The 72089-nt window shown below is 43.0% G+C and overlaps 1 protein-coding gene and 1 pseudogene across 1 annotated transcript in view; both read left to right on the top strand.

Moving 5' to 3' along the window:
- The first annotated feature begins 18630 nt into the window (after window positions 1-18630).
- LOC116503316 lies at window positions 18631-33450 on the top strand (annotated as a pseudogene).
- A 29064-nt stretch (window positions 33451-62514) lies between these two features.
- Window positions 62515-72089, top strand: part of LOC116503303 (E3 ubiquitin-protein ligase TRIM39-like) — a 16322-nt gene continuing 6747 nt past the window's right edge. Inside the window, exons 1-4 of the mRNA XM_032209625.1 lie at window positions 62515-62716; window positions 63230-63710; window positions 64830-64925; window positions 68382-68615. Coding sequence (XP_032065516.1) covers window positions 63291-63710; window positions 64830-64925; window positions 68382-68615 — 750 coding nt within the window. The 5' untranslated portion in view covers window positions 62515-62716; window positions 63230-63290. The remainder of the gene's footprint in view (window positions 62717-63229; window positions 63711-64829; window positions 64926-68381; window positions 68616-72089) is intronic.

Genomic DNA, 72089 nt, shown 5'->3' on the forward strand with positions numbered 1-72089 from the left:
CTGCCATCTTGTGGACTCGAACTTTGTCATTAAAATCCCCCCTGTAATGCATTTGATTTACGTGTTTACGCAGCTGGGAACCTGTGAGATAAAATAGCAAAGCTGAGCGTGACCTTGAAGAGACTCTTATCTTAGGGGGGGGGGAAAAAGAGTCCGGAAAAAAGCATTTGTTTTAGCTTGTTGACATCCTTTCATTTCCCAACACCATTCTCATATTACCGGCTGTGGAGACATCGACACTGAGTTTTTCCTTTTTGATCATCACCATCGACCTTTTGATCTTTTACATTTTTTTTTCTTTTCTGTTTTGATTATTCTTTTTAACCTTTGGATCACCTCTTGACTATTTACATTTTTTCTGCTTCTTTCTTTTCTCACTTGTAACTGAAGCACCCCTTCTCCCCTTTTTGGAGGGGGGGTGTCTTCCTTTTTTTTTTTTTTACTATTTCATACTCTTATTTATATATATATATTTTATTGCATTCTACTGCATTTCATCTTTGGAAAAAAAAAGTTTCCTCTTCTTTCTTTCCTTTTCTCTCCCTTCTCTCTTTTCCTTCCCTTTCTCCTTTCCCCCCTTTCTTATCTCCCCCCCTCTCCTCTGTGTACTTTACGTACTTAATCCACTATACTTATAACCCTCCACCCTCTAATACTAATTGGCTATGAGCAGAAAAGCAGCTGCCTCTGGCTTTATATCAACCCCTGCCCCCTCACCTGCGGGAGGCCAGAGGACAACACAGACGATGTCCCATCAGGAAAAAGAGAAGGAAGCCAACTTTGAAACACTTATACAAATGATGCAGAAAATGCAAGCAGGAAACGATACCCTTGTAAAAAAAATGGAGGCAATGGAACAACAAAACCAAAGCATAGTGCAAAAAGTTGATAATATGGAAGGAAAAGGAGAAAGTATACACAACTGGATGCTGAAATATGAAAATAGGATTCAAAAAATTGAAAATAAGATCCAAGAAGGAGAGAAGAAAACTGAAAAGCTAGAGATCAGACTAAGTGATGTAGAAAGAGAGAGCAGTGGAATATTAAGATGGGAGATGGACAGGTCTGAATTTTTTTTAAGATTTCAAAACATAGAAGAAGAAAAAGGAGAGGACTTAGTTCAGATAATTTCAAATATTTTGATAGATGTTCTGGGGATGTCCCAGGACCAAATAAAAGAAACAATCAATGAGACTTTTAGAGTATATACAAGGTATGCAATGAGAAATGCTCTTCCAAGGGAAGTGCATGTAAGATTCACTAAGAAAACAATTAAATCACAAATCCTACAGAAAATGAGAGATAGAAAATTAGAATATAAAGGAAAGGAGATTGTAGTACTCAAACAAATCCCAAGAGAGGTGAGAGAGAGAAGAGAATATCAATTTCTGACCAAAGTATTGATAAAAAAAGGTGTTAACTACAGATGGCTCATACCGGAAGGTTTATTATGTACTTGGCAAGGACAAAGACACAGGATAGATACAACTGAGAAGGCAGAAGCTTTCTACGAAGAATACTTTAGAGAAACGGCGGAGAAAGCTGGGAAAGACGATGCAGTGATACAAATACTGGAACCACCTGTAACCGCGACCGAAAAAATAGAAGGAGCAGTAGGTGGAAGTGAGAAAGAATGGGAGACAGGGAATGGGAGCCGCAAAGAAAAACGAGAACCTAGATCCACTAGAGCGATAAACCCTGTATATAAAGTATAAACATGGAAGAAAGAAAAATGATTACAATTAACATTAATGGACTCAATTCGATAACTAAAAGGAAGAAAGTATTCCATAAATTAGAGAAATTACAACTTGACATAATCTGTCTGCAAGAAGTACATATTCAAAAGAAATATGAACATTTACTGACTCAACCAAAGCTTGGGAAAATGTTTTCATCATTGGCAAATTGTAAGAAAAGAGGAGTGGTCTTCTATATTAAAGGCAACATCCCAACAAAAGTAGTATACACAGAGGAAGAGGGAAGAATTTTGATGGTGGAAATTATGGATACCAAAAAGACACTCCTAATTGGAATCTACGCCCCCAATGAAAAACAAGATGAATTCTACAAAAAACTACACAAAAAAGTTTTGGAACTAGACTATGCTGATATTTGTATGATGGGAGACTTTAATGGCATTGTGAATCAAAATATGGACTATAAAACACATAAAACAAAAAAATTAAATAGGAAGCCTCTGCCGAAATCTTTTTTTAGGATGACAGATGAACTAAATTTAAAAGATATATGGAGAGAAAGAAACGTTAAAAAAGAACAATATACCTTCTACTCAAATAGACATTCTTCATTCTCTAGAATAGATATGATATGGGTCTCAGCGGAGTTGAGCTCCAACATAAAAGAAATTGAGATTGAAGCAAGTACCTGGGCGGACCACAATCCAATTTTAATTAAATGGAAAGGCCAAAGGGCAAGATCTAGATGGACACTAAATAACACTATATTGAAAGAAAAAGAGTTTGTACAAAAAATGGAAAAAGAGCTAGTCCTTTTTTTTTTAAAGAAAATAGGAAAGAAGATACGTCGTTGCAGAATCTCTGGGACACAATGAAGGCTGTTATCAGAGGTTTGACAATAGACTACACAAGGAAGAGAAACTCAAAAAAAGACAAATGCACAAAGCTTTAGACAATGACTATAAAATACTTGAAAGAGACCTACAGAGAGCACCACAAAAAAAAGATGTTAAAATAAAAATGGACATAATTAAACACAAAATGGACCTATTAGAAAAGGAAGAACTGGCACAAAAAATTAGAGGTGCCAAACAGAATTATTTTGAAAATGCGAACAAACCAGGCAGGTGGTTAGCATATAAGATGAAAAAAGAGAGAGAAACAAAGAAAATACTTCAACTAAGAGATAAACAAGGAGAAATTCAATATGGGAATACCGAAAAAAAAAAAAATTATACATGACTACTATGTTAAACTCTATGAACAAGAGAAGGTGGAGGAGGGACGAGTCAAAAAGTATCTACAAGATGCCAATCTCCCCCAGGTACCAGATGAAACTAGAACAATGTTAGAAAGAAAAATAACAATGATGGAACTAACAGAGGCACTTAAAAAACAAAACAATGGGAAAGCCCCAGGACCAGATGGCCTACCCGTGGAATTCTACAGAACATTTGAAGAAATATTGACCCTCCCACTCTTACAAGTCATGAATGAAGTGATGACTGAGAACCAAATACCGAAGTCATGGTCAGAAGCGTATATCACATTACTACCCAAGGAAGAGACTGATTCAACACAAATCAAGAATTATAGACCAATTTCTTTATTAAACTCAGACTACAAGCTATTTGCATCGATACTAGCTGAGAGACTTAAAAAATACCTAAATGGCTTCATTCATTCAGATCAAAATGGCTTTTTACCTAAAAGACAAATCAAAGACAATATGAGAATAATTTTGAATACTTTGGAATACTATGAGGCCCACCCAGAAAAACAATTGGCATTGATGTTCCTTGATGCGCAGAAGGCCTTTGATAATGTGAATTGGCAGTTTATGTTTTTGCAACTGGAGCAGATGAACTTTGGCAAGAAATTCACTCAAAGTATACGAACGATATACCAGAAACAAGCAGCAAACATAATGGTAAATGGAGAACTAACAGAACCGATTGAAATAAAGAGAGGTACAAGACAAGGCTGCCCACTATCACCGCTACTTTTTGTCCTAACACTAGGGGTCTTAAATAGAAAAATTAGAGAAGAAGAAGAAATAAGAGGAATGAAAATTGAGAGAGAAGAGTATAAACTGCAAGCGTTCGCAGATGACTTAGTTTTCATTCTTGAAGATCCATTAGAAACCGCACCCAAATTGTTAGAAAGAATAGAGGAATATGGAGAAGTAGCAGGCTTGAAAATAAACAAAGATAAAACAAAGATCATGACAAAGAATATCCCAGCTACACAAAAGGAACAGTTGTCAGAAATGTTGCAGATTCAAAACACAAGTAAGATTAAATATTTGGGGATACATTTATCACCTAGATGTAGCACTCTTAAAGAGGATAATTATACCAGATTAAAACGACAAATAGCAATCGATTTGGAGAAATGGGAAAACTTGCATTTATCAATGATGGGAAGAATTTCCACAATTAAAATGAACATTTTACCTAGAATTCTATATCTGTTTCAGACAATCCCAATTAGACTGGGTAAAGATTTTTTTCTAGACTTAAATAAAATAGTTTTGAAATTTATTTGGCAAGGGAAAAAAGCTAGAATAAAGCTTAAATTACTACAAGATGTTAGATCAAGAGGAGGTTTTGGCTTACCCGATTGGGAGCTATACTATCAGGCAGCAAACCTGATGTGGATTAAGGAGTGGATATCATTAAAAAACTCTAGATTATTGAACGTAGAAGGTCACGATTTGCTGTTGGGATGGCATGCTTTCTTATGGTATAAGGGAACTAAACCACATGGTTACTTTAGAAGACATTATATAAGGGAGGCGTTGTTGTTAAATTGGGAAAAGATTAAAAAATTACATTATTTAAAAATTCCAGTCTGGACATCAACAATTGAAGCATTCTCGTATCCGATAATACATAAAAAGGAACAAACAGTTAGATATATAGAATTACTGAATACAGAGGGTGAGCTCAAATCTAGTCAAGAGTTGAAGCAAGAAGGGATGGAAATGAACTGGTATTCATATGCACAGATACAATCTAGATATAATGAAGATAGAAAAACTAAAGGTCTCTATAATAAAATGACTGAGCTAGACAAAATTCTAACAGGTACCGATGAAAAAGTAATTAAAAAACTATATGGATATTTATTGGAGTTTAAATTGCATGAAGAACAAGTTAAAGAAACTATGATTGCTTGGGGGGAAAATTTTAAGTATGGGATTGATTTAGAGAATTGGCAGAAATTGTGGTCTCAAAATTACAAAATGACAATGTCTACTGCATATAGAGAAAACTTGTATAAGATGTTTTACAGATGGCACCTACCCCCGACCAGAATCGCAAGAATGTTCAAGAATAAATCAGAAAAGTGTTGGAAATGTCACCAGATACCTGGCTCATACTACCACATGTGGTGGACTTGCACTGAAGCCAAAAGATACTGGACTAAAATCCACATGTGGTTGGAGAAAATGATACACAAACAAATAAACTTTAAACCAGAGGTCTTTTTATTGGGAATCTTACCAGAAATCTACAACAAAGACTTAAAATATTTGATTGTAAATGTGTTAACAGCAGCCAGAATTGTATTTGCAAAAAACTGGAAAAATGAAACAATACCAAAAGAGGAAGAAATCATTCGAAAAATAATGGACTGTGCCGAAATGAGTAAATTGACATTTGAAATTAGAGAGCAAGAGGATGAACAATTTTATAAGATATGGGACTTGTTTTATCAATGGCTAAGGGAAAAAAAACAAAATTTTGGAAATGAAAAATGATACACTTATGTCTTAATTGGAAAAAGTAAATGATGATATAATTATGCTGTGAAATAATTCAACAATGATATAAGGAAGTACTAATATAAGGTCTGGTGATATAATGTATAAGGTTAAGAACTTACTATAATGATATTTCGCTGCTGATAAGGCAATTCTAATAGGGGAACAAATGAAAACTGGTATATATAGGCAGCGATGCCTTGTTGAATAATGAAGGAATAAGATCTCTGTTTGAAGGTATGAAATGCAAGATTAACAATGAATAGAAGTATATTCTCTGGGGGAAAATAATGCTAATGTTAACTGAATATATATTGTAGAAGGAAAATGAGACCTTTAGTTACATTAGAGGAAATATCTGAGATTATTTGAAGATGTAGATGTTAAAACAACCGTAATCAAACGACATGTTGCATGTGATGATGGTTTTTTTTTTCCTTTTTTCTTTTCCATTCCTTTTTGGATTTTTTTTTGCCCTTTTTGGCCTCCCCCTCCTCCCCCTACCCCTTTTTTCCTTTTTTTCTTCTTCTCTCTCTCCCTTGTTTTATTTTGTTGTTTTTTGTTTCTTAAACCCTAGCTTATTGTGGTGCTTATCAAATATACGGGATGTATAAACTTAGTAGGGATGCACCTGTGATTAAACGACATATTATATATGAAGATGGGTTTTCCCTCCCCCCCCTTCTTCTTTTCTTTCTTTTTTTTTTTCCTTCCATCCTCTCCCTTTTCCATTGGTGTCTGTGTAATAAAAAATAAAAATAATTAAAAAAAACAAAACCAGATAACATAAGCAGTTCAATATGGCATTTGAGCCTGCATATAATTGTGGCCGCAAGAATAACCTATGCACAATTTTGGAAATCCACCACTATACCGTCGGAAGATGCTATAATTAAAAAGATCTACGAATGTGCAGAAATGGACAGAATGACGGGTTGGCTGAGGGACAAAGGAGAAACAGAACATTATCTTAGCTGAACCTATGGTATATGTGGGCGACTAGGAGAACAGCAGGGACTTAAAATGGGGAAAGTTAACATAGGTACCGTAATAGATCCCTGAATCTTGCAATGAGAAGATGTGGCTTAGAGACCTAATAATGAGGAAAGAAAGAAAAAACTGGGCTGTGAATGACTGTCACCGTGGGGGGGGGGGTGTTGTATGTTTAAAACGGCATTTGTATCTGTATGTTTTACTTTATATTGTTATGTATGATTTGTCTTGCTTATGTCGTTGTATTTATGTCGCTGTATTGTTCTTCCTGTTTTTTAAAGGTAATAATGTTTAATAAAAATTATATTTAAAAAAAAGAAAAAAGAAGCAGGTTCCAGGATTCTGCTTGTGATTCCTGTAACCCTGACCTTGGGCCTGACTTGGCTCCTTGAATGTCAGAGTGGATTTGCTTCTCTTCTGTGTGTTTTTTGCTGAAAGCAAAACCCTCTGAGCTAGTTTTCTTTCCCTGATACTTTATTGTAATTGCACTGGACAACAAAATGTTTTCAACCGTTTCGCTCCCCGATGTTATTTTATTTTTTGATGATTATGATACGGTAGATCCCTTCAAACTGAGCACAAATGTAATTTCAGAAGGACTCTTATCACATAGAAATATTGAGAAACAGGACATTGACTTTTAATGACTGTAAAAGGGTCCCAAAGTATTTTGCTGCTGATTTTTGTTTGTCTGTATGTCTGATCACCTTGCTGCAGAGTCCAACAATAGTCAGCCAGCACTGATGGAGTCTAGTTGCCCTGATAGCCTTTTCCATCATGGCTACATTCTAATGAAACATTTCACCATCTTCGTCAGAGGCTGCGTTGCGATTTTCAGGAAAGACGTCCCTGCTGAAAATGATCTTCAGTGACATGTTGCACATCATGATCTTGTATATTGTAAGACAGGGGTTCTCAATTTTCAATAATGTCTGGAATTAAAAACCAACATGCTCAGAGAGGACCAACGACCTGACATTCAGGATCCTTTCAATAATTACCTTGGCCAGCCATTTCCAAGATTGGGACTCAAGTTCTCCCACATAAATATTATTTTTTCCCCTTCTTTCTTGCCGCAGTTACATCTTCTGCTCTCATGTTTGACCAATTTTTATGGACGGATCCCTTACTCCTCTCCTCTTTGAATGGTTCTAGTAGAAGAAAAGCTGAAGTATGTTGTGTGCTTCCATTTTGGTTATAGTTTGTGTATCTGTGATAGAGACAAGGGTTGGGGGGGAAAGGGGTTGGGATACGTACTGTAATATCAGTACTAAAAATCTGATGTCTAATTTTGACAAGAAATTAATTTCATTCTTTGCTAGTAATTCATTGTTATTACTCCTATTTTCATTGCAGGCTTCGCTCATTTTTGGAGTGAAGGAACAATCAAGTATGAGTTTCTCTCTCTATGGATGGATGGATGGATGGACAGACAGCTATCATGTACTGTATCCATGTGCCTACATACTGTATGTGAAAGCATGTAATGTGCACATCCTCTAATTTGTCTATCATGTTTTTCCTCTGTTTGAAAAGCATCTACTCTTCATTTTGGTGCAAACCTCTAAAATTCAGGTAGGACATTTTTACTTTGACTAAATATCTAACTGCACAATTTCTCCCCGTTTATACAGCCATTCCTCTTTTTGATTATTACATTTTCTTCTGTTCTTCTTTCTCTGGTGGATAACATAGGAAAGCAAACCTGTGGAGTCCTTGGTGCTCCCTGATCTTGGTCATTTCCTTGTGGATGTTTCATACCCAACGGGGTAACATCTTCACAGTACAATTCTTGAGCTACTCTTCTGTGGAAAGCAAACATATTGGGCAGTAAGGAGACCTGCTTCAAAATCCTTGAGTGGAAGATCTTGTCCCCTACTCTTCCATTTGGAGATGCCATGTCAATTCTAGGTCCAACAGATTAATATGTCATCTCCAAGACAAATGGTCCGGGCACAGGATACTTAATGGAGAGAGGGCTGCCAGGATTACTATGCCCATTGAAAAATAGGTGGTAAATTCCCTTTCTTTTTTTTCAATTTGAGTCCTTCTAATATCTTTTCATATTACTATTGTCACTGGAGCCCGTGAATGGTTAGATCCTAACATCCACATCTACTAAATCCTCACTTTCTCCACATGTCAAACCTGAAGTTAGCAAATCTTAAAAAGTACAAAAGGTTTTTTTATTTTGCCTCTCATCAAAAGCCAGATAGTGGAAGTGTATCTAAGGAGGAGAGATGCTCCTCAAGCACTTTTAGATGGTAGGTTTCCAGGAAATCAAGAGAAAGATGTCGACCAATCAGCCAGAATGAACCAAGTAATTAAATTTTATTTTTTTTTATTTTTATTTTTTTATTTTATTGAACATTTATATGCCGCCCTTTTCCCTGAGGGGACTCAGGGCGGCTTACAACAATAGGGGAAGGGAGTGCAAGACAAGACTTGAGTAAGAAAAAAAAACGTGAGTAAGAAAAAAAATTAACCATAAAAGCACAACATTCACTCAACATTCGGGCGGGGTGAGAATAAATCCTATCCCCAGGCCTGACGGGATAGCCAGATCTTGAGGGCTTGCGGAAGGCCTGGGACTGTGGTGAGGGTACGGATCTCCACGGGGAGGTTGTTCCATAGCGTCGGAGCTGCAACTGAGAAGGCTCTCCTGGCGCTGACTGGCAGATGGAATTCGGAGGAGGCCTACCCTGTGTGATCTGATGGGACGCAGGGAGGTAATTGGCAGAAGGCGGTCTCTCAGATAGCCAGATCCACTACCATGGAGCGCTTTAATAGGTGGTAAGTAGGACCTTGAAGTGCACCCGACGATCAACAGGTAGCCAGCGCAGCTCACGGAGGATCGGTGTTATATGGGCGAACCGTGGTGTGCCCATGATCACTCGCGCGGCCGCGTTCTGGACTAGCTGAAGTCGCCGGATGCTCTTCAAGGGCAGCCCCAGGTAGAGCACATTGCAGTATTCCAGCCTAGAGATCACAAGGGCTCGAGTGACCGTTGTGAGAGCCTCCCGGTTTCAGGTAGGGCCGCAACTGGCGCACCAGGCGAACCTGGGTAAATGCCCCCCTGGTCACAGCTGACAGATGGTGATCAAAACTCAGCTGTGGATCCAGGAGGACTCCCAAGTTGCGGACCCTGTCTGTATAAATTTTGCCCCCCCAGCCTGATTGATGGAACGTTAGCCGAATTTTTGGGAGGAAAACACAACAGCCACTCGGTCTTTCCGGGTTGAGCACCAGTTTGTTAGCTCTCATCCAGTCTTTAACAGCCTCAAGGCCCCGGTTCATCACGTCCACCGCTTCATTGAGTTGGCACGGGGCGGACAGATACAACTGTGTATCGTCCGCGTATTGATGGTACTTAATCCCGTGCCTCCGAATGATCTCGCCCAGTGGTTTCATGTAAATGTTAAAATAGGCAGGGGGACAGAACCGAGCCCTGCGGCACCCCATAGGTTAGGGGCCTCGGGGACGATCTCTCCCTCCCCACCAACACCGACTGCGACCTGTCCGAGAGGTAGGAGGAGAACCACTGTAAAACAGTGCGCCCACCCCCACCTCCCGCAGTCGTCGCAGAAGGATACCATGGTCGATGGTATCGAAAGCCGCTGAGAGGTCAAGGAGAACCAGGATGGACGCATAGCCTCCATCTCTGGCTCTCCAGAGATCATCGGTCAATGCGACCAAAGCGGTTTCAGTGCTGTAAACCGGGCCTGAAGCCAGACTGGAAGGGGTCAAGATAGTTAGCTTCCTCCAAGGTACGCTGAAGCTGTAAGGCCACCACCTTCTCAACAACCTTCCCCACAAAGGGGAGGTTGGAGACTGGACGATAGTTGTTAAGAACGCTGGATCCAAGGACGGTTTCTTCAGGAGGGGGCCTCACCACCGCCGCCTTAAGCGCGGTGGGGAGGTGTCCCTCCCGAAGAGAGGCGGTAACAACCGCCTGGATCCAGCCTCGTGTCACCTCTCTGCTGTTGAGCTTTTGGGTGTAGTATATGTTTATTAAGGGGTGTTAACAAATATTAAAAGAGGTTTAATAATAGGTCTGGTGGTAACTGACATCAAGAAGTTCAGTATTCAGAAAACCCATTTGGAACTTCTAATCAATACAAGCAAAGTGAAATGTGACCAATACTTGAAAAGGTTGCTGGTCCTTCCCTCTAACCAGATTATTTACGGTACTAGATTATGGATGCCACGAATGGCAATGTGTACACATGACGCCCAGTTTTCTTTAAAAAAAAGCTCACACTCCCAACATTGCTGGCCCTCCAAAGAGAATGCTGTATATACAAATCAAGAATCCTTGGGCCGAGAAAAGGGGAAGAACAATAAAGTTGTGGTAAACGCATATGCAAATATCTTCAGAAACTGAGAGCAGTTAAGTTTAAAGATAATTTCAGTCCTTAAAAGTAGATCTAACATGAACTAAATTCAAATTGGAAGGAATTTCTAGACTGCAGCTTCGTCCCTTATCCAAAGTCTGGATTTTTTATGTATAGAATTATTTTACAATTTTATTGCAGATGCATATGTAAAGCTGAACAGTTTCTCAGTTCGTTTCTCAATTTCTCCACATATTATGGTTTATGATTTTATTTGGTGACTATTGTGTTATTCTCCTGGCTGAAAAGCTTAATCCATGAAAGCAATGTATACAGTACAGTACAGTACAGTACAATACAATACAATACAATATAATACAATACAATACAATAGCAGAGTTGGAAGGGACCTTGGAGGTCTTCTAGTCCAACCCCCTGCCTAGGCAGGAAACCCTACACTACTTCAGACAAATGGCTATCCAACATCTTCTTAAAGACTTGCAGTGTTGGGGCATTCACAACTTCTGGAGGCAGCTGTTCCACTGATTGATTGTTCTAATTGTCAGGAAATATCTCCTCAGTTCTAAGTTGCTTCTCTCCTTGATTAGTTTCCACCCATTGTTTCTTGTTCTACCCTTCTTGTTCTATTAATCATCATAATTAACTAATGATGCATGGAAAACAATAACATCCTATTTTTTTTGATCGCTTGCTTACTCATTTGCATTTTATTCTTGCATGTTTTCTGTTTAGGATTGTTTATACTTTTCTCTAAAACATTTCAGTAAAAATTTTTTTTAAAGAAATGTAAAGTCAAAAGGTAATATGGGCTGCTTTATGGATGTGGTGAAATCACAGAAATCATTTGTGGTGTTAGAAAATATGGAAAAGCAAATTGAATGGAGTTGATGTATCTTCAATTTACAAAAAGTCAGAAGGGACTGAATGACAACTAGGCTGTCCTCTAGATTTTGTTAGATATTCTGTTTATATATAGCACCAGAGATCAGACAAAGAGACAATCACCACGTGCTTCACTGCTTAACTGCTCAACTATAACAGAAACAGGAACACAGCTAACAAGCCATTGTTAGTTAGGTCATGGATAAACAACAACAGAACCAATAGTACATGTGAGGAAACTTGACTAGTGCAGTACCCTCTCCATGAGGCTGCCCTTGAGGACCAGCCAGAAGCTTTAACTGATTCGGAAGATACTGACTTGAGCAGTAATGGACATATTTCAGTGTATTTCGCAAGCTGCATTGGTTGTCTGTTTGCTTCCAGTCCAATTTAGGTGCTGTTTGTTCCCTTGCAGGCCTCTATGTCCTAAGTCCGTGATGGTGAACCTATGGTACGCGGGCCAGAGGTGTGGCACAGAGCCCTCTCTGTGGGCACGCACACCATCACCAACTGTTCTTCTGTTTTTCAGTGCACACATGCACACTGGCCAGCTAGTCTTTACTGGCCATGGAAAACAGCATGAAAATGGCCTGAAGAATGCCCCAAAGCTAGGGTTTTTTCAGGCCGTTTTGGGGGCATTTTCCGGCCTCTTTCAGGTCGTTTTCTGGGCCATTTTTCAGGCGTTTCCGGGCTCGAAAAAATGCCCAAAAAACAGGCAATGCACACAGCTGCAGGCTGGTCTTCAAGTGTTTGGCGTTCTGACGCATGCAAGCACATTCCAGTTTGGGCATTTGGTACAGAAAAAGTTCACCATCCCTGGCCTAAGGAATCATCATCATCATCACCACTATGATTATTGCAACTCTCATGAGGATATCTGTATTTTTTGGAGTATAAGTTGCATCGGAGTACAAGATGCACTAAGATTTTGAAGAGGCAAATTTTTAAAAAAGTTTTTACACTCTGCAGAACCTCACAAAAACTACCCATTTTTTGCGAAAATGGGCCCGTTTTTTTGTCGAAAAAAATGACATGTATAGCCTTTAGGAGGCTTGTAGAGTGCTTCTGGGGCTGGGAAGCAACAATGGCCTATTTTTCACTCATTTTTGCCCTCCCCGGCCCCAGGTGCACTCTGGAAGCCTCTTAAAGGCTATGCACAGATTTTATTCCCCTTTTTTTAAAGGGAAAATGTGTGTCATACTCTGAAAAATACAGTAGCTATCCTCATGTCCCTTCATAGCGCTATAAAATCTGAGCCACAAAAAATACAGGTAACACGAAATAGCAGCAAAGCTCTAAGATTTTACCTTCCCTAAGATTGCCTTGTCAAAGATTTGTCCTTATTTCAAGCAGGAACTTTTAATAATAAATTCCTTTGCTTTGGTGTCCAATTTGCTATCTTGACTTCTCTTTTATTATACTTCCTGACCTCACAGAATTTTGGAAAGCAATTATACATAAATTATCAGACTTCATCTGTTGACCCACCTTTCAGGATAATACAATAGCACTTATATACCGCTTCATAGTGCCTTACAGTCCTCTCTAAGCAGTTTACTGAGTCACCCGCGTTGGTCCTAACAATCTAGATCCTCATTTTTACTGACCTTGGGAGGATGGAAGGCTGAATCAACCTTGAGCAGGTCAGGATCAAACTATTGGTAGTGAGCTGAATTATCCTGCAATACTGAACTCTAACCACTGCACACAGAGGTGGGTTTTTGCCTCGGATTGGGCAAACCGGTAGTGGTGGCGGGAGCTCCGCCCACCCACCCACCTGGACGCTTCTACGCATGCTTGAAAGAGTGCACACACACGAGCAAAACAGTAGTAAAATAAATTGAAACCCACACTGCCACTGTACCACCACAACTCTTTATGCTCTGAAAATCAAAATAAAAGGGTGAGTGAAACCAGAAAAATAAGATGGAATTGGAAAAAAGAGCAGGTTCTGGAACATTGGAGTGAGCCGCAGTGGCACAGTAGTTAGAATGCAGTACTGCAGGCTAATTCTGCTGACTGCCAGCTGACTGCAGTTGACAGTTCAAATCTCACCGGCTCAGGTTGACTCAGCCTTCCGTTCTTCCAAGGTGGATAAAAGAACCAGATTGTTGGGAGCAATAGCCTGACTAAACCGCTTAGAGCGGGCTGTAAAAGCACTGTGAAGTGGTATACAAGTCTATTGCTATTTCAGAAGGCTTAGCTTAATGGGAGATGGGGTTGCAGCTTGGGATTCTGCCAACTACTCAAAGACCTCCTACCTTATGTAAGAATCCCCCCCCCCCCCGAGAATGAAATATTTTGGGAAATATCAAAGAGGCAGATATTAGATTTCCCCAAAGGAGAAATGGAGAAACATGATCTTAACGGCAGCAAGCAGCCCCCAGTTTCTGTATAATAAAACAGCCTCCAGTAGATGCCTGAAGTCTTTAGAGATAGGATATTTTGTGCCCATTCATGAAGACTGGGCCAATCTATTCACAAACAAAACACTTTCAGCTCCAGTTGATGGGATTAAGAATTTGCATTCCCCCGCCCCAAATTCTAAAAACAGGAGGTACCTTTTAGGACATAATAGGATTAACCCACCACCATTGAAATAGCAAAAGATACAAAAGCTACTTCATAGCACAATCCCAAGAACAGTTCAAACTTCAAAGTCACAGAAACCTGTAAAGATCCATCCACTTCAGGAGTGGGTTCCTGCCAGTTCTAAGCTCTTCTATAGAAGATGTTCCACAAATCTACAGTGCCATTTAGAACCGGTTCGAGCTCCCTTCTCCCACTTGTCCGCACATCATCAAGATGAAGAGCGAGAGGAGGAATTCTGGGGTTGAAGTCCACAAGTCTTAAAGCTGTCAAGTTTGGACACCCCTGGGTTTTTTTCTAAAGGGTAGGGGCGCAAGGGTCTTGTATAAGGTGACCAGATTTTCAGATTGGAAAAGAGGGACGCCCTTGACCCCGGGGGGGGGGGGTCTTGATTAAAAAAAATTTTTTTGTCAAAAGGTCACCCCATGACACGGAAACCAGCATAAATACGAATCTGTTGCCAAACAAAATTTTGATCACGTGACCATGGAGGATGCTGCAACGGTCGCTAAGTGTGAAAAATGGTCGCAACGGTCGCTAAGTGTGAAAAATGGTCATGACCTGCAGGCAGGCTGGCATAATTTCTTATGGAATGAATGACAAACATAAAACGCACAATACTTTCAAAATCATTTAATTAGAACTTTACTGCAACAATGGCTCAAAATTAAAAAAATCCACTATGTGAAAACCCAAATTGGCTATCACCCACAGAAAGAACGACACACCCAAATTTTAACAGATTGAACAAAATCTAAGATACAGAGATCTAATTGACAGACAGGGAATTTAAAAACAATTGAAGAATTGGCAGATCAGAATATGAAAGGTGACTGGCTAACCTACCTCCAAATTAAAACTAATACAATAAAGACACTAAAATATATGGTATTGAAACAGAACCACACAAATTGAATAAAATTATTCAAAGTCTGGACAGAAAGATGATAGGGAAAATATACAAATTCCTCTTGAAGTATCAAATGGAGAGGAAATTGGAAACTGTAAAAGAACCAATGATAAAATGGGCACAGAACTTTGGCTATAACATTGAACTAGACAAATGGGAAAAATTTTGGGGAATAAATTTAAGAATGACACTATCAATCCCATACAAGGAAAACCTTGTTCTTTCAATCCTTCCAATATTTTTTCCTTCATTCCCTTGTCTGTTTCAATATTAAGTACATTTCTTCCTTTCTTCCTATAATTTTTTCCATTTTCTTCCTTATATTCTTTTCCATTTCAACATTGTCTTCCTTTTTTCCTCCTTCCTTCCTATACTTCTTCTTTCATTCATTATATTTTCTTTTCCATTTCAATATTAAGTGTAATTCTTTGTTCCTCCTTCCTTCTTTCAATCCTTCCAATACTTTTTCCTTCATTCTCTTTTCCTTCAATATTAAGTGCAATTCCTTCCTTCCTTCCTTCCTTCCTAAGTTATTTCCATTTTCTTCCTTATATAATATTTCTGTTTCAACATAAAGTGCCTTCCTTCCTTCCCTCCCTCCCATCCCTTTCTTTATGTTTTCTTTATGTTTTCTTTATGTTTTCTTCATGCTTTCTTTTCTTTTTCCTCTGCTCTTTTTAAATCCCCCCCCTTCTTCTCCTCCTCTACATTTAGGTTGGATTAGTTTGTACAACAGTCATCAAACTTCTGAAGTAAAAATAAATAAATAAATCATATTTAAGAAGAAGAAGAAAAAGGAAGATGTTTTTTAGTTAAGTCAAACGTTTTAATAAAAGTTTCATCTTTAAGATTCGTCCAACACATCCAATTGTAACCTTAACAGTAAAGAATATCACCCCAGCTGCTAAAGGTTCAACCAGTCTGAGAACCATTGAAAAGACAACAGTGCAGCAAAATCCAAAAGACACAACTTCCTCACGACCTCACCGCCATTGCTTTGGTACCAAATCTTTAAGGAAGGGGCGCCAGAAAGGAGGAGGAGGAGGAGGAGGAGGAGGAGAAGGGAACCAAAGAGACGCTCTCGGAGGCGGCGATCCCATGCACGAAGAGGCAGGAGGAGAGGTGGGTGCGCTGGCAGCTGCCCCGCAGACAACTTCCACACGCTTCAGGAGCTTCTGCCGAGCAACAGGAGCCCCGGAAGCCCGTGGAAGTTGTCTGCGGGCAGCTGCCGCTGTGTCCACGCTCTCGGAGGCAGCGATCCCATACACGAAGAGGCAGGAGGAGAGGTGGGTGCGCTGGCAGCTGCCCCGCAGACAACTTCCACACGCTTCAGGAGCTTCTGCCGAGCAACAGGAGCCCCGGAAGCGCGTGGAAGTTGTCTGCGGGCAGCTGCCGCTGCGTCCACGCTCTCAGAGCCCAGAAGCGAGGGGACTGTCTCTGCTGGCGGCGCCACTCCCCCGACCTCTCTTCCTTCCGCGGCGAATCCCATGGATTCACGAACGGACTCCACGGAAGGAAGAGAGATCGGTGACAGCAGCGGGGAGGCCCAGAAGCGAGGGGACGTTCTCGCTGGCGGCGCCGCTCCCCCGACCTCTCTTCCTTCCGCGGCGAATCCCATGGATTCACGAACGGACTCCACGGAAGGAAGAGAGATCGGGACAGCAGCGGGGAGGCCCAGAAGCGAGGGGACGTTCTCTGCTGGCGTCTGCCGCTCCCCCCGACCTCTCTTCCTTCCGCGGCGAATCCCATGGATTCACGAACGGACTCCACGGAAGGAAGAGAGATCGGGACAGCAGCGGGGAGGCCCAGAAGCCAGAGGAGGTTCTCTGCTGGCGGCGCCGCTCCCCCGAGCTCTCTTCCTTCCGCGGCGAATCCCATGGATTCACGAACGGACTCACGGAAGGAAGAGAGATCGGGACAGCAGCGGGGAGGCCCAGAAGCGAGGGGACGTTCTCTGCTGGCGTCTGCCGCTCCCCCGACCTCTCTTCCTTCCGCGGCGAATCCCATGGATTCACGAACGGGACTCCACGGAAGGAAGAGAGATCGGGACAGCAGCGGGGAGGCCCAGAGCGAGGGGGACATTCTCTGCTGGCGGCGCCGCTCCCCCGACCTCTCTTCCTTCCGCGGCGAATCCCATGGATTCACGAACGACCTCCACGGAAGGAAGAGAGATCTGTCTGGGCAGCACGCACAGAGCGGGAAAGGCAGCACCAAAGCCTGGCCGCGAGCGCGGGAGCGCGCGGTGAGCAGCGACGCCGGGCTGCTTCCTCCTCCGCCGCCGCCGGTGGCTGCTCCCTCCGGGGCAGGAGAGCTGGGAGCAGCCGCCCGAGAACTTCCACGTGGTTCCAAAGGTTTGCCGCCCGTTCCAGCGCAGCACAGGGGCTGGCTGCGAAACTCCGCAAGGGGGCTGTCTCCTTCCCCCAGCCCAGCGCCTCCCGATTCCCACGGTACCAAATTAATACAAAACATGATTTACCTCACCACCAGTGAGTAAGCGCAGCTGCCCAAAACAAAGACGAAATAAAATGGAGACTCGCGCATGCGTCCTCAGCTAAGGAGTCCAGGCCAATCAGTGAGCTGGTTGGCCAGCTCACTGATTGGCTGAAGTCCAGCCAATCAAATCATGAGCGGCAGGCTGGGCTGGCTTCAATTTGTAGGTGGTAGCATAGAACAGAACGATGAGCCAGCCCAGCAGCTGAATGGGCGGGAGCTGCAGCGCCAAAAAAAGCGTGCCTTTTTAAAAAGCGGGCGGGACGCGGGAAAAAATGCATCAAAAGCGGGGGTGTCCCGCCAAAAGCGGGACATCTGGTCACCTTAGTCTTGTAACTTGACAGCTTAAGACTTGCATGCTTCAAATGCCAGAGTTTCCCTGGGCCAACATGACTGGAGGAGGAATTCTGGGAGTTAAAGTCCACAAGTCTTAAAGCTGTCATGTTTGAACACCCCCTGGGGTTTTTTTCTAAAGGGTTTAGGGGTTTAAGGGTCTTGTAACTTGACCAGCTTTAAGACTTGCGTGCTTCAATGCCAGAGTTTCTGAGCCAACATTTTGGTTGCTAACCAAGAGCGTTGTTAAGTGTTCACCACATTTTACAAGTTGGCCACGCCCACCCGGTCACATGGAAATGGGGATGCACAATATTTTGAACAATTTAATTCAGAATTATTCTTTTCTTCTTTCAAAGTAAAAATCTGTTTCTTTCTTTTTGTTTTTTAAAAGAGTTTCACAGCCACTTCTGAAGATACAGAGAACATAACAGTCATCTTATACTTCCTTGTGCTTCCACAGAGTGCCTTGAATTCTGGGTTGGGAGGAGGGAGGGAGGCAAGGGGGGAAATGAAAGTTAAGTTTCAGCAGAAGGGAGGAAAGAAGGAAACAAAAGTTAAGTTCTGTGTCTCTTGGAGTGGCTGTTTCAAGGTCATCTGACATACCCGCTGTCCCGCCCTGCAGCAGGCTGTGAGAATCACTTTGAGGAAGAGAAGGAAGCGAGGCAGCCCAAACAACGGTGAGATAAGAAATTTCTGTGTCCAAATAGGAACGTAATTTGAGAAATGTCTCAGGGTTATCCTTCCTGGTTCACTTTAGGATAAAGGCAGGCTCTGTTTCTGTAACCCTGAAAGAAAAGTAGTTTTAGGATTCGTGACTTTGGTGTCGAAGTCTAATCTATCTGGGTTGGCAGACGCCCCTTTGCCTCAGTCTTCCAGTACTCGAGGGGCTATCACAGACAAGAGAGGGTTGGCTTATTCTCCAGAGCAGGACAAAAAGTAACGGGTGGAAACTTGCTAAGGAGAGATCCAACCCTAGAATTAGGAGAAATTTCCTGACAGTGAGAACAACTAACCAGTGAAAATGTTTGCCTTTCTAAAAGCGGTGTGTCATTACATCATTAGATATTTTAAAGAAGAAATTGGACAGCCATTTGTCTGGAATGGTATAGGGTCTTCTGCTTGGGCAAGGAGTTGGGCTAGAAGACCTCCAAGGTCCCCTTCCAAACTTATTATTCTATGTTCACTTAACAGGAAGAATTAGAAGCCAGTTCTAACTTGGGAAAACTCTTCAGGCTCTCTTTGAATCGACCAACATGGCTTCAGTACGAGAAGTGTCCAGTTTCCACCGAAGACCTGCTGTGCCCCATTTGCCTCTCCCTCTTTCAGGAGCCCCACATACTGGAGTGCGGCCACAGTTTCTGTGCTTCCTGCCTGGAGCCCTGCATCCCCAAGGGGAAAGTCATGGGCTCTGCCCCGAGTGCCGCCACCCCTTCACTTTGCGCCACGTGAACCGAGCCCTCGGCAGCTTGGCCGAGAAAGCCCGGCTTCTGAAGCTGGATGAAAGGGCTCAGCTGAGTGGCACTGCCGTCTGGTTCTTTTGTGAGGAACACGAGGAGCCCTGAAGCTCTTCTGCAGCCAACATGAGGAGCTTGTTGTGTCATCTGCCGGGACTTACCTCAGCACCGGGGACTGACTTCCTGCCCATCAAAAATGCGGTCAGACCTATCAGGTGAGAATTGGACCTGGGAGGAGAAAGAAGGTGGCCTCTGGTTGAACAAGACTCTCTTTCTCTCCCTCTCTCAACCTCCCCTCCCTCTCCCTCTCTTTTTCTCTCATCTCTCTCTCAATTTGTGGAATATATTTGCCACTTATCTTACCGTGGGGCTACTCAAGGCAGCTTATTTTGCAAGCCAAGATAAATACAATGGGGTTCATATCATGCATGAATCATAATGTATTATAATAAACAGTGACACTGAAACGAAGCTTTTGAAGCCTCCCAAATATTTACCAGTAAATATAAGATTTACATTCTGAAACGCATGGAGAAACACTAATATTATACTGAATCTGTATCTCACATATATGCAATTCATTTTCCACTTCCTGAAGATTCACTATTTGATCTATTAACCACTAGGTGGCTAATGGATTCACTTAACAACTGTGTTACTAATTTGTGATCGTCTGACAAGCAAAGTCAATGGGGAAGCCATATCCACTTAACAACCGTGTTACTAATTTAACAACTGCAGTGATTCACTTAACAGCTGTAGCAGGAAAGGTCGTAAAATAGGACAATGTATTTAACAAATTTCTCACTTAGCAATAGAAATTTTGGGCTCCATTGTGGTCATAAATTGAGGACTACCTTCAGGAAGGAGAGAGAGTTTGAGAAAGAGGGAGGAGAGAGAGAAACTAAAAATTCCATAAGGAAAAAGAAAAACATTTAAATAAATGCAACATAAAAATTAATATATGCTAACTAATCTATCACAGTAGAAAACACTCTTAACTAACGAATTAAATGCTAATTAGGGCTGGTTGTGGGAAGAGGTCTGATGGATTTTAAGCGCTGCTGAGCAGAACTTTGGCTGGAGGTATAAAATTGTCCTGTGATCAGTCAAATGCTGGTGTTCATCTTAAGTGAGATCTGAACTTTCTCTTCCTTGTAGGACCAGCTGAAGGCATCTCTGGAGCCTCTTGAGGAAGGTCTCAAGCGGTTGAAAGGAGCCACTGCCACCAGCGGGAGAACATTCTCGAATTGAAGGTAAAGCTGGGAATTGGGGATGGTTGGGACTTTTTGTTTAATGCTAAACTGAGTGTATCTTCTCTCTCTTCATCCCAGCAACTATTGCTCTTGATGCTAGTATTTGTGGCTCATTAGCTTAATATCAGGTGTTTCATAGTCAGCATTTAATCTAGGCTCCTGCAATTCAGTCTAAGGAAAAGAAAAGCTACCTGCTTGATTAAATCGCATTCAGATCAACAAAAATTAAATAAATATGCTGTGGTGTGGCAAGTCACTAAAGTTATCAACCATGCACTTTTCAGGATATTCCATTCTGTTCCCTCTTCCTCCAGGAGTCTCAATTTACCAGTAGTTTTAAACATTTAGAAGCACTGTGGTGCTCTAAGCGACCACAAAAGATACTCTTAAACAGGAGTGGGATTCAGCTGGTTCAGACTGGTTCGGGCGAACCGGTAGTTCCAGCGATCAGTTGGCCCCATCCATCCTCTATTTTGTCCTATATTTCCTTTGTTTAACGTCCAGCTGATCGGTGCGGCAGAGCGGATTGCCGCATCTCACCTGTTTTACTCATTGGGGCTGCAGGAAAAGGTAACATTTAGTGCTGATTTCAAATGCAATGTGTGCGCCAAAGAGAACCGGTGGTTACACTGTTTGAATCCCACCACTGCTCTTAAAACTTTGTATACTGATAGAAGGGAATATATGTAGCTCAGGGTTATATGGTGGGGTCCTTGGTGCTTTCTGAACTTGGTTGTTGCTGGTGTTTCACTACTCAATTAGGTAGATCTGTGTGTATATGTGTGCTGTCACTACATTATAATAAAAAAGGCAAAAAAATTAATTTGCTGGTTTTGCTTAGATCAGTGAAGGGGAAACTTTTTTTGGCCCCATGCCAAAAGTGGGGAGGAGCACAGGGGAGTCATGCGTGGGCGTGCCACATCAATAATGCTATGTGCGCGACCAGCGACACACACACACCCTGCTTTTGGTGTGGTTTTTTCGTCCTCCCCAGGCTCCAGAGACTTTCTAGGAGCCTGGGGAGGGTGAAAACAGCTTCCCCACCCTCCGGACGCCCACCGGAGGCCTCATGAGCCTCCCTAAAGCCTCTGGAGGGAAAAAACAGACCTACAGAGAACCCGGAAATTTGGAAATGGTGATTTCCGGTTTGTCTGTAGGGCTCATTTTTGCCCTCCGGAGCCTTCAGGGAAGCCTCCTGAGGGCCCCTGACGGCTCCAGAGTGCGAAAAACGGCCTCAAAAGAAATCCAAAGTCAGCTGTCCAGCACCTACATGCATGCTGGCCAGCTGACAGGGCAACGCCTTGCGTTGAGTTGATTTGTTTCATGGTCCATTTCTTTCTTTCTTTATGGCTATCCAAGATATTCTCAGGAGTCCACCCCAAAACCAACACCATTGTGACAGGAGATCGTTTTTGTTTGACTAAACCACAATCTTTTGCTCCATCTATGTTTCTCCAGACCTGCTCTGAATCCTTGTCTGATCATATCTCTGGAGAGTTTGCGAAGATGCACCAGCTGCTGAACGACAGAGAGCTGATTATAAAACGGGCCTTAGAAAACCAGAGAGAAAAGAACTTGGCGCACATGGAAACCAAGTTAAAGGAACTGGACTGCAAGATTGCCTCTCGGTCTGAAACTCTGCGCCGTGTGCAGGCCGGCCTTGAATCCAAAGACCACATAAGTTTCCTCAAGGTAAGGAGAACTGGAGGCTGTGGGGTTTTCTTGGGAAGGAGAAAATTGCAGGGTGCATAGATTGCACCAAACCATTGTCAGAAGAAGAATTTGGGGTTCCAACTTGAGCCAGATAAGAATAAATAAAAATGAGATACAGAAAGTTGTGAGGGAATAAGAAATATTTATTCCTCAAAGCAAAACAGTTTGCTTTTAAGAGAAGGCTACAGTGAAACAGGGTCCAGAGGCAAAAATTTTATAGGGGAAGTTTGTCTGGGATGTGCAAGTGTTTATGTGCTGAGGGTTTGTGTGTGTGTGTGTGTTTGTAAAAAAAAACCAGTTCTGCTGGGTGACTTAGTTTAATTATCTCTATTTGTGTTTTCAGACCTTTGATATGTAGATTAGGCTTGGGTAACTTATTTTGGGGTTTGAGGAAGTTTGCTAATTTGATTAAGTTGGAGACACTGATTCTCAGACCATTGTGGATTCTGTTAATATTTTAAGGGAACATGGAAACAGTATAAAGAATAAAATATATTTGGATATAAAACTTTTCACACCATGATTTGTTCAATTAGGGTTTGTCACGACTCAGATAGGTGGGTGTGAGTCCCTTTTTGTGAAAAAAGGAGTTCAGGCGGGCCTTTTTGTTACGTATCTGTCTCCCTGCTACGTTTCATCGGCCCTGCCGGAGCTGCTGAATCTGTTAGCTGGCTTGGTGGTTGATTTCCCCAGGCTTATGATCTTGGGGGATTTCAATCTGCCTTCCATTGGTGAGACCTCCGAGTCAGCTCGGGAGTTCATGGCTTCCATGATGGCTATGGACGTAACTCAGTTAATTCAAGACCCCATCCATAATAGGGGACACACGCTCGACCTGATTTTTGTCTCTGGGCAGTGGCTGAATGATCTAGATTTAGGGGATATTTCTATCCATGGTCGGATCATTTCCTCATCAGGCTTGACTTCCATACTGCTACCCCTTGCCACAGGGAGGCGGAACCGACTAGATGGTTCCGCCCTAGGCGCCGGATGGACCCTGAAAGGTTCCTGATGGAGCTTGGGACTTTTCCTGAATCCCTGGCTCATAGCTCAACCAAAGCCCTAGTGGAAGCCTGGGATAGGGCAGCCACTGGGGCCTGGGATCGCGTTTTGCCTTTGCGGCCTCTGACCCGGTGTCGATCCTGGGTAGCTCCCTGGTTTACCGAGGAGCTCCGGGAGATGAAACGCCGGAAAAGACGCCTAGAAAGTGGTTGGAGGGCCAGCCGGTCCAGATCTGATCGAACACTAGTAAGAATTAATATTAGATCCTACCAAAGGATTTTTGGACGGGTTCTTTGAACTCTAGCTGTCCCGGAGACGACAGTGAAGGTGGGGAGGGACCCAGGACCCCAGAGATATCCGCAAATCTCTGGGGGGGGGGGTATTAACTCCTCGTGCCAATTCCTTTTTGGATTAGCTGCGTGCTAACTGAAACTGCAGGTTGCCCCTAAGAATGGAAGAAGTGATGTCATCTGGTAAGCTGATTTTATTATCCAAGAGAGACTGTTCGTGTTAAAAAATTAAGCTAATTGAACCCAAAGAACAGGAAGACTTAGCGGCGAATTGGCTTGTTCTAATGGATTTATGACTGGTGGTTACTTTACTTCTTAAAGGCTTCAAGAAACCCCGCGACATCCTCCCCCCTCTGAATCTCCCTAAGTGGATCGTAAAACTTATCTCCTACTAATTAGCCCGTCACGATTCGACATTTTTATTACTTTACTACCTAGTTCTGTTTACAACTAGATAAGATTGACAGCCTGTAAGAGACTAAAAAAAAAAAGTACTTCGAAGCCTGTGGGGAAAAAAAAAAGAGAGCTTCTAATTTTTAACTACGACACATCATGGCGTCCCAAAATACCTCTAAGATTTCATTTCAGGCTCTTTTCTCTGCGTGTAGAGGACTCTTTGATTCTTACCAAAAATTGGAAAGAACCCTGGATCAACTGATTCTAAAATATGAAGTTAAAACTGAGATCGTTGAATGCTTAAATGTTCCTGAAACACAAATGGAAAATGTGAGAAATGGTGTCTGGTCTATCTCAGAGGAAGAGAGGTGTCTGGTCTATCTCAGAGGAAGAGAGGACTTTATAAAGACGACTCATTTAAAGAGACAGAGTGCAGGAGGAATGGAAAATCCACCCTTGAGAATTAAAGTTAATTTGGGAAATTTTATAAGCCTAGGACAACATTATTATTTCATCACTGACATTCAGAATTTAAAGGTGCCGAAATACTTTTGTTTGGATTTGCTTATGGAAACATTTGGTAAATTTATCCAACGAATGGCTACTGGATTGAGGAAATCTCGTTGTTGGAGGGACACAGGCTGACAGATGGGACAATACAAATTAGCTAAATCGGATTACTTCAATTTGTAATAGATATAGCTGAATAACGACTGATATGGATAGCAATATATATAATTTGGAACTGGCTGATAGATTGATGAATACAATTGAAAACTAGTTAAACCTAATTGCTTTTTCTTGTAACAGATATTGCTGAATAATAATTGATATTGATAGTAATGTATATAATGTGGAGTTGATATGATAACTAACAATTGGATATGAGAAAACACCTTTAGATTATACATAAAGAGTATTAACTATAATAATTAGCACTATTAAAAAACTAAATAAAATTCATACAATCAAATGTTAATCAATACTGGGGAAATGTTATGATATATGATATAATTGAATATTATGGATGTTTAGCTAAAATAGGATATGAGGATTTGATGATAATAGAGGATTTTACAAATAAGTAAATGAATTGTCAGCATGTGTTATGGATTAATTCTTTAGCATAGCTAAGGATGAAGGATGTTTAAATAACCATAATAATTAAAACTGGAGGTATAATGATGTTGATATGGTAAATATTCGAGTTAAGATATCTGAATTAATATGAATTAACGGAAGAGAAGCACCAAAACATGTTGTAACCAGTTGATATACTTCTTTTTTTTTCATAATAGACATCTGTGTTTTGTTTTGTTTTCCTGATTGTCGTTTTTGTCTTTTTTTGTATTATTTACTATCTTTTATTCTAATTTTTATTTTTTATTTGTCCTTTTTTCTTTTTCCTTTTCTTTCTTTCTTTTTTTTTTTTTTTGATTTTTCTCCCCTCCCATCGGTGTGGGTAGGTATTGTTCAAGATTACTACTCCTACCAATACTCCTAAACAATAATCACAGTTAAATGAAAATGGATATATAATAATGCTTGAGTTAATATGAGTTATGTTGGTTGACTGTGGAGGAGATGTACCAAAACTTATCTGTAATTGATTGATATATTAAGAAAGATGCTGTACCCGTTTCAAATTAAAATTAAAAATATTTAATTAAAAAAAAAAGAATTAATATTAAATCCTACTTAGTGGCGATAAAAGTGGCAAAACGGCAACATTTTTCTGCTCTTATTGCGTCCGCAGATAACTGCCCAGCCGCCCTGTTTAGGGTGACCCGCTCCTTACTTAACCAAGGAACTGGGAAAGACCCCTTGCAGGGTAGGGTTGAAGAATTTGTTCAGTATCTGCAGAATAAAATCGCTCAGATCCGGACAGGCTTGGACTCTGACTGGGTAGATTCGGGCGAGTCGACAGGGATGAATCTTGTGGAGACCATCTGGGATGAGTTTGACCCTGTGACCCCCAAGGGCATGGACAGGATTATGGGGAGACTCAGTGCTGCCACTTGTGTGCTGGACCCGTGTCCCTTTTGTTAGTCTCGGCTTCCCGAGAGGTGACACGAGGCTGGCTCCAGGCGATTACTAACGCTTCATTGAGAGAGGGGTTCTTTCCTACCGCATTGAAGGAGGCAGTGGTGAAGCCCCTCCTTAAGAAGCCATCCTTGGACCCAGCTTCTTTAGCCAACTATCGTCCGGTCTCCAACCTTCTCTTTGTAGCCAAGGTTGTCGAGAATGTGGTAGCACATCAGCTTCCCCAGTACCTGGATAAAGCTGCCTACCCTAATCAGTCGGGTTTCAGGCCCAGGTACAGCACGGAGACAGCATTGGTTGGGTTGGTCGATGATCTCTGGTGGATCCGGGACAGGGGCTGCTCTTCTGTCCTTGTCCTATTAGACGTCTCAGTGGCTTTCGATACCATCGATCATGGTATCCCACTGCGACGACTTGGAGGCTTGGGAGTGGGGGGGCACGGTTTTACAGTGGTTCTCCTCCTACCTGTTGGATTGGTCACAGTTTGTGTTGACTGGAGGGCAGGGATCGACCCCGAGACGCTTCACTTGTGTGGTTCCCCAGGGGTCGGTTCTCTCACCCCTCCTTTTCAACATATATATGAAACCGCTGGGTGAGATCACCCATGGTTTTGGGGTACGGTATCATCAATATGCTGATGATACCCAACTTTTCATCTCTACCCCAAACCACCCAAACGATGCCCTCAACGTGATGTCCCGATGCCTGGAGGCTGTGTGGATCTGGATGGGGAGGAACTGGCTCAAGCTCAATCGCTCCAAGCCTGAGTGGCTGTGGTTCCTGTCATCCCGATTTGTGCATCTTGTTCCATCTTTGATGATAGGGGGAGAAATTTTAGCCCCCTCAGAGAGGGCCCGCAATCTGGGTGTCCTCCTGGATACGCGGCTTAGTTTAGAAGAACACTTGACAGCCATGACCAGGGTAGCCTTTTACCAGGTTCGCCTGGTACGTCAGTTGCGCCCCTTCCTGAATCGGGATGCTCTGTGCACAGTCACTCATGCCCTCGTCCTTTCTTGCCTGGACTACTCTAATGCTCTCTATATGGGGCTGCCCTTGAAGAGCACCCGGAGGCTTCAACTGGTCCAGAATGCGGCTGCGCAGGTTATCATGGGGGCACCTAGGTGCTCCTATGTTACGCCCCTTTTAGGCGGCCTGCACTGGTTGCTGGTTGTCTTCCGGGTGCGATTCAAGATGTTAATTATGATCTTTAAAGCGCTCCATGGCTTAGGCCCAGGATACCTGCGAGACCACCTACTGCCACCGGTAGCCTCCCACCGTCCAGTGTGATCCCACAGAGTTGGCCTCCTCAGGGTGCCGTCGGCCAGACAGTGTTGGCTAGTGACCCCCAGGGGGAGAGCCTTCTCTGTGGGAGCGCCTTCCCTCTGGAATGAGCTGCCCCCGGAGCTTCGCATAATCCCCGACCTCCGGTCCTTCCCCCGTGCCCTAAACTGTTGGCTTTTCAGCAAGCCGGCCTGGCCTGAATCAAAATAAAATGAACGATTGATTATTGTTAATTTTAATGTAATTTTTAAAATGTTATTGTTAAACTTAATTGGGTTGTTTTTGGATACTCTTTATCTAATTTTCCTTTTAACTTTTGTAATATGTGTTTTTTTAATGTTGTACACTACCCTGAGTCCTTTGGGAGAAGGGTGGCATATAAATCCAATAAACAACGACTGACAAAATCTCTGTGGTTTTTTTTTAAAACCCTTGTAAGCCACCCAGAATCAGGTGTTGGATGGCCAGGTCAATTTTCTTAAACAAATAAAATAAGGAGGACTGATTTTCTGTAAGAATTGCTAGACTCCATAGTGTTTGTTCATGTGAAAGAGAAATCAATCAGTAGATGTACTTTCCTCACCTCGGGTTTTCAGTGGCATCTCGAGTGCTCTGACTCTACGGTCCTCAACTCCTCAATTTTTGTTTCTTCTTTATATGCTGTGATAGTATTTCACTGGGGTTTTTCTTCTGATAATAAACTACCGTGTTTCCCCCAAAGTAAGACAGGGTCTTATTTTCTTTTGACCCCTGAAAAAAGTGCTTGGTCTTATTTTCGGGGAGGTCTTATTATTTTTGAGGTGCAGGAGGCGGTGAGCGTGGTCACCTCATGGTTGCTGCTGTATTGCAATATTTCGGGAAGGGCTTATTTTCAGAGGAGAGTTATTTTAGCGCATGCGCTCAAAAGGCGGATTGGGCTTATTATCTGGGAGATCTTATTTTCAGGGAAACAGGGTAGGACATGATCTACTGAGAGCAGAATCTGTTGTGCTCCATTAAAATGCAGAATGCTTCGGCAGGAAAATGGGTGATAACCCATGGAAAGAATTATTTTGACTGTTATCTCACCTTTATTTTTTTTCCTTCCTTCCTTCCTTCCTTCCTTCCTTCCTTCCTTCCTTCCTTCCTTCCTTCCTTCCTTCTTCCTTTTCTACCTCCCCTCCCACAGGATGCAAAAGGGTTGCTAGAGAGGTAAGTAGTATTTCTCTTTTCTTATACATCACCTTTTTTGCCACTGTTGTAAAGTGCATCACGGCAGTTGTTAAGTGAATCCAGTATCCCCCATTGACTTTGCTTGCTCCAAGCTAGCTTGGAAAGTCGCAAATGGCCCCCACATGACCCCCAATATGGCAATTATCATAAATGAAGGCTGCTTGTCAAGCACCTGTATCCTGATCACGACCATGTGGATGCTGCAGTGGTTGTAAATGTGAGGACCGGTTGTAAATCATTCTTTTCAGCATTGTTGTAATTTTGTTCTCTCAATGAATAGTTGCTAAGTCCAAGACTACCTATATAATAAATATATGAAAAGAAGAAAAGCATGAACCAATAGGGAGGGCTGACCCTAAAAGGCATATTAAGTTTGCCTCCTAACTGCAGGCATGACTACTACTTCCACCTTTCAGAAGCTCCTGGATTTGCCAAAATGAGTAGGTGAAGCTCCTCCATACAGTAAATGGAAATGAAGATGGCTACTTGTTTACTTCCATTAAAGAAACCTTTGCTAGAATTATAAAGTTGGCTCCTCTTCCTTCTTGGGAGTAGAAGCAAAGCAAGGCTGATTTGGCCAGGAAAAGAGTTTAATTGGGAGGGGAACCGTTCTTTTGGCTCTTTGGCTCCTACCCAAATCACTTCTAAATCCCTGTAAAGCTACAAAAGAACAAGTGGAGATTTTCTTGAGTGAGTCTTCACTTCTGATGATGACATGGGCATTTTCTTGGCTACAGCATGGCCGTCCCCTTTTCCTGGTGTTTTTTTTTTACAGTTTTTTTATTTTTCCTTTTTCATATCATATAATCACATGTATATTATTACATAGCCAACATCATATTGTATTATTAAATGTTTACATCAATTCACCTTACCATCAACTCCCAAAAGCAATTATTGGCTCTTCTGCTCTCCATACACCAAATTTGTACCTTATCCATCACTTTCTTCTCCCTTTCTCCTCCCCCTCCCTACCTCCTTTCTTCCCTCTGTCATCCTTCTCTTCTCTTCCCTTCCTCTCTCCTCCACTCTCCCTTTCCACTCCTCCTTTTTCTCCTCCTCTTCCCCCCTGCCATCTCTCCTATCCCTCTCTTCTTTCCTTACCTCTGTCCTCTACTTCATATCTTCATCTCATTTACTTGGTGTATTTCAGCTTCTGAGTGAGCTCCATTTTATGTTGATGGTATTTAAAATTCCTTTTCAATAAACATATTTAATTTTGACATATATCTTCCTCCTTTTTTTAAAAAAAAGAGAACAAAAAAGTATACATATATAGTGATTGTACTTTTAAACCCCCCACCCAGCCCATTTTTGGCCGAGATGTAGACCTAGTTACAATTCCCAGCTATTCTCATCATTATATTTATATAATTATATATCCTTACATGCCCCCAATTTGTGATTCTGTCTTTAAATCTCAATAGTTTCCCATTGTAAGTATATTTCATGTTCCCTCTCCATTTTTCCATATCTTGGAGTAGATTACCCTTAATTGTCTATAAATGGCAATCCTTGCTGTTCAATGTTCATTACAATTCCCTTAGTCCAGTGTTTTTCAACCTTTTTTGTGCAAAGGCACGCTTTTTTCATGAAAAAAATCACGAGGCACACCACCATTAGAAAATGTTAAAATTTTTTAACTCTGTGCCTATATTGACTATATATAAAGTGTTTTTCCCACGGCACACCTTACACTATGTCACGGCACACTAGTGTGCTGCGGCACAGTGGTTGAAAAACACTGCCTTAGTCTACTATATAGAATAATAAATGGTACACATCTCACTTTATTCATCATCTTAAAGGTTCTATATATATATATCCACATTTCATATATTTTAACCCATGCTTAACTGTCCTTCTATTGTCATATTCAATCAATTAGCAACTCAGTTTAATTATCATTTAAAAAGTGAATCACAAATCTCTGCTTTACAATCTCCCCATATCAGTTTCATATTTGTCTTTTCCAAGTATTGATTTATGACTGTGGGTTAAATCATCTGTCTCCTGCTTTGGCCGGAAGCCAGCTTCTGTGCAACCCTGCTTCTGCCCCTTTTCCAATTCAGAGGGCAAATCTCTGAACTGCTGATGAGATGCGGCCCCTTCTTCGCCATCCCTCCAGAGGTTTCTGATCCAAAAAGGATCTTGAAATAGGTTTGTCAGACAGGGTTCATGTGAGGCTCTTGAGAGCTCACCCCCTCCCACATCTGTCCACCTGGAGAACTTCCAGTTGACTCCCCCTTCTCCTGGTTTTTGCAGCTTCCCTGGGAAGAATTAATCAGATCTGAATCTACTTCACCTTTTTAAGAAGTTGTCCTGTGTTGTGCTGTTCCCTGCTGTGATTATTTTTTAAAAAATGCATGGTGCTTCTAATAAAACCTGATTTATGGCACAGGAGATGGTCCCAGATGTAATTGTCTTCCAATTCTAAATCTTTCCATTTCCATCCAATATTTTGCATGCTATTTTTCCTTCTTGCATAAAATCCATTAAAGAGGTGAAAGAAAGAAAAATTGGCAACATCATTCTTTTTTTATCAGAAGTGCTCAGATACCTTTCTGTAGAAGGACCCAGATGTGATTCCTTTAGGTTTGATAGATAGAGCTGTGGTGGCACAGTGGTTAGAATGCAGTACTGCAGGCTACTTTTGCTGGCTGTCGTCTGCCTGCAATTTGGCAGTTCAAATCTCACCAGGCTCAAGGTTGACTCAGCCTTCCATCCTTCTGAGGTGGGTAAAATGAGGACCTGGATTGTTTGGTGGAAACATGCTGATTCTGTAAACTGCTCAGAGAGGGCTGTAAAGCATTGCAAAGAGGTATATAAGTCTATGTGCTATTGTTATTGGGGCAGCTTATTCTAAAATGGCTGATCCTTGGGGTGCCATATGCCTACAGGCACCATAAGGAACAAGGAGCTCCGGACGAACCCGAACTAGATGATGAACTGGTAGGAGAAGATGGGCTGGGGGCCAGCAGTGAAGACACAAGTGAGTGTGAGAATGAGATTGATGAAGATGTTGAGGAGGAGGAAGAGGAGAGAGAAGAGGAGGAGGAAGAAGAAGAAGAGGAGGAGGAAGAGGAGGAAGATGGAGTGGTGGCTGTAGACTTGAACTTGGGCGAGTTTAAAGGACCTCTGCAATTCTACGCCTGGAAGGAGCTCTACGATGGGCTACATCCAGGTGAGTTGAGGTTTTTAGACCAAATGTATTGGTTACTGGTTTATTACTTTTATACTCTATTTTTTTTGTGGAAGTTCAAGGCTATGTACTCCACAGCAATAACCCTGATGATGATGATGATGATATCCATTCAGTCATGTCCGACTCTTGGCGATTCTATTGGCCAGGAGGTCTCTCCACGTCTTCAATCTTGCACTGCTTCTCTGAGTTCTTCTATGCTCTGGCTGATATCAGTTTTGACGGTGTTGAGCCACCGTGATCTTTGGTGGCCTGGTTTCCATTTACCACCAAATGTAATTTCTTAACTGCTCTAATTACCCTATTATATATAATTATACAATCCTGTAGTTTGGGCTAAAAGAGAGAAAGGAAACTTCAGACATGTTGAGGATGGCAGTAGCTTTATTAACAGCTGGCTAATATTATCTTCATATGTGTCTAAATTTTTTCTGGACCAGTTTATACTCCTGCAATAACTTCGCTGCGCAAGTCCGTTCTTGTTCATTCTGAATTCTTTCCATCTTCCCTTTCCAATCCCTGCAAGCATCACTTTGGACTGCGAGTCAGCTCATCCCAGCTTAGTCCTCATGGAAGAAGCCACCAAGGTCAAGTTCAATCGTGACCAATGGCTAGAGAGCATCACTTCCACCCCGTTTGTGGTGGGACGGAAGGGCATTACCACTGGGTGCTTCTATTGGGAGATCTACGTTGGGGACAGCACCGATTGGATAGTTGGGATGGCCAAAAAGTCTGTGAGGTGCAAGAAGCAGCTGAACTTTCTGCCCCACGAAGGGGTGTGGGCTATTGAGCTGAAGGCGGGAAAGTACCAAGCTCTGAGTGAGCCCCGAACGGCCCTCTCGGTCTGCGGGAAGATAAAAGAAGTTGGGGTCTACCTGGACATTGAAGGGGGGCAGCTCTCTTTTTACAACAGCAGCAGCATGTCCCACCTCTACACCTTCCAAGCGTGCTTCCAGGATGACCTTTCCAAGCCTGCTCCCATTCTGCCCTTACTCAGCACTCGAAGCAACTACCCCCTCTCATTGTGGACCCTGGTGCTTTGAGAGCTTAGCTCAGGGTGTAGCATTGCAAAGAACAGCCTGGTGAAAGTTGAAAACATTGAGGTGCCTTAGGATGGCTGTTTTAAGAGAAGGCCCATTCCATTCCCTCTTTGCAAGCAATCATTTGAAGATCTGAAAGTGGTTTGACCTGACTATTGTGGTCTACGATGGTTGTTCTAGGCACAGAGGGTGCTATAAGTGTAGCTTGCAAGTTGACCTTCTGTTTCCCACATGTTTAATTTCCTTGATGCATTGACTGTAGTGAGGGTAGAGGTTGCCTTGGTCCACCTGTGGTGCAAGATTTTTACCTCCTTTCAATGTGCTCCACTGCAGGCAAAAAGAATGAAGGCAAGCCATACTTCCTGCCTTTGGTTGGGAAGGCCTTAATAGAGATGTTCAAATATTCAAATTCTGGGTTGTGTTTGTATCTGTAACAAGTGATGGTTTTCCTCATCGCCCTATAATGCTATAGGGCATTGCACACCAAAACAACTAGACACAAGGACAATTGCCTGTCCGTCCCCAATGCCATCATCATGCTAAACAACTAAGAACCACAACAGTGTCTTATGCCCTGGGATGTCAAACTTATGCCCTGGGCTATATTACTATTATCCTTCTCATCTTTCCTATTACCTATTCCTTTTAGCATATTATAACTATAACCTTCTTGTTTGTCAACATGCTGTTGTACTGTTTGTGACAATTTATGATGATTGCATTTTATGATTATAATCATGATTTATCACTTTTTACTTGCATATACATTGAGAGCTTGTGCACCGGAAATAAATTCTTTGTGTGTCTAATAAAGAAACGCTCATCCAATAAAGAATTCTGCTCCATTCTTAAAGACATAAGAATTGGACTTTAAGGAACCAAGCTAGAAAACATGTTGACTCTTTTGAACTTGGAGAAGATTCCTGCCAATCCAAATCAATCAATCCAAACTCAAAATAGTGAAGAGGCTTGGATTATCATATTCTCCATTGGATCAACGGGAGAGTCCAGGGTGGGTAACTCTAGCCTGCTAGCTCTTGGACTGAGTTGAAATTCTGAGGCCATGCCTCCCTGGTAACAGTCCCCAGTCTTTCAACTCAATCTCAGCTCCTTAGGACTCTTTTGCAGAGCTCTCTAGTGAGCCTGAAAGAAAAGTTTGCTTGATAGTTCTTCTATTCTCTGGTTTTTCATTCACACAGGCAAGGAGGTGTCAAGAGTTTTTGAAAAAAGCCACTGTGAGGGTTCAGAGGCTTAAAAAGTCAGCGCACGCTCTTTTTGCACCTTTTAGACCAGAGTAGAGAACGGCCTTTGAAGCCGGGGAGGGCGCAGCCTAAGGTGGCAATTTCGTGCCTTTTTATCGGTGCGACCCTCCAAAGCAGGATCGAAGCTTCAAAGAGCCGAGAAGCCTTTTTCTTTGCTGATCCAAGCCTCTGACAGCTTTATAGCAATAGCAATAGCAGTTAGACTTATATACCGCTTCATAGGGCTTTCATCCCTCTCTAAGCGGTTTACAGAGTCAGCATATTGCCCCCAACAACAATCCAGGTCCTCATATTAGCTTTGAACCTAATATCGGCACAGACTTTCTTCAGCGTGGCAGGGGCCGAGGTCTGTAGGGCCTTTACAGCCAGTGTGATACTCCGACTCCTTACTGATCCGTCAGTGTTTCACTTTCACACCATTTTCATTGGAGAGAGTTTCCTGCACAGCGGCAGTGATCAGGCCCTGCCTGAGGGAGGCTTCTGGCCGTCCTTTTTCTTCAATCACAGCTACAGGCCAGTATAATTGTCAGTTGTTGTGTATGGATCAGGGCCCCACTAGGCACTATTTGGAGAGGGAGTTACTGGGCGATAGAGCTGCCAGGCTCCCAGTATTCCCACATCGCCGTGGCAGCTTCCCATTCATCTCCGGACACGTTTCAAGGTGCTAGTCGTTACTTTTAAAGCCCTACATGGTTTAGGACCTGGCTACCTGAGAGACTGCCTCCTGCCATTTACCTCCCAGAGACCTATAAGATCACACAGATTAGGCCTCCTCCGGATTCCATCTGCCGGTCAATGTCGGCTGGCGACTCCCCGGGGGAGGGCCTCTTCTGTAGCTGCTCCAGCCCTATGGAACGATCTCCCCGTGGAGATCCGGACCCTTACTACTCTTCCGGCCTTCTGCAAAGTGATTAAGACCTGGCTGTTCCGGCAGGCCTGGGGCTGTTGATTTATCCAGCCCCATTCTAAGCTATATGAATGTTGTGAAATTTTAATGTCTGCTCTTTTTAATTTTTATATGTTCCCCGCTTCCTGCCTTATCTGTAAGCCGCCCTGAGTCTCTCGAGAGTGGGCGGCATACAAATCCTAATAAACTGTAAACTAAACTGCAGCTGTGAGTCGCTTAAGACTGCCAAAGCATTAGCGGTGAGGCCAGCGTAGGTTGCCAAGCCTGGGATTAGCCCTGTGACTTGAAGATCCTGATCAGCTGGTCAGGTCTTTCTCAGGAGCAGCAGATCATCATCGGGCTTGACAGCACAGATTTGGGCGGACAGAGTAGTACCGTTGGCGTTGCCGGCTGCCAACAGTTTGATTCTGACCAACTCAAGGTTGACTCAGCCTTCCATCCTTTGGAGGTTGGTAAAAATTGTTGGGGGCCATATGCTGACTCCGTAAATTGCTTAGAGAGAGTTGTAAAGCACTGTGAAGTGGTATATAAGTCTAAGTGCTATTGCTATTCGTCTCTCTAATTGATGGTGGACATGTGCTGGATCAATGAGCACTCAACTTTCAGTTGCTTTAGTTACTATCAATCTCTGTATCAAATACATCCACTTATTGTTCAATGTAAGATGTCAGCAGATCCTGCCTGGATCTGTTTTTCAGAGTGGATATATATGAAGAGGACCTGTTGTTGTTAGTCGTGAAGTGTCCAACCCATTGTGACTCCATGGGCAATGTTCCTATAGGCCAGTGATGGCGAACCTTTTTTGGCTCGCGTGCCAAAAGTGGGGGGAGCGCAGGGGGGTCTTGCGTGGGTATGCCACACCCATAATGCTATGTGCACAACCACAGCAGGCATGCCCGCATGACCAGTGCTCCCCCCCATTTTTGGCATGGTTTTTTTGCCCTCCCCAGGCTCCAGAGGCTTTATAGGAGCCTGGGGAAGGTGGAAACCCCCCCCCCCAGGCCCCCTGGAGGCTTCAGGAATGGACTTCCGGTTTGCTTGTAGGGGCAGTTTTAGTCCTCCGAAGCCTCCAGGGAAGGCTCCTGAATGCTCTGGAGGGCAGCCCTACAAGCAAACCGGAAGTCTCTTCCTGAACTTCCGGTTTGCCTGTAGGGTCAATTTTTGTGCGCTCTGGAGGGCAAAAAATGGCCTCAAGAAGGCCGAAGTGAGCTGGCCAGCGTGCGCATGTGCGCTGGTCAGCTGACAGGGCAAGCCTTGTGTGCCCTGAAAAATGGCTCCGCGTGCGATCTAGCTGCTAAAGTACAGAGATGTTTTGCAGTTGAAATATTAAAGAAATAGAAAACATGAAATGATAATCTAAGGCTCAGCTAGGAGTAGCTTCAGAGCAGCAACAATTCTACATCAGGCACAACAAATACTATCCCAGACTCCACAGAAGAAGTTGGTTCTAATTTGGCTTTTTCCTTAGAGCCCACCTGTTGAAGACATCTAGTTGTACCTTAAATTTTTCTCAAATTCCTGGGTGTCAAAGGAAGCTCTTGAAACTGACTTGAATGAACATCAGGGGAAAATGAAAAATGAAATCAAAATAAGCAAAACGTTGCTCCTTTATGCATTGAATCCATCATTTTCAGTTAGTTATTAAATGTATAAGTCAAGTTAGATTTAAATATGTGAATATCCTTTCAGTTATATATTAGAAGGCTCAAATTTATCTATGGGGACATTTGGATGTTTTGTGATTTTAGTGGGGCACTACAGAAGATCATATATTCTTGGAATAATTAATGTATTTGAGACTCCAGATTTTGGCTTAACAGAATTTTCAGCTCTCAATCTTTGAATAGATTTTGTACTGCCAGAATCAGATAATAGGACTCCATACAGTTTTGGTTTAATTTGTTGTTTAGAGGTTCTAATAAACTGTATAACTATGATTTCATTACCTTTGGACTACTAAGCAAATAGGAAATTGTATATTATACTGCAGCTTTTTTCTTTTTTCTTTTAGTTAATCTTTCTTTTTTTCCCTTTTTCCTTCTCTTTTAACCTTATTGTTTCGTTTCCTTTTCTTTTGTTCATCCACATAGATTTTTCAGTTATTCAGAAGTATAGAAGTGTAATATTCGGTGTTTGTTATTGTTTAAACAACACTCAGAGCCTTCCCCAGACTCCAGGACTGGCCCATGTTCCTCCTCAATCTCCTCACTGTCCGACTCTGCTCCCAGCTCTGCAGGCTGTTGTGGATTACAACAGGATGAGGGAAACCCAGGATGAAGCTGATCAATTTATGCAGACTTGTCTTTCAACCCGCAAGGGAAATGGAGGCAGCCTAGTTTCTATTTTATTATTGTATTTCCCTCAACAGGGTGTGAATTAGGCCAGTGGATTGTCTTATATTTGCTTAGGAAAAAAACTGTCCTGAAAAAAACAAGAGAGAGCTGCAGAAATTGCTATTCAGGATACCAATAAAGAAGAATATTTGTAGCTCAAGGTTGAAATGGTGTTCTCTGAACTTGGTTGTTTTCTTGCAGACATTTCAATACTGAAACTAGGGTAAGTATTGATGATGTTACTACTTATAGCAGTGATGGCTAATCTTTTCGCCACTGTGTACTGAAAGTGCGCTCGTTTGCGCGACAACACATACACCCATAATGCAATGCATGCACCCCCATGTGCCTGCGCATATGACCACGACTCCCTGCGTGCCCCCCCACATATGCACATGTGACCACCAATGTTCCTCTTACCTCCCACACATGTGCCCATGATCTGCTATGTGCGCTCCAGCCACTGCGCATGTGTGGTAGACCCCAAAACCAGCTGGTCGGCTGGAGGTGTGGCACAGAGCCCTCTCTGTGGGCACGCACGCCATCACCAGCTGTTCTTCTGTTTTTCAGTGCACACATGCACACTGGCCAGCTAGTCTTTACTGACCGTGGAAAACAGCCTGAAAATGGCCTGAAGAATGCCCCAAAGCTAGGGTTTTTTCAGGCCGTTTTGGGGGCATTTTCCGGCCTCTTTCAGGTCGTTTTCTGGGCCATTTTCCAGGCTGTTTCCGGGCCCAAAAAATGCCCCCAAAACAGGCATGCACACAGCTGTTTGGCGTTCTGACGCATGCAAGCACATTCCAGTTTGGGCATTTGGTACAGAAAAAGTTCACCATCCCTGGCCTAAGGATCGTCATCATCATCACCACTATGATTATTGCAACTCTCGTGAGATACCGTATTTTTCGGAGTATAAGATGCACCGGAGTACAAGATGCACTAAGATTTTGAAGAGGCAAATTTTTAAAAAAAGTTTTTACACTCTGCAGACCTCCCAAAAACTGCCCGTTTTTTGTGAAAACGGGCCCAATTTTTGTTAAAAAAAAAAAAAGGACATGCATAGCCTTTAGGAGGCTTGTAGAGTGCTTCTGGGGGCTGGGGGGGCAACAAATGGCCTGTTTTTCACTCATTTTTTGCCCTCCCCGGCCCCCAGGTGCACTCTGGAAGCCTCTTAAAGGCTATGCACAGCCATTTTTGCAAAGGGAGTGGGGTTTCAGGAGGCCAAAAGTGCTGTATTGAGTGTATAAGACGCACCCAGATTTTCAGCCTCTTTTTAAAAGGGAAAAATGTGTGTCATACTCTGAAAAATATGGTAGCTATCCTCATGTCCCTTCATAGAGCTATAAAATCTGGGCCACAAAAATACAGATAACACGAAATAGCAGCAAAGCTCTAAGATTTTACCTTCCCTAAAGATGCCTTGTCAAAGATTTGTCCTTATTTCAAGCAGGAACTTTAATAATAAATTCCTTTGCTTTGGTGTCCAATTTGCTATCTTGACTTCTCTTTTATTATACTTCCTGACCTCACAGAATTTTGGAAAGCAATTATACATAAATGACTCAGACTTCATCTGTTGATCAACCTTTCAGGGTAATACAATAGCACTTATATACCGCTTCATAGTGCCTTACAGTTCTTTCTAAGCAGTTTACTGAGTCACCGCGTTGCCCCTAACAATCTAGATTAAGGTGACCAGACGTCCCGCTTTTGGCGGGACACCCCCGCTTTTTAATGCATTTTCCCGCGTCCCGCACGCTTTTTTAAAAAGCACGCTTTTTTGGGCGCTCGCAGCTCCCGCCCATCAGCTGCTAGCTTGCTGGGCTGGCTCATCGTTCTGTTCTATCTGCTACCTACAAATTTAAGCCAGCCCAGCCTGCCGCTCACTGATTTAATTGGCCAGGACTCCAGCCAATCAGTGAGCTGGCTGGGATGGAAAATTTTCCATCCCAACCAGCTCACTGATTGGCTGGACTCCTTAGCCTGAGGACGCCTGCGCGAGTCTCCATTTTCCTTTCGTCTTTTGGGGTTGCAGCTGCGCTTGTTGGTGAGTAATCTAATCTAATTCTAATCAGAGAATTTACCGCCCGGCAGAAGCCACTGAAGCGCGTGGAAGTTCTGTGCGGGCGGCTGCCGCTGCCCCCACGCTCTCGTTCGTGCAGAGAATTAGCCTCGGCTGCTGAAGGGATCGGGCCGCCACTTTAACTTTCTCCTCCTCCTGCCCTCAGCAAGAGAAACGGCAGCCCGCCCGGGAAACGGACACTTTGGCAGGGCTTGCACAGCGCTGTGGAAGCCCTGTCAAAACGCACGTTTCCCTCCTCGGCTGCTGAAGGGATCGGGCCACCACTTTCTCCTCCTTCTCCTCCCGCCCTCAGCAAGAGAAACGGCAGCCCGCCTGGGAAACGGACACTTTGGCAGGGCTTGCACAGCGCTGTGCAAGCCCTGTCAAAACGCACGTTTCCCGCCTCGGCTGCTGAAGGGATCGGGCCGCCACTTTCTCCTCCTCCTCCTCCCGCCCTCAGCAAGAGAAATGGCAGCCCGCCTGGGAAACGGACACTTTGGCAGGGCTTGCACAGCGCTGTGCAAGCCCTGTCAAAATGCACGTTTCCCGCCTCGGCTGCTGAAGGGATCGGGCCGCCACTTTAACTTTCTCCTCCTCCTCCTCCTGCCCTCAGCAAGAGAAACGGCAGCCCGCCTGGGAAACGGACACTTTGGCAGGGCTTGCACAGCGCTGTGCAAGCCCTGTCAAAACGCACGTTTCCCTCCTCGGCTGCTGAAGGGATCGGGCCGCCACTTTCTCCTCCTCCTCCTCCCACCCTCAGCAAGAGAAACGGCAGCCCGCCTGGGAAACGGACACTTTGGCAGGGCTTGCACAGCGCTGTGCAAGCCCTGTCAAAACGCACGTTTCCCTCCTCGGCTGCTGAAGGGATCGGGCCGCCACTTTAACTTTCTCCTCCTCCTCCTCCCGCCCTCAGCAAGAGAAACGGCAGCCCGCCTGGGAAATGGACACTTTGGCAGGGGTTGCACAGCGCTGTGGAAGCCCTGTCAAAACGCACGTTTCCCGCCTCGGCTGCTGAAGGGATAGGGCCGCCACTTTAGCTTTCTCCTCCTCCTCCTCCCACCCTCAGCAAGAGAAACGGCAGCCCGCCCAGGAAACGGACACTTTGGCAGGGCTTGCACAGCGCTGTGGAAGCCCTGTCAAAACGCACGTTTCCCTCCTCGGCTGCTGAAGGGATCGGGCCGCCACTTTAACTTTCTCCTCCTCCTCCTCCCACCCTCAGCAAGAGAAACGGCAGCCCGCCCAGGAAACGGACACTTTGGCAGGGCTTGCACAGCGCTGTGCAAGCCCTGTCAAAACGCACGTTTCCCTCCTCGGCTGCTGAAGGGATCGGGCCGCCACTTTCTCCTCTTCCTCCTCCCGCCCTCAGCAAGAGAAACGGCAGCCCGCCTGGGAAACGGACACTTTGGCAGGCCTTGCACAGCGCTGTGCAAGCCCTGTCAAAACGCACGTTTCCCTCCTCGGCTGCTGAAGGGATCGGGCCGCCACTTTAACTTTCTCCTCCTCCTCCTCCCGCCCTCAGCAAGAGAAACGGCAGCCCACCTGGGAAACGGACACTTTGGCAGGGCTTGCACAGCGCTGTGCAAGCCCTGTCAAAACGCACGTTTCCCTCCTCGGCTGCTGAAGGGATCGGGCTGCCACTTTAACTTTCTCCTCCTCCTCCTCCCCTTCCGCCCTCAGCAAGAGAAACGGCAGCCGGGCTTCCGCCACGCCCCCGCGCCGCCGCTTTTTCTTCTTCCCCGGCCTTCCCAGTTAGCTTGCTTGAAGCTCCGAGGAGGCGGGAGGAGGGTCGCAGGAGTGGAAGTGGGGGGAGGTCTCCCCGGCCGGGAACAGCTGAGAGGCTGCCGGCCCCTTTCGCAGGAAAGTTAAGTTTTCTTGGCGAAATCCTGCCCCCCCCCCGCGTGGTTGAGTGGTCGGCTGTCCTCTTCCCGTAAGCCGCCCGGAGTTACCTGTGTGTGAGGTGGGCTGCCCTATGCATTTGCATGTGTGCGCTGGAGAGAGAGTGAAAAAGAGAGGGAGAAATAATTATATTAATTAGATAGATCAGTCTTTCTCCACCTTGGAGACTTGAAAGTGTGTGGACTTCAACTCCCAGAAAGGGAGTTGGGAGAAAGGGAGAAAGGAGGAGAGAATGAAAGGATGATGGAAAGAAGAAAGAGGTAAGGAGAGGAGGATGGAAAGGAGAGAAAGAGGGGGAGAGAGGGTAGAAAGGGGAAGAGGAAGAGCAGGAGTAGGAGAAAGGTAAGGGAAGAAGGAAGGGAAAGGAGAGCAGGAAGGAAGAAAGTAGAGAAGGGAGGAAGGGAGAAAAGAAAGGGAAAATAAGGTGGTGTTATAACAGGAGGAAGGGATGGTAAACAAAGCAACCCAAACTGTATATTATAACCTATTAAATGAAATAATAAATGTATAAGAATGATAAATGTTAAAACACTTGTAACCAAATGACATGCTATATGTGATGATGGGTTTTTTTCTTTTTGTTTTGTTTTTATTGTTGTGGGTATGTGTCGTCTATGTAACAAAAAAAAATAAAAAAAGTTGATAGGCAAGAGGAAGGAGGAAGGAAGGAAAAAAGAAAAAGAGGGAGAGAGGAAAGAAGAAAAGATGGAACTAGAAAGCAAAGAAGGGAGGGAGGGAGGAAAGGGGAAGACAGGGAAAGAGTAGAAAGACAGAGAAGGTGAAGGTAGATAGGCAGAAGGAAGGAAGAAGGAAGAAATAGGAAAGGAGGGAAGAAGGAAGGAACAGAAGCGAAGAAATGGAAAGAGCAGAAAGACAGAGAAGGTAGATAGGCAAAAGAAATGAAGCTGAAAGAATGGAAGGAGGAAGGAAGAGAAAAAAAGAGGAAGGGAGTGAGTGAGGAAAGAAGAGAGGATGGAAGGAGAAAGGAAGGAAGAGAGGGAAAGAGCAGAAGACAGATAAGGTGAAGGTAGATAAGCAAGAGGAATGAAGGAAGAAGTGAGGAGTCTCAAGGAGGGGGAAAACATTTAATGACCAAAGTTACAATGGCATTGAAAAAAGTGACTGATGACCATTTTTCACACTTAGCGACCGTTGCAACATCCTCATGGTCACGTGATCAAAATTTTGTTTGGCAACAGATTCGTATTTATGCTGGTTTCAGTGTCCTGGGGTGACCTTTTGACAAAAAAAATTTTTTTTTAATCAAGCCCCCCCCCTCCCCCGGTCAAGGGCGTCCCTCTTTTCCAATCTGAAAATCTGGTCACCTTAATCTAGATCCTCATTTTACTGACCTCGGGAGGATGGAAGGCTGAATCAACCTTGAGCAGGTCAGGATCAAACTATTGGTGGTGAGATGAATTAGCCTGCAATACTGAACTCTAACCACTGCACAGAGGTGGGTTTTGCCCCAGATTGGGCAAACCGGTAGTGGCGGCAGGAGGCTCCGCCCACCTACCTGGACACCTCTGCGCATGCTCGAGCGAGTGCACGCACACGAGCAAACCAGTAGTAAAAAAAAATAAACTGAAACCCACACTGCCACTGTACCACCACAACTCTATGCTCTGAAAATCAAAATAAAAGGGAGAGTGAAATCAGAAAAATAAAGATGGAATTTGAAAAAGAGCAGGTTCTGGAGCATTGGAGTGAGCCGCAGTGGCACAGTAGTTAGAATGCAGTACTGCAGGCTAATTCTGCTGACTGCAGTTTGACAGTTCAAATCTCACTGACTCAAGGTTGACTCAGCCTTCCATTTTTCCAAGGTGGATAAAAGAACCCAGATTGTTGGGGGCGATAGCCTGACTAAGAGGGCTGTAAAAGCACTGTGAACGGTATACAAATCTAATGCTATTGCTATTTCAGAAGGCTTAGCTTAATGGGAGATGGGGTTGCAGCTTGGGATTCTGCCAACTACTCAAAGACCCTCCTACCTTATGTAAGAATCCCCCCCCCCGAGAATGAAATATTTTGGGAAATATCAAAAGAGGCAGAATATTATATTTCCCCAAAGGAGAAGTGGAAAAACATGATCTTAAAGGCAGCAAGCAGCCCCCAGTTTCTGTATAATAAAACAGCCTCCAGTAGATGCCTGAAGTCTTTAGAGATAGATATTTTGTGCCCATTCAGGAAGAATGGGCCAATCTATTCACAAACAAAACACTTTCAGCACCAGTTGATGGGATTAAGAATTTGCATTCCCCCGCCCCCAAAGTCTAAAAACAGGAGGTAACCTTTTAGGACATAATAGGATTAACCCACCACCATTGAAATAGCAAAAGATACAAAAGCTGCTTCATAGCACAATCCCAAGAACAGTTCAAACTTCAAAGTCACAGAAACCTATAAAGATCCATCCACTTCAGGAGTGGGTTCCTGCCAGTTCTAATCTCTTTTATAGATGTTCCACAAATCTACAGTGTCATTTAGAACCAGTTCCAGCTCCCTCCCCCCACTCGTCCGCACATCATCAAGATGAAGAGCGAGAGGAGGAATTCTGGGAGTTGAAGTCCACAAGTCTTAAAGCTCTCAAGTTTGAACACCCATGGGGTTTTTTTTTCTAAAGGGTTAGGGGTGCAAAGGTCTTGTAACTTGACAGCTTTAAGACTTGCACACTTCAGTGCCAGAGTTCCTGAGCCAACATGACTGGAGGAAGAATTCTGGGAGTTGAAGTCCACAAGTCTTAAAGCTCTCAAGTTTGAACAACTCAGGTTTTTTTTCTAAAGGGGTGCAAGGGTCTTGTAACTTGACAGCTTTAAGACTTGCATGCTTCAAATGCCAGAGTTTCTGAGCCAACATTTTGGTTGCTAAGCAAGAGCGTTTTAAGTGATGTTTCACCACATTTTACAAGTTGGCCACACCTACCCAGCCACATGGCCGGCAAGCCACTCCCACCCGGTCACATGGCCGGCAAGCCACTCCCACAAAGCAGGCCACACCTACAGAAGAGGTTCTAAAAAATTTGAAACCCACCACTGATCCACTCATTCAGCCAATTTGTCAGTTGTCCCAGAAATATTTGCTGTTGTTGGTTTTGCTCATCCATAAACAGAGTCCTTCTTTCAAATCACCCTCCATTTTATTTCTAGTATATCTCTCCCAGATTGGAACCAGACCAGATTTTCTTTCCTACACTTGTTACTAACTTAACAACTGCAATGATTCATTTAATTATTGTGGCAAGAAAAATAAAAATGGAGCAAAATTCACTTTAAAAATGCCTCGCTTAGCGGACTTCCTGGGAGGAGCCTGCTGATGGTGGCAGCTTAAAATTAGCTGTCCCCGAATTTCTGGTCACGAATCTGTTTAGATGATCATCCATCTGACGTCTTAACAGGTTTTCTTATCCTTCAGGCAAGAAAGGAAGAAGAATAGTTTTGCTGGCAAATGCCCTTCAATTTTTGCAGCTTTTGTGCCTGCAGAGAGAGGGGGGCCAGCCCAAAGCAGAATGGCGTCCGTGCTGGGAACGTCAAACTGCCTTGTGCGGTACAAAGTAAGGTCTCCCCCACTCAGTTCAAAGCTTGATTTATTTGATTTTATCACGAGCTGAATCCGTCTACGTGGAAATTAATTGTTTACCAAGATTTTAGCTTCTTTTTTTTACAAGATCTTCCTCTGAAAATCTATTTACTTAGAGGCTTTTAAAATGGTGCCGAGCAGGCTGGATTCTCCGGTAATAATGACTATCTTCTTAAACTTTTTGTTAAATGCTACAGAACTCTAAAACTTCAAAGGAGCGTCCTTATCACCTGTTTTACAATCGGCCAGCAGAAGCCTTCTAATTAGTTTCATTTTTACAAGACTTCCATTCTCTCATTAATCTTGCTTATCTGGAATTTAAATGGTGATGAATCTGCTGAACTGTCTTGTTACAATGCTTATTTTCTGAAAGTTTTGTCAAGCCTCAAATTTCAAACTAAAGGGAGAAATTCAGCGTCTTTACTTATAGCTGCATAGTCAGGCAGCAGAGTTTTATTAATTGCTGGAAGATAAATTTTGGAATGGCCTCAAAACCAAATCCTAATTTGAAACCGTCGCCCTCTATTCCCAAGGGCACATCCCCAGTGCCTGGCACAAGGTTGCAGCCTCCGCTCCCTACGCCCCCTGCTGGGGATTTGTTAACAAAAGAATTCTTCTTGAGTGAACTAAGTGTGGCTCTTAACGCACAGACAATTAAAATGGAAGATAAACTTAGAGATCTTAAAGAGGAGATAAAACAGGAGATAAAACAGGAGGGAAAAGAGGAAATAAAAGAAATAAAAGAGGAAATTAAAGGTGAAATAAAAGGACTTAAACAGGAGTTGTATGAGAAAATCGATGCCAGGGTTGTTAAAATTAAAGATGAAATGCTGAGACTTGTAACTGTATTGACAGAACATGTTTCCGGAATTGAAGATAGTCTAGAGGATCTTAATGAGGCCAATACCAACTTGACATTGAAATCAGAGGCAGTGGAACAAAAAGTGGAAAATGCTGAAAAAGAAATTATTATGATACAGTATAGACAAATGGAGTTCGCATTAAGAGTAAGGGGGCTGCGTGAGGAGAAACAGGAGAACCTGAAACAGATTCTATCAGAAGCCTTTGACCGCCTGGTGGGAAGACCAGGGACCAATCTCGACTGGCAGATCGACAAAGTTCATCGTGTTAACTCTTGGTTGGCAAAGCAGAAGCAGCTTCCTCGAGACATCGTTATATACTTCACTACAAGAGAGCTTAGAAATATGGTACTACAAGAGTCTTATAACACTAAGCTTCAAATTGGCGGTCAAGACCTAATTGTTTTGAAAGAGATACCACCTCAAATGTTAAGAGCTTTTTTGGTCGAAGAACTCAGAAATCGTCAGATACAGTATAGATGGGATGCACCATTTGGCATTATACTTACATTTTATAGGCAAAGATATCGCCTCAACTCTGTATGGAAAGCCCGAGATTTTTATCATAATATTTTGAAGGCTGGATATCCTGCATCATCTGGACCTGGAGAAGGACCACAAGAAGGACAGGACAGACAGCAAACTACGCAACCACCAGATAAGATGGAGCATCTCTCTCTTCTAGAAGTGCAAGGTGTTATGGAACAAAGACCTAACCGCATGATTACTAGACGAATGGAGAAACAAGCTAAAAAGCAACAACATCAACAATCACCGGCCATCGATCAAGGAGCTACAATAACAAGTCTGGAAACAGTGGGAGGAGCTAGGCCTAAGGTTAAACAGGCCATGCAGGAAGCTCTAAAAATGCTTCAGCCAACCAAAGATGACAACTAAGATTTTAACATGGAATGTCAATGGACTGAATTCCCCACAGAAGAGAAAGAAAATATTTCACTATCTCAAACAGTTTAAGAATGACATAATTTGTTTGCAAGAAACTCATATCAAATCAACTGATCAAAAATATTTGATTAACTCAAAACTTGGTCAACATTTTGTAGCTTCTACTATGGAAAAGAAGAATGGTATAGTTGTATACTTAAGAAAAGACATGAAAGCTGAATTAATTGAAGCAGATCCCTTCGGAAGATATATTGCTTTAGACCTAATCCTAGAAGGGAAAAAGACATTACTTTTGGGAATTTATGCCACTAATCAACAGCAAGATGGATTCTATAGAAATCTTCATGCTAAATTAGTACAGTGGGACTATAGTTCCTGTATACTATTGAGTGATTGGAATGGTGTGATAGACACTAAGAGAGATAAGAAGACTTCTCGCCCAAATACTAAGATGCGACCAAAGTTACCCAAACCTTTTTTTGACATCATGGATGACTTTGAATTGAGAGATATTTGGCGAGAAAGAAATGCAGAGGAACATGATTTCACTTTCTTCTCTGATAGGCATCAATCCCTTTCAAGGATTGATTTTATACTAACCACTAATGATTTGCTTTCTAGGGTCAAGAAGACAAAGATTGCGGCTAGGGTCCTTTCGGACCATAACCCAGTTTGGATGGAGTTGGGAAGGGTAGTGCAGGCAAGAAGGTCTTGGAGATTGAATGAAAACTTATTTAGATATGAAAAGTATATTAATGATTGTAAAAAATTGTTATCTGAATATTTCGTTTTGAATATGAATAAGGGTACATCTATGGAATTTGTATGGGATGCAAGCAAAGCGTATATGAGAGGAGTGCTGATGAATATAAATAAAACACATAGATATAAACAAGGGTTTAAACGAACAGAACTGGAAGAGGAAATTAAGAGAAAAGAGTTGGAGTTAACAATGAATCCAGGCGATACAAAGGTTAAGGAAGCTATCACCATATTAAAATCTCAATTTGACATGTTGATCTCTGACCAGGTAGCTACTAATTTATTATATGCAAAACACAATACCTTTTGTAACGCAAACAAACCTGGCAGATGGTTAGCTTATCAGATTAGGAAAAAAAGGAAAACTCGAAATATATCTAAACTGATTTACAGAGGGAAGGAGGTGTTTCAACAGGAAGAGATTCAAAAGGTATTTCGGGAATTTTTTACAGAATTGTATAAAGGGGATAAAGCCAAGGTGGCGCAGTGGTTAAATGCAGCACTGAAAGCTACTGCTAGATCAGCAGTTCAGCGGTTCAAATCCCACCGGCTCAGGGTTGACTCAGCCTTCCATCCTTCCGAGGTGGGTAAAATGAGGACCCAGATTGTTGGGGGCAATATGCTGACTCTCTGTAAACCGCTTAGAGAGGGCTGAAAGCCCTATGAAGCGGTATATAAGTCTACTGCTATTGCTAATGGTCTAGATATAGACAAATATCTAGATAAAGAGAAAATACCTTCAGTTAGAGAAGAGCACAGGCAAAAATTGAATCAACCAATAACCTCGGGGGAAATTTTGCAGGTAATTAAGCAATTAAAGTTAGGGAAAGCACCAGGTACAGATGGTTTGACAGCGGTTTACTATAAAAATTTACAGTTAGAAATGGTAGAACCTCTTAGAGAATTATTTAATAAGATTCAATCGGAAGGTAAAGTGCCTCCATCTTGGAAGACAGCGTTCATATCTTTGATACCCAAAGAAGATCAAGATACTACCCAACCAAAAAATTATAGACCTATGTCATTACTTAATGTAGATTATAAAATCTTTACTAAAATACTAGCAAATAGGTTAATGCTGGTTATTCAACAATTGATACACACTGACCAAATAGGTTTTATACAGGGGAGACAGATGAAAAGTAATGTCAGATTAATTATTAATGCATTAGAATATTTGGGAAAGAACAACCAGATCCCTGCTGCGTTATATTCCTGGATGCTGAGAAGGCCTTTGATCGAGTTAATTAGCAATTTCTGTTGAAGATACTGCAAAAAATGCAGATAGGAGATAATTTTTTACAATCAATTAAAGCAATATATCAACAGCAAACAGCACAAATTATAATCAATGGAAGTTTAACAGACTCCTTTCAAATTGGAAAAAGTACAAGACAGGGCTGTCCTTTGTCCCTGCTATTGTTTATTATAACTTTGGAAGTATTGTTGAATAAAATACGGGGCTTGGATGGTCTAAAAAGGATCAAGATTAGGCAGCAAGAATACAGAGTGCGCGCTTTTGCGGATGATTTGGTCATAATATTGGAACAACTGCAGGAATCCAGTAGGATTTTAATGAATATGATTAATCAATATGGTCAAGTATCTGGTTTTAAAATAAATTTAGGAAAAACCAAAATATTAGCTATAAATATGAATACTAAACAAAAGGAAGAACTAGGAGGGGTGCTAGGATGTGAAGTGGTCAAAAAAGTTAAATATCTTGGAGTCAATATTTTAACCTCAAACAGGAAATTATATAAGCATAATTATGAACCACTTTGGCATAGTTAACAGATAGAGATTAAAAATGGGAGAAATTGCACTTATCTTTGCTGGGCAGGATAGTAGCAGTGAAAATGAACATTTTACCAAAATTTTTATTTCTCTTTCAAATGCTACCTATACTTAAAAAAGATACTAATCTTTTAGAATGGCAGAAGGGTATCAACAAATTTGTATGGGCAGGAAAGAAGCCGAGGGTAAAGATGAAAATAATGCAAGATGCACGGGAGAGAGGAGGCTTGAAAATACCTAACCTAAAATTATATTACGATGCAGTGGCGCTATCTGTAATTAGTGATTGGACCCATTTAACAAATGATAGAATACTGAATATCGAGGGATACAATCTGGTATATGGTTGGCATGCTTACTTGTTGTTCAACAAAAAACTGGATAGGAAGTTTAAAAGTCATATTTTAAGAAATGCTTTACTGCGGGTCTGGAAAAAATACCAAAATAAATTAAATGACAAAATACCCATGTGGGCAATTCCTAGACATACAATTGAAAATATGAACATAGCACAAAAACAGGATAGAATTAAAAGAGAATTTGGCAACTAGACAAATTCTTTGGGTATTAAAAGTTTCTTTACCATGTGGAATGGGAAAAAGGAATGATTACCTTTAAGATTAGTTGTTCTGTTTGCTTCATGTAACTAAAACAAATGAAACAGGATATTTGTACCAATACCCCCTGTAGGGAGGTAAATGAGTAATGAATGTCATGTCTCTGTTTTGGGAGATTGTGTACGAGCTCTACATGACACAGGAAAGGGGTCTACGTGACAGAGGAAGGCCAGGTACTTTGGGATGATCAATAAGTTGTCTAAGAGTATAAAAGGCTGTAAACAACTGCCATTCGGGGTTCAGGTTTTGTTCCTGAACCTTTGCGCCAATAAACCTTTCCCTCTGACAAAGAGCTGGTCTTGTCTCATTTTCTGCAACATTTCTGGCACCCCAGAATGGGACAACCAGGCGATCTTTCGCTCCGGATGACTAGGACCCCACGCTGGCGGAAGGATCCGAGCCCCGGGTACCTCAGGCACCACGAGGCTTCTTGCTTTGGAGGAACGGGGGAGGACACCTTCCACCATCGAGGGAAATCCCAGTCAGCCCAAGGACCCTTTGTGTGAGTAAGGGAAAGGAGAAAATCTGAACAAATCCTGGCCAGGATGAGAGGGAATACAAGACCTGCTGGCAGGCAAGTATAATATAGTGTTGTGTACCTACTCCTCTAGAGAGTAGAAGAGGGTGCCTGATCACCGCCCTGGACTCGGGACGTTGATCCTAATGAAGTCCGTGTTAGGTTGTATGGGAGGTTAAACCACTGCAGTTTCCGTTGGTGACTGTCGAGTGTCCAGCACCGCGGGTCAGTGGTAGTGTTTTAGAACATGGGAGGAGGAGGTAGTGTCCCGAAGACACCCCTCCAGTGTATGTTGAAGAATTTTAAGAAGGCATATAATGGGGATTATGGGGACCCCCCAGCAACCCAGGCTAATTTAAAAATATTTTGTGAGTCAGAATGGCCCACTTTTGGTGTAGGATGGCCTACACCATCTGGATCCTAGGGTTATAAGCTTAGTCCATCAAGTTGTAACAAACCCAGGAACTGGCCACCATCAGATGAACTGAAGAGAAGTTCTACCTGAGTTTTGTTTAGTTGTTGTTGTTTTTTTTACCCAAAGTGACTGAGGAGTCCACAGGGATAGTTAGAAAGCTGCCACAGCAGCAATAGTTGTCTTTAAAAAGGAAAGTGGAGCTCGAGCCCCACCCAGATGCAAGTGATGTGTTAATGAAAGTTGTCTCTATAAATCTTGGATCTTTAAAAATATGCCAGCGCTCTGCTGGGAGGTCCAACCTAGAACCTGGCCAAACAGTGTGTGGACAAACATTTCTATACATTGTCTCTATAAATCTTGACTTTTAAAAATATGCCAGCGCTCTGCTGGGAGATCAAGATAGAAACGGAACACCCCAGGGCAGAGACAGATATTAACAAAGTAGCGCTTAAGGAGATTTAAACAACGAGCGTAACTTCGAGCAAAAGAAATTTAGCAGGTAATAAGGCAAAGCCTGTCTGACTGGGAAGACCTAGGTAATTGGACTTGATTAATTTGATGTAATGTCTGTTAAAAATTCTTAGGTGTGCATCTATACTAATAACATGTAGAATTGAATGGCGTTGAATTGATTGTGATATGTTTAACTAAGCTAGCAGAATAAATAAGCTTCTCAGCTTGGGCTTGAAGCTGTGGGAAACGGGAGCGTAGTTAGGATTTAAGCTGCTCTCTGAGTTTCCCTGCTGCCTGGAGAATGAGCCACATGTTCCCCAGATAAAAATAAAATAAAAAACAATGAAGATTTAAAAGGGCAGAACCTCCCCCAGGCCTGAAAGTGTTGTTTCATGGTATGTGTGCATATGTGTGTGTGTGTGTAATCATTTTCAGGTACCTGGAGGGAAGTCGAGATCCCTTAATAATAGAAATGGAGCTCATTGGCTTATGTACAGCTCCCTGAAATAATTGTAATAACTGCTTTGCATGAAGAATGAATGAAATGGGATTTTTGTGTGTGAAGTTAATTTACACAAGCAGTCTGATTGCAGTGCAAAGGTGAATTAGTGAGTTAGTGTGAATGTACTGATTCCCTTTTGCTTAAAGTAACGGAGAAAATTTGTTGAGAGAATGCAGAGTGGAATAAAGGATTGAGATTCCGGTGTGGGTTATTAATTTTTTCCCTTTGTCCTCTTTCTGTCTAGTGGGAGGGCAAATTTGTCTAAAATATCTGTATTTTCTGTATTGTAAAAGCAGCTACAGAGAGAGAGAGAGAGAGAGACAGAGAGAGAGAGACTACATTCAGAATTATGTTGCACTGGTGGTCTCATGAGTAGGAGTCCCCGGGCTCACTGTGTGTAATTTAAAAAGAAGATACTAAATAGCCTGAATCATGACACATTAGCTAAGCTCAATTTGGCCTCACTAAGAACTAGGGCAGGTTCAAGAACCATCTCTTCGGAATGGGCAGCCTGTAATTTAAAGGGAAAGCATGGCTGTGCAGAATTTTGGAAGATTTTGGGGGTTTCTGCTTGCTGGAAGCTCACAGAAAAGATATCTGGTATTAATTGGCATGGAAAATTGGATACTGTAAATTTCTTTCCAGAAATTGTGCCCTGGTTGCTAGACCTTCATGGTTGAAAGCTCTCTGGGAGCCACTGAAGAGATCCTTCTGCTGTCTCAATGCCTTTCTATTAGGAGAATTAAGTCTCCCTCATCTAACCAATTTTACTCTTTTGTCAAGAACATGTGCTTCCACTCACATGTTTTGGGGGGAAAAGGAGAGATTGTAGGAAGTTATCACCCAGCCCTCTCCCAGAAAAATGTAATATCCTAGGAAATGTTGAAAGGGCAGAATATTTCTCTGGATGTGACAAGACAGAAACATGTTTTAAAAGGCAGAATAGCTGTCTGCAGCTTCCTGCCCATTCCCCTCTTTGTCAATGAATCATTAAACCCTGAGCTAATCCATTTTAAGTTGGTTGTTAACTTAAGGATTTTTTTCCTTTAAAGAGCAAGTATCAGGAAAGAGGGGAAGTGCGGCTTGGGTTTTCTGCTCCCTTTAACAATGTTTTTCTCTTTACCCTTCTGTCTGAGAAAGGAGGGGCTACTGGGTGGACTGCTCATAACAAGCACATTGTTCCTAAAATTCTTATGCGTCCTTCAATGTCAGTCCTCCATAAATGAGACAGCAGAGCAGGCATCTGAAAATTATCTTTCAGGCCCTTTACACTCAAAACATTAGTTAATAATTAACACTGGAATTGCGGTGGGAGAGTTAATTTGTCTAGTCAAACCAGCAAAACTCACCTAAAACAAATGATCTTATTTAAGATATTTAAGTAATTAGACTTCTTGCTAAAAAAATTGATCCTCTATAAATTTCTAGATTTGTGGCTCACTACTTTTTTAATTTATCATTTAGTCTTTTGAGTTTGTTGTTATAGATTAATATTGGCAATAGAATATGCACTGTGCGACATTTCCTATTTTCTTATACATATTTGACCAACCTCCACTGAATCGACACACTGCTGAAAATTGCTACTGCAGGAATTAAAATGCGTGTCGTCAAGAAAGAACTACACATTGGGGAAAAAACCAGTGCCATGCACTCTTTTAAAGAATAAAGTTAGTTTTTTTGTTTAGATTGATTGTTTTATTTTTGAAGCTGCTTTTCTTACCCCTATTTTTCCCCTTCCTTAAATGTCTTTATGTTTGAATGGCTTTTGAATGCTTTGTTGAGGCATCACAAGTTGTTGCCCCTTTTAGAAAAAAAAATCTAAAAGATGGGAAATGTGGAATGGAAATTGTGACAGAAGCTCCGAAAGTATATGTGAATAGAGATGGCAAGATAGAAGAGAGGATAAGAAAGTGTTGTTGTCAGTTGTAGGAGTAATGATGAATAAGAGGTTAGGAGAGCAGAAAAGACAGAGAAGGGACTTTGGAAATTGAGGATAATGGAAAGGAAGGTGACAAGGCAGGGGAAGAGCAATGTGGGCAGGACAAAGTGGAAGAACTCAGTGTTTTAGATGTAAAAAGAATGGACATTTTTCTAGAAACTGTCCACAAAAGGAAATAGAAAGAGAGAGGGAACAGCAAGTATATTGACTGATGGATGAGGATGAAGAATAGGATGGGAAGGATGAACTGTTTGTTGGTTATTGTGGATCATTTGACTCGATGGGGGGAAATGCAAATACAAAAACTACTGTTAGAATTTTGTTGGAAAGAAGTGGGAATATCACCATTTAAGATGTTATTTGGAATACCAAATATGGGAGGGAAGGTCTACCAAACATTGAAGTAAAAGACAAAATGTTTCAAAAATATGTACAGGAACTGTCCAGATGTTTTTCTCTCTTAAGACAGAAAGGCATTCATGTGCAAAATGCCACTCTTGAACTTTGCAGTGCACCAGTTAAAAGCAGGACTGTGGGTGCTGATAAAGACCTGGAGAGATGGAAAACACACTCCAAGTTGGGAAGGACCTTTAATTGTCCTGTAAACTACTGAGACTGCATTTCAAACTACTGATAAAGGGACTCATTACTTCTGAATGAGAGAGCCTGTGCCAGCCCTAAAGGAATGGAAGGTGGAATCTCAGCAAGGAGACCCACTGAAGCTGAAGTTTCAATGGACTTAATGGACTGGTGGACAATCATGCTACTGATAGCAAGGGAAATATTTGCACTCGGACTAATTTTTGTGTTATGAAGAGCAGAGTGGTTGCCTATGCTCTTCCTTCAATTACAGAAAACTATGATTGAACAAATTCCATTGCATGCCTCCCGGATGTCTTGGTTTTGTAATTGTACTTGTGGATATTGTTGTTGTTCTTCTCATTGTATTGATTGTGTTTTGTGTGTTGGGTGTAAGGTGTTTATACACCAATTCATCATTGGAAAATGGACCACAATATAAAGAATTTGGAATTGGAATAGATAGAAAAGGAAAAGATCCATAGGGTTGGCTAGTATTGAAAAAAAAACTAAAACAAATACATAGAAGTATATTTAGTCATAATATCGTAAGGTGACCAGATTTTCAGATTGGAAAAGAGGGACGCCCTTGACCAAGGGGGGGGGCGGCTTGATTAAAAAAAATTTTTTTTGTCAAAAGTTCACCCCAGGACACTGAAACCAGCATAAATACGAATCTGTTGCCAAACAAAATTTTGATCACGTGACCATGAGGATGCTGCAACGGTCGCTAAGTGTGAAAAATGGTCGCAATGGTCGCTAAGTGTGAAAAATGGTCATCAGTCACTTTTTTCAATGCCATTGTAACTTTGGTCACTAAATGTTTTCCCCCTCCTCGAGACTCCTCACTTAGCGACCATCAGAAATACGAATCTGTTGCCAAACATCAACATTTTGATCGCGTAACCATGAGGATGCCACAACGGTCGCTAAGTGTGAAAATGTCGCTAAGTGTGAAAAATGGTCATCAGTCACTTTTTTCAATGCAATTGTATCTTCCTGATTATTAAAAGTGCAAATTCACTCAGTGTCAATCATGACTCCTGAGTCCATTTCAAAGTATTGTGCATAGAAATTTTTAAAATGGCTTGTTTCAATTTATTTTGGATAGAATCTTTTTTTAAATAGTCTAAGACAATTTAAAAAAAGAATCAACACAGAATACCACTATTTTAAAAAATCATATGCACAATAAATAACATATTATTTTAAAATACATTGAGCCTATACTCCTTACAGTAAATGACTCATCTGGAAACAAGCCAATAGCATTTTTTGTGCTTTCAAATTTACAGATTTTCCAAAATCAGCTTAAAGTCCAAATATTTAAAGACCACCCCCCTCAAAGCTATCTTACCAGAGCTTTAAATATCTTCTGGGGAGGCCCTGCTAGTAATCCCATTCATGACAAAGATAGGGCTTTCTCAGGAGGAAGGTCTCAGCTGGTGCCTATCCTTTGGAAACCTCCTCCAGAGCAGGGAGCCCTAACCTGCTGTCCATTCAGGAAGGCTGTACAAATTATTCTGTCTTCTAGAATCTAGAGCCATTGGGATTTAATATGGTTTTATCACTGGATTTTCTTTTTATTGTTTTTGTGGAATTGTTACAATGATTTTATAATAATATAATTTTATTTGGCATTTTTGTTGCTGTAAACTGCTGAAAGCCCCTGATAGAATACAAATTATTTAATAATAAATTAGGAAATGTGTAGCTGTTTTCTACACATTGGTTTGTTTGAACAGCTGAAATCAAGCCTGTTCACCCAAGGCAATTCTAGAGTAACATGTGCTTCAGGACAACCTCCCTTTTAGATTGCTTTTTAAAAATGAATTATGCCTTGCTTTTTCTATATTATCTTCACTGACACTGTTAGTTTTATTGTTTTCTTGAAGAGATATTTTATTATTCTTTTGTAAATCCTTTTGGATTTTTTCATGAAGAATTCCAGTATAAAAATAAAAAAACAACACCATAGAGTAAGCTATCTTTTTCAAATACACTTGCAGTGGCAACCTATTACATATTACCTGGCAAAAGAAATCAGTGTTTCTTAAAATCTCTCCTTGGAGTCCAGAGGGTCAGACCCAATCAAGGGTACTCAAAATTCAAATTTGCCAGCCTATGTTGAAATCCCATCAAACAATTGTGAGAATCCACAGTAGCAGTGAATACTTAGATTTCAATATTTAATGCAATACATATTGATAAATATAACCCATACAAACAAACACCATTTTGGGATCCTGAGAGAATTTTTTTAAAACAAAGACAGTAATATAGAATACAATAGATTGTATTTGTTTCAGAAGTTCCTCTTTTTGGCTTGGTTCTTTAATCCAGAGATACGGAATTTGTGGGTCCTTGATATTCTCTGTGATTGGCTGTTTTCAGAGGGCAGCAAGACCACCCAGTTCAACCCTGAGCTACGCACATTTTTTTCTATCAAATTATCTTGAACAATAGTTCAATAGAGTGCTAAGTAGGCATTCTACATGAACCTGCAATTTTATTGCTATAATATTTATTATTAATTTAAAAACTCAGCCAAGATTCAGGCGGCTAACACATACAACTGTAATGTTTTGAACATATTTTTCTCTCTACACTATACAGCCTTCTGATGCATGAAATGAAACTCTTACTCTTAACTCAGACTATAGGCACACAATCTTTCCAGTAGTTCACATACTAGTTGGTAACATCTTAATTTGAGGCTTGATTGGAACATTATACAGAAGTTATTGAAAGACAGTAAAATGGACATCAACAATCTCACACCCTGCTCAAAGTTGTGACAGCAAGTTTAAATTTTTGACCTTAACTATCAAGAAAAAAAACAATTTTAAAACTGGCATGTCAGTGACTTCTTAAAAGTCAGGATGCCTGGTCAAGATTAAATTGCAGGTAGATTTCTTATCACTTTCTAAAAAGAGAAAAATTCAGAACATAACAAATAAAAGGTTGTGAATTTCACAGATGAGACAGAAAACTACAAATGGGCAAATATGATTAGAAAGGCATGACTCTCCCATATTATGGGAATCCCATAAACCCTGCAGATGTTCATAATGAAATTATATTTAACTATTTGGGACAGAAAGACAACACAGACTATTTTTTTAAAAAATTCACCAATATCACACCACAAGATTCTTTATCTTTTCTTTGCAACAATTCCTAATGGCACAAGAAATCTCCATCAATATCTATCCCCAAGAAGAAAACTCTTCTTTCACAGCAAAATAATGTAGAAAAATTACAAACAATAACTCTTTTCAGCTTTATGCACCACCCCAGTAAACACAAATGTTTGATCAGAAAAAATATGTCCAAGATAGGAGCAATAAGCTATACACCATGATTTAGGAGTTTGATTTTTTTCAAAAATAAATGCTAAAATACTAAACCGTATATGCACATTTAGGTAAATAGTGTTCTGTATACCCTCTCGGAGGCGGCGATGGATCCCAATCACGAACGGACGCCGCCCGCAGATAACTTCCACGCGGCTCAGGGGCTTCTGCCGGGCAGCGGGAGCCCCGGAACCGCTTGGAAGTTGTCTGCGGGCGGCTGGCAGCGCTCCAACCTCTCCTCCTGCCGCGGCGATCCATTTTGATTCACGAACGGACTCCGCGGCAGGAGGAGAGGTTGGGGCGCTGCCAGCCGCCCGCAGACAACTTCCAAGCGGTTCAGGGGCTTCTGCCGCACGGCGGGAGCCCCGGAAGCGAGAGGAAGTTGTCTGCGGGCGGCTGGCAGCGTCCCAACCTCTCCTCCTGCCGCGGCGATCCATTTTGATTCACGAACGGACTCCGCGTTCCCCACCTCTCCTCCTGCCTCTTCGTGAATGGGATCTCCGCCTCCGAGAGCGTGGGGGCAGCTGCAGCCGCCCGCAGAGAACTTCCACGTGCTTCAGGGGCTTCTGCCGGGCGGCGGGAGCCCCGGAAGCGAGAGGAACTTCTCTGCGGGCGGCTGCAGCTGCCCCCACCCTCTCCTCCTGCCTCGGCGAGCAGAAAATTTGATTAGAATTAGATTACTCACCAGTCAGCGCAGCTGCAACCTCTTTCGTCTTTTGGCGAAAGGAAATGGAGACTCGCGCAGACGTGCTGAAAATTTCCCATCCCAGCCAGCTCACTGATTGGCTGGAGTCCAGGCCAATCCAATCAGTGAGCGGCAGGCTGGGCTGGCTTAAATTTGTAGGAGGTAAAAGGCTAAAAGCACGCTTTTTTTGGCACTTGCAGCTCCCGCCCATCAGCTGCTAGCTTGCTGCGCTGGCTCATCTGGTAGGATAGAGAACAGAACGATGAGCCAGCCCAGCAAGCTAGCAGCTGATGGGCGGGAGCTGCGAGCGCCAAAAAAAGCGTGCCTTTTAAAAAGGCGGGCGGGACGCGGGAAAATGCATTGGAAAGCGGGTGTGTCCCGCCAAAAGCGGGACGTCTGGTCACCTTATAATATCGGGAATTTGAAACATTAGAATTGCCTGAATTCCCCATGAGAGTTGAAAATCTGTTTGTACAATTGGCTGAAAAAGAGAAAACTTACGGGAAAAAAACCAACTGTTTTATGTGCGGTGGTACGAAAATGGGAGAACAGTGGCCATGAGAAGTCTTGGAAGCTATCCCACAGATACTCAATAATATATTTAGAGCAAGAAACATCACAGCCAGAACTCGCTTTGCCAGTATTATCTGGACTCTGTCAACCAACTTAGCGGGAAGGAACTGTTTTACAAGAAACCAGAGTGTACCGGTGGAAGACCTCATATGTTTAGGGCTCTGGGACTAGGAATATAAATTCTGGACATCATCCAATAATGGAACAGAGCCTGAAAACTTTGATACCACCATACTTCATTATCTGGGTAGTAAATCAGAAGTGTGGATTGCCCCAGATAATATGTATTGGATAGGTGGCAACCTTGCATATGAGAGATTACCAAGGAATTGGTCAGGATCCTATGTTCTTGAATGGATCAAGCCCTCCTTCTTCCTATTACCCATCCAGTCCAGGCAGGTACTGGGAGTCCCCGTTTATGACCCGGTAGGCCTGCAAAGGCATAGAAGGGACATGGAAGCACCATTTTCCAATTTCCCCTGTAAAGAGTTGGACGCATATGAAAAGACTGATGTTTTGGACTCGGAAAGAATAGTCTGTACCTATGGGCGAGTTACTTGGGCAGAGGATGGGTCATATGGATACCGGACACCTATCTATATGTTAAACTGAATTATCCGATTACAAGCGGTGTTGGATCTGGCTGGTAAAAGGTTAGATAAGGCCCTAAACGTATTATCTGGAGCCACGGACAAACTCAGGATAGCTGTATACCAAAATAGATTGGCCCTGGATTATATCCTGGCTAAGGAGGGAGGTGTGTGTGGAAAATTTAACCTTTCTAATTGTTGAAACAGGAAAAGTCATTAAACAATTGACCACTGAAATGAGACAACTCACTCATAATGCTGACCAGAAATGGAGTGGGTATAACTTTAAAGAGATCTTTAGTGGATGATTCCCTATACTGCCTGGTCTGTAAGTTAAATTGGCTCTAGTAGGTTTAATCGCCACAGGTTGTATCATCATCCCATGCATTCTCCCCATCTTCATAAAAAACGATAACTAACAGCCTATCATTATTAGCAAAAGGGGAGGCAGTGTCACAGGTGATGGCAATGTGGGAATATCAGAGAATAACGGGTACGGAAAATTGTGAAACTCCTCCTAAAAGGCGGAAGAGTTTCAATGGGGGGAATAAAAGAGAATTTGACAACTAGACAGATTCTTTGGGTATTAAAAGTTTCTTTACCATGTGGAATGGGAAAAAGGAATGATTACCTTTAAGATTAGTTGTTCTGTTTGCTTCACGTAACTAAAACAAATGAAACAGGATATTTGTACCAATACCCCCTGTAGGGAGGTAAATGAGTAATGAATGTCATGTCTCTGTTTTGGGAGATTGTGTACGAGCTCTACATGACACAGGAAAGCGGTCTACGTGACAGAGGAAGGCCAGGTACTTTGGGATGATCAATAAGTTGTCTAAGAGTATAAAAGGCTGTAAACAACTGCCATTCGGGGTTCAGGTTTTGTTCCTGAACCTTTGCGCCAATAAACCTTTCTCTCTGACAAAGAGCTGGTCTTGTCTCATTTTCTGCAACAGAATTACCTATAGACAGCTTCTCATTTTGGAAAGGGGGGTACTACAACTAAAATCTTTGGAGGTATTAAAAGAGGAGAAGGTAGTTCAAACATGGTTCTAGTATGGGCAATTACAGGCCAGGTGGAAAATAGATCAAAAAATTGGTTTTATCCAAGCTGAAGATAATTTGTTTAAACAAATAAGAGATCAAGGCTTAATGCATATAAAGAGGATATATAATGTACTAATACAGATGGATTCGGAAACAGAATTAGTTAAAGATTGTATGATAAAGTGGGCTCAAAATATTGAAGAACCAATAATGTTGGATACATGGGAAAGAATATGGGTAACAAATGTGAAATTCACACAAGCTCAAAATTTGAGAGAAAATTTTTATAAGATGTTCTATAGATGGCATTTAGATCCTAAAAAGCTGACTTCTATATATCCGAATGTACAGCCTAAATGTTGGAGGTGTGGTTCTCTCGATGCTACATATTATCATATATGGTGGACCTGCCAAGAGGTTAAGGCATTCTGGATAAAAATATGGTGGATTATGCAAAATATCTTTAAAAGAAGGATAAAGTTTACTCCTCAGTTATTCTTAATAGGTATATGTACTGACTTTACAGTGGTAGAGACTAACTTGATTCTGCACCTAATAACAGCAGCAAGACTGTTGGTGGTGCAATACTGGAAGAAGGAAGACTTGCCTACAACTCAAGAATGGACATTGAAAGTCACAAATTTAGCCAAGATGGCTAAAATATCGGCATATCTTAAAGATCATTCAAATGAGAGATATAAACGAGACTGGAAAAAATGGATTGACTATATACAAAATAAATACGGGACCAAGAAATTCCAGTTAGCCTATGCTTAAGATCAGAAATGATTTAAATTGTTTAAAGTTAGTTCAGCAAGAAGAAGCTAAGGTCAATGTAGAATGTCATTAATTTCTTTATTTCTTTTTTCTCAATAGATTTTAGACTGTGTTTCTTAAAAATCCATACCGTGTACGGGTTCTGGGAAGTTGGGGGGGAGGAGGAAGGGGGTTGGGGGGGTGGAGGGAGGGGCATACATTAGGCTAGAAACTAGAACTATCTTGACATACAAAAAATTGTACTTCGATGTTTTACTGATTGAGGAATGATGAAATGTTTGTTTTAAAAGAAATAAAACTTTTGAACCCTAAAAAAAAAAAGCAAAAAAAAAAAAGCCTCGCTTAGCAACAGAAATCTTGGTCTCAGTTCTGTTCATAAATTGAGGACTACCTGCATCCATTTCAGGAAAGAAGGAGAAAATGATCATAATTATATATACATGGGTAATAGATAATATAAACATGAATATTCACAGTTAGCAAACCTCAAATTATTTTCCCATTAATCAACTCTTACTCTTCTCAAGAAAGGGGTATTGTCTTAATTATAAAAAGAAGCATATCAGTTGTCATAGAAGCTTTGATAAGGAATCCAGAAGCTAAGGACTTCAATTAACACACATTCCTTCTATGCTCTTGCTAAGATGCCCAAGAATTTGTTTTCCTCATAACCTTAGGACTGTGGAATTATTCTTCCATTTGTCTTTTCATTCATCTGTTGATTCTTGCAAGAAATCCAGACCCAAAACTCGAGTTCTGTGGTTGTTTAGGAAAGAACTGGGGATGCACAATATTTTGAACGATTTAATTCAGAATTATTCCTTTCTTCTTTCAAAGTAAAAATCTGTTTCTTTCTATTTTTAAAAAAGAGTTTCACAGCCACTTCTGAAGATCCAGAGAAACATAGCTGTCATCTTATACTTGCTTGTGCTTCCACAGAGTGCCATGAATTCTGGGGTGGAAGGAGGGAGGAAGGCAAGGGGGAGAATGAAAGTTTCAGCAGAAGGGATGAAAGAAGGGAAACGAAAGTTAAGTTCTGTGTCTCTTGGAGTGGCTGTTTCAAGGTCATCTGACATGCCAGCTGTGTACCTTCCTGTACACAACTGGTCATTACAAAACTGCATGAACCTGATTGGTTGCATGGGGTGGGTGGAGGGAGGGGAAGGTTAAACTTAGGACTTCTGGTGTGCAATCCTCAGTTCTGGCTAAGCATCACTGCAACGCGCTCCTAATAAAATGCTGCCTTTCTCAGCAGATGGGGCCGAGGATGTTTTTTATTTAGAGGTTTAATTGGCGGCAGGTCTGACACATTGAGGGTTTTCCCCTCCCTGTGGTGGGCTGTGAGAATCACCTCGAGGAAGAGGAGGAAGCGAGGCAGCCCAGGCAACGGTGAGATAAGACATTTCTGTGTCCAAAATAGGAACGCAATTTGAGAAAATGTCTCCGGGTTTATCCTTCCTGGTTCACTTTAGGATAAAGGCAGGCTCTGTTTCTGTAACCCTGAAAGAAAAGTAGTTTTAGGATTCTTGACTTTGGTGTCCAAAGCTGATCTATCTGGGATGGCAGACGCCCCTTTGCCTCAGTCTTCCAGCACTCCAGGGGCTATCACAGACAAGAGAGGGTTGGCTTATTCTCCAGAGCAGGACAAAAAGTAACGGGTGGAAACTTGCTAAGGAGAGATCCAACCTAGAATTAAGGAGAAATTTCCTGACAGTGAGAACAACTAACCAGTGAAATGTTTGCTTTCTAAAAGTTGTGGGTGCTCTATCATTAGAGGGTTTCAAGAAGAAATTGGACAGCCATTTGTCTGGAATGGTATAGGGTCTTCTGCTTGGGCAAGGGGTTGGGCTAGAAGACCTCCAAGGTCCCTTCCAAACCTATTATTCTATGTTCACTTAACAGGAAGAAATAGAAGCAGTTCTAACTTGGGAAAACTCTTCAGACTCTCTTTGAATCGACCAACATGGCTTCAGTACGAGAAGTGTCCAGTTTCACCAAAGACCTGCTGTGCCCCATTTGCCTCTCCCTCTTTCAGGAGCCCCACATACTGGAGTGCGGCCACAGCTTCTGTGCTTCCTGCCTGGAGACCTGCATCCCCAAAGGGCAAAGTCAGGGGCTCTGCCCCCAGTGCCGCCACCCCTTCACTTTGCGCCACGTGAACCGAGCCCTCGGCAGCTTGGCCGAGAAAGCCCGGCTTCTGAAGCTGGATGAAAGGGCTCAGCTGAGTGGCACTGCCGTCTGCTCCTTCTGTGAGGAACACAAGGAGCCCCTGAAGCTCTTCTGCAGCCAAGATGAGGAGCTTGTTTGCGTCAACTGCTGGGACTTGCCTCAGCACCAGGGACATGACTTCCTGCCCATCAAAAATGCGGTTCAGACCTATCAGGTGAGAACTGGACCTGGGAGGAGAAAGAAGGTGGCCTCTGGTTGAACAAGACTCTCTTTCTCTCCCTCTCTCAACCTCCCTCCCTCTCCCTCTCTTTTTCTCTCATCTCTCTCTCTTCACTTCCTGAAGATTCACTATTTGATATATTAACCACTAGGTGGCTAATGGATTCACTTAACAACTGTGTTACTAACTGAACAACCGCACTGTAGCAAGAAAGGTTATTAAATGGAGCCAAATTCACTTAACAACTGTCACACTTAGCAACAAAAATGTTGGGCTCAATTGTCATAAATTGTGGGCTACCTGTATTCTGATTTCCCTTGAAGTCAAAAGAAGATTGTAGGTGGATGAAATAATATGCATGCATGCATGCATACATACATACATACATACATACATACATACATACATACATGGACATACACAGACACTTAAAACAGTTTGCTTAGTGATTGTTTAAAGTTACAATGTTACTGAAAAAAGTGACTTATAAGCGTTTTTCACAGTTACGACCATCGCTGCATCCCTATAGTCATGCGATTTACATTCAGATGCTTGGTAAGGGGTTCATATTTATGACGATTGCAGTGTCCCAGGGTCATGTGATGTACTTTTGTGTTCGTCTGACAAGCAAAGTCAATGGGGAAGCCATATCCACTTAACAACCGTGTTACTAATTTAACAACTGCAGTGATTCACTTAACAGTTGTAGCAAGAAAGGTCGTAAAATAGGACAAAATCTAACACATTTCTCACTTAGCAATAGAAATTTTGGGCTCAATTGTGGTCTCAAAATCCTCAATTGAGGACTTACCTGCAGGGAGAGGGGGAGGGAGGGAGAGGGAAAGACTATAAAAAATCCATAAGGAAAAAAAGAAACATTTAAATAAATGCAGGGGAAAATAAAAATTAATATATTGCTAACTAAATCTATCACAGTAGAAAACACTCTTAACTAACGAATTAAATGCTAATTATGGCTGGTTGGGGGAAGAGGTCTGATGGATTTTAAGCACTGCTGAGCAGAACCTTTGGCTGGAGGTATAAAATTGTCCTGTGATCACTCAAATGCTAGTGTTCATCTTAAGTGAGATCTGAACTTTTTCTTCCTTGTAGGACCAGCTGAAGGCATCTCTGGAGCCTCTTGAGGAAGGTCTCAAGCCGTTGATAAAGAGCCACTGCCACCAGTGGAAGAACATTCTTGAATTAAAGGTACAGCTGGGAATTGGGGATGGTGGGGACTTTTGGTTTAATGCTAAACCGAATGTATCTTTGCTCTCTTCATCCCAGCAACTATTGCTGTCGATGCTATTATTTGTGGCTCATTAGCTTAATATCAGGTGTTTCATAGTCAGCATTTAATCTAGGCTCCTGCAATTCAGTCTAAAGAAAAGAAAAGCTACCAGCTTGATTGATTTGCATCAGTGACGTGCGGTGATGTTTATGGTTGGTGAGGCAAGCGGGCAGAAGCCACCCTATGTCGGACACAGCGGCAGGGCGTTCGGACACCCCAGTGCTGTGTCCGCCATAGACGCAAGACGCAGGGAATAGGTTGGGCGGGGGGCTGGGGAGGGGAGATCATGGCCGCTCAGCTGGCCCCCACCCCCGCCGGCAGCAGCTTGGGTGTCCTGGCTCCGTCCGAGCTGAAGAAAGCGGAGGATTGTTCATCAGAGGAGGCATGGGGGGCGACGCAGCGAGACGCGGCGGTGGAGAGAAGCAACGTCCCCGCCGCTGTGTCCGACAGAAATGTGTGGGCAGCTGGCAGCAGGCCAGCAATGCTGACATCCCAGCTACCATCCGAGTGCTGGGGCATGGGTCCAAAAAGCCCAGCAGTGCTCTCTCTTGGAGGGAGGGCAGGAACGCAGAGATGAGCTCACATCTGGGAGGAACAGCAAAGGCGCCGACTTCTCACCATGGTCTCCTCGCATTGGCAGGGGGGACCAAGAGCTACTGTCATTCTTGGGAGTGGAGGGAGGGAGCCACCCATGCCCCCTGGTTTTTGCTACTGAAAAATCCCTTCCCTTTTTAGAATAGTCGGACACAGTGGCGGGGACGCTGCTTCTCGCTGCTGCCGCGCTCCACCACCTTGGCCCCCCGCCCCCTCTGATGAACAATCCTCCGCTTTCTTCAGCTCATACGGAGCCGGGACACCCAAGCTGCTGGAGGCGGCGGCGGGGGCCATCTGAGCACCCATGATCCCCCCTCCCCAGCCAGCCAGCCCACACCCTCCCTGCCCGACCTACTCCCTGCCTGGCTGGCCGGCACAAAGCCTCACTGCTCTTCTCCTCCTCCTCCTCCTCCTTCCCGTTCAAGCGGCGGCGGGCTCCACGGGACAACGGGGGCTCATTCCTCCCCCGGTGCCACAAGCTCAGTTGCAGCCGGCAAAGAAAGGGGAGATGAGGAGGAGGAGGAGGAAAGTGGGAGGGGAGCAGGATGGGGCTCCCAGTGGGGGGAGAGGAGAAAGGGAAGGGGGGCACAGTGGGCAAAAGAAAGAAAGCGCCAGTAGAAGATCCGCCTCTGCTGGCGGGCTGCCCCTCTCTTCTCAAACAAGGCTGCCCTTCTCTTCTCAAACAAACTCTCTCTCAAATTGAGAAAGAATTTGTTTGAGTGAAGTGAAGAAACAAACACACGCACACACACACACAAATTACTTACAATAAAAAATTACAATAATTTTGAATTCCTGACCCAGGAATCCCCTCCCTCTGACCCACATACCTTTTCCAGGTGTGTCACAGAGGATTTCAACTCTGCTCTTGCCTGCCATGATGAAAATGTAAAAAATGTAAAAAGAAAAATGCAAGAGCTGCTGAAGCCAGGCTGGGCTAGCTGCTGCCAGAGTCCCCAATGGATGACTCTGCTTAACTGTTTAAAAAAGCCTCTAAAAAAGTGCCCTCTACAGGAGGAGGCGAGAGAACCAAGTGCCTCATCTACATAAGGAATTTTTCACCTTTTAACCCTTGCTTAACTCTGCTCAAGTGATCATAAAGATAGACTAAATGAGGCACGTGGTTCTCTCACCTCCTCCTGCAGAGGGCACTTTTTTAGAGGCTTTTTTACAGTAGTTAAGCACTAAGCAGAGTACCTCAGCCTTTTTTCTTTTATTTTTTTTTTCTTTTCATGATGACAGTGGTGAGGCCCTGACTGCACGTCCCTGATTCGCATTCAGATCCACAAAAAATAAATAAATACGCTGTAATGTGGCATTCAAGTCGCCAAAGTTGTCAACCACGCATTTTTCAGTATATTCCATTCTGTTCCCTCTTCCCCTGGGATTCTCAATTTACCAGTAGTTTTAAACATTTAGACGCACTGTGGTGCTGGAGTCAACCTGAAATTCTTTAGCTGGACAGATGTGGGGGATGTGAGCTCTCAAGAATCTCCGAGATCTGTTTTGGGATCAGAACCCCCGTTTGTGTGTGTGTGTGTGTGTGTGTGTGTGTGTGTGTGTGTGTGTGTGTAGAAGGAGTAGCGTCTTATCAGACCCAGAGGGAGTGGAATAGGGCCCTCGTAGGTCAGAGATTTGCACTCTGAATTGGACTTGGGGTGGCAGCCAATGTTCCCTCTAAACTGTGCGGCTGCACGGCCACGCAAGTAACAAGAAAACACCACACAGAAGTTTCAAACTGCCGCACAGTGTTTTTTAAAGTCTTAAAATATGACTGAAAATATCCCCCTCCCTCCCTTCCCTCTCTGCACCGAACTCTCTCCTCCATCTGGTGATTGGTGACATCAAGGAAGACTCTGCCCAGAGACCGATGATGCTGCAGAAGGGAGAATTCCCATTGGTCCTCTGGAGATTCGTCGGTTCCTGGGAAAACATCTGCTCTGATGGCAATTATGGTTAAAAAAAATTTCAGGTGCTCAGGCATGAAAATGTGCTGCTCAAACACTATACTTTTCCGCACACACTGAAAAAAAATTAGAGGGAACATTGGTGGCAGCATGGCAACATGGCTGCAGAAGAAGCTGGCTTCAGGCCAAAGCAGCTGAACAGGAGTGTGCAGAGGTGAGATGAAAGCTACCACAAAAGACACTCTTAAACAGGAGCGGGATTTAGCAGGTTTGGGCCAACCGGTAGTTCTGGCGATCAGTTGGCCCCGCCCACTCTATTCTGTCCTATATTTCCTTTGTTTGAAGCCCAGCTGATTGGCGTGGCAGAGTAGATTGCCGCGTCTCAGCTGTTTTCCTCACCGGAAAAGGTAAGATTTAGTGCTGATTTCAAATCAGCACCGGTTTGCGCATACAGCAAACCGGTTGTTACACCAGTTGAATCCCACCACTGCTCTTAAAATTTTGTGTATGGATAGAAGGGAATATTCTCCGTGATGATTTATCCCTAAGCTGTTTTTTCAGATCTTCCAATGGGCCCCCCATTGCCACTATGTCCACCATCTTTGCTTTTGTTCTTCCTCATCTTCTCTTTCTTTCTTTCCATCTTTCCTAGTATTAAGAGTCTCCTTCAGAAGGTTTGGTCTTTCCATCACATGCCCGAAGAAGTAGGATGTTTTGAATCGTTAGTTGATTTGTTTCATGGTCCATTGGGTGTTTTTTTTTCATGGCTATCCAAGGTATTCTCAGGAGTGTTCCCCAAAACCAACACCATTGTGGCAGGTGATCATTTCTGCTTGACCAAACCACAATTGTGCCCCATCTATGTTTCTCCAGACCTGCTCCAAATCCTTGTCTGACCTTATCTCTGAAGAGTTTGCGAAGGTGCACCAGCTGCTGAACGACAGAGAGCTGGGTATAAAACAGGCCTTAGAAAATCGGAGAGAAAAGATCTTGGCGCAGATGGAAGCCAAGTTAAAGGAACTGGACTGCAAGATCACCTCTCGGTCAGAAACTCTGCGCCGTGTGCAGGCCGGCCTTGAACGCAAAGACCACATAAGTTTCCTCAAGGTAAGGAGGACCGGAGGCTGTGAGGGTTTTCTTGGGAAGGAGAAAATTGCACCAAACCATTGTCAGAAGAAGAATTTGGGGTTCCAACTCGAGCTGGAATGGCACAAGAACAAATAAAAATGAGGGAAGAAGAAATATTTATTTCTAAAAGCAAAACAGTTTGCTTTTAAGAGCAGGCTACAGTGAAACAGGGTCCAGTGGAAAACTTTTATAGTGGGAGCTTGTCTGGGATGTTTAAGTGTTTACATGCTGAGGGGTGTGTGTGTATGTGTGTGTTTGTGAAAATACAGTTCTACTGGGAGACTTAATTTAATTATCTCTATTGTGTTTGCAGACCTTATCCTTTGATATGTGCATTAGGCTTGGGTAACTTATTTCGGGGTTTGAGGAAGATAGCTAATTTGATTAAGTTGGAGGGAAGATGGAAACAGTATAAAATATAAAATGAATTGGGATATAAAACTTCTCACATCATGATTTGTTCAATTAGGGTTTGTCACGATTGATATCGTGGATTGGATTATTGTAATGCGCTCTACATGGGGCTGCCCTTGAAGAGTGTTCGAAGACTCCAATTAGTCCAGAATGCAGCTGCGCGAGCGATTGTGGGTGCACCAAGGTACACCCACGTTACACCTATCCTCCGCGAGCTGCACTGGCTACCTATCAGTCTCCGAATCCGCTTCAAGGTGCTGGTCGCTACCTATAAAGCCCTACATGGCATCGGACCTGGGTATCTGAGAGACCGCCTCCTGCCGATTACCTCTCTCAGACCAATTAGATCGCACAGGTTGGGTCTCCTCCAGATTCCATCTGCCAGCCAATGTCGGCTGGTGACTCCCCGGGGGAGAGCCTTCTCTGTTGCAGCTCCGGCCCTCTGGAACGAGCTCCCTGTTGAGATCCGGATCCTTACTACCCTCCCGGCCTTCCGCAAAGCCACCAAGTCCTGGCTGTTCCAGCAGGCTGGGGGGAGCTGAGAAGCATCTACCTCCACAGAAATTGTGAATGTTGGTTTTGTTTTTAATATGTTGTCTTTGTCTCATTCCCCCCTTTCCCTTGTCTTTTGTGAGCCGCCCGGAGTCCTCCGGGAGTGGGCGGCATACAAGACAAATAAATAAATAAATAAATAAATAAATAAATAAATAAATAAATAAATAAATAAATAAATGGTTTTTTAAAAATCTTTGTAAGCCACCCAGAATCAGTTCTTGATTTCTTTAAGAAATCAATTTTCTTAAACAAAACAAGAAGGACTGATTTCCTGTAACAATTGCTAGACTCCATAGTGCCATGATGACACACGGAGCCATATCTGCCAGCATGCCAGCCATCATATCCAGCTGGCCAGCTGATTTTCGTCCTTCCGGAGGGCCAGGGAAAGATGCTTTCACCCTCCCCAGGCTTCAGGAAAGCCTCCGGAGCCTGGGGAGGGTGAAAAACAGGTCCAACAGGCCAACCAGAAGTTCAGAAACAATCCATTTTGGGTTTCTGGAGGACCTTCCATTTCCAAACTTCTGATAGTCCCGTTGGCCTGTTTTTCAACCTTCCCTGACTCCTGAGATTTTTTTAGAGCCTGGGGAGGGCGCAAACAACCTATCCCGGCCCCATGGAGGCCCTCCAGAAGCCCAAAATGGATCATTTCCGAACTTCCAGTTGGGCCATAGAGCCCATTTTTTTTGCTCTCCCAGGCTCTGGTGGCTTTCCTGGAGCCTGGGGAGGGTGAAAATGGTCTCCCCCAAGCTCAGCTTGGAGGCGAGTGGTGCGGTGCTTGGGGAGGGAAGGGTTGTGTGCGCATGTGTGGGTGCGCTTTGCATTATTGGTGCCGGCACGTACATGTGCTATCGCATGTCCTCGCATTTTTGGCACCCAACAACAAGAAGGTTAGCCATCACTGCCATAGGGTTTGTTCAGGTAAAAGAGAGATCGATCAGTAGATGTGCTTTCCTCACCTTGGGTTTTCAGTGGCATATCAAGCATCCTGACTCTACAGGCCTCAATTTTTGTTTCTTCTATGTTTGTTTTAATAGTATTTCACCGGGATGTTTTTCTGATAATAAGCTACCATGTTTCCCCCAAAATAAGATAGGGTCTTATTTTGTGATCCCCGAAATAAGCCCTTTGCCTTATTTTTGGGGATGTCTTATTATTTTTGAGGTGCAGGAGGTGGCGAGCATGGTCACCTCATGGCTGCTGCTGTGTTGCAATATTTTCGGGAAGGGCTTATTTTCGGAGGAGGACTTATTTTAGCGCATGCGCTCAAAAGCCTGATTGGGCTTATTATACAATACAATAGCAGAGTTGGAAGCGACCTTGGAGGTCTCCTAGTCCAATCCCCTGCCTAGGCAGGAAACCATATACCGTTTCAGACAAATGGCTATCCAACATCTTCTTAAAGACTTCCAGTATTGGGGCATTCACAACTTCTGGAGGCAAGTTGTTCCACTGATTAATTGTTCTAACTGTCAGGAAATTTATCCTCAATTCTAAGTTGCTTCTCTCCTTGATTAGTTTCCACAGTTGCTTCTTGTTCTGCCTTCAGGTGCTTTGGAGAATAGTTTGACTCCCTCTTCTTTGTGGCAACCCCTGAGATATTGGAACACTGATATCATGTCTCTCCATGTCCTTTTTTTCAATAAAGTATACATAACCAGTTCCTGCAACTGTTCTTCATATGTTTTAGCCTCCAGTCCCCTAATCATCTTTGTTGCTCTTCTCTGCACTCTTTCTAGAGTCTCCACATCTTTTTTACATTGTAGCGACCGAAACTGGATGCAATATTCCAAGTGTGGCCTTACCAAGGCATTATAAAGTGGTATTAAAACTTCATGTGATCTTGATTCTATCCCTCTATTTATGCAGCCTAGAACTGTGTTGGCTTTTTTGGCAGCTGCTGCACACGGCTGTCTCATATTTAAATGGTTGTCCACTAGGACTCTAAGATCCCTCTCACAGTTACTACTATTGAGCAAGGTACCACCTATTCCCTGGATGGCGAATCTACGGCACGTGTGCTACAGATGGCACACGGAGCCATTTGTCAGGGTACGTGAGGCGTTGCCCTGTCAGCTGGCCAGCACGGATGCATACGCTAGCCGCTGAGTTCAACCTTTTTTAAAGCAATTTTTCGCCCTCCCCAGGTTCCAGAGGCTTTATAGGAGCCTGGGGAGGGCAAAAAGAGCCTCCTCCGCCCCCTGGAGGCCCTCCAGAGGACTCAGGGACCTAAAACCGGCCTTATGGGCAAACTGGAAGTTCGGGGATGGACTTCTGGTTTGCTCGTAGGGTCAGTTTAAGCCCTCCAGAGGCTTCAGGGAAACTTCCTGAAGGTCCCTGAGTCCTCCGGAGGGCCTTTAATGCCAAGTTAACTCAGTTTTTCATTGGAGCAGCTGCAGGCATCATGACTAATAAAACCAAAGCCTTCCCTTTTACACCACTCCTTTAGCCTCACGTTAAACTCTGCTACACGCTGGCCTTCCC

The sequence above is a fragment of the Thamnophis elegans genome, chromosome 2 (genome assembly GCF_009769535.1).
Source record: "Thamnophis elegans isolate rThaEle1 chromosome 2, rThaEle1.pri, whole genome shotgun sequence".
NCBI classification, from domain to species: domain Eukaryota; kingdom Metazoa; phylum Chordata; class Lepidosauria; order Squamata; family Colubridae; genus Thamnophis; species Thamnophis elegans.